The sequence below is a fragment of the Callospermophilus lateralis genome, chromosome 15 (genome assembly GCF_048772815.1).
Source record: "Callospermophilus lateralis isolate mCalLat2 chromosome 15, mCalLat2.hap1, whole genome shotgun sequence".
NCBI classification, from domain to species: domain Eukaryota; kingdom Metazoa; phylum Chordata; class Mammalia; order Rodentia; family Sciuridae; genus Callospermophilus; species Callospermophilus lateralis.
The window spans coordinates 238,136-310,224 of record NC_135319.1 but is presented as its reverse complement, the minus strand read 5'-3'; positions in this window follow the sequence as shown (position 1 = coordinate 310,224).

The following is a 72,089-nucleotide window of genomic DNA, read 5'->3' as shown; positions in this document are numbered from 1 at the left end:
TAGAACGTGAGAGAGCAAAAGTCATCTTCCATAACAAACAACCAGGTAAGGATGAAGGGGTGTGTCTGAAGCAGTCTCTCTCTTCTTAATGTAGAGAAGATGGACCAAACCAGGCATGTGTGCAGAGCTGTTCCTGGGTGCCTATGGTTGATATTCCATTCTAACTTGTGAAAGTGTTGTAGGAAGTAGGCGCACGCTCCATCTCATGGACCCTTTGAAGCAACTGTTAGGACAAAGTGGTTGCCAAGGCAGTGACCTCATTCAGTTCTAGAGGAAGTGACCTACGTCACTTTCTTGTTGATGGAACACTCTGAACTTATGATCCAGGAAGCCACGAACCCTGAGGCAGTCCCAGTCCCAGTCCCAGTGGTCTCACATGTTTGGATTTACCAAGGACAGAGTGAGTCTTTCTTGGCAACTACTGAATTGAAGATGGACAAATGACAGGAAAGCTCTGAAGAGGGCCTTTTCCTGATAAAGCAGGCAGTGACTCACTGCTGGCTCCTGACAACTTCAAAGTTTTGGCCAAGGAGACCAGATCTGACATAGGACAACCCATTTCGGGGGAACCTATTATGGCCCACCTGTCAGAGGATGCTCTGGATTGTCACAGACCTACTTGGGGAAAGAAGGTGCCTTTGTGGGTGTGTGTGTGTGTTTGTGATTTTGTCTCATATTCTAAGAATATGTAGGAAAGATGGTTTGTTTGGTTTGGAGTGGCCTGTTTCTAGTAAGTCCTTTGAGAAGGTGAGTGTTTCTATGTCTGTGTATCCCACTGTGTCCGTGATTGTAGACAATAGAAAAGAGAATGCATTAATGGATGTGTCCTGTCTAGTAGAAATCTTCGCAGCATTAATCCTGTCCAATTTATGAAAGGACTGAAGCTTGCCTGATGGATGGGCAACACCTACTACCTTCCTACGTTCCTGATTTCTTCCTGAATTTTGGCCACTCTCCCATAGGCTCATGGTTTTGTGTTCAAGATATGTATCTCCTCCAGAATCTGGGACATGACCATGTACTGGATAGCTGAAGGGAATGGTGAGTATCACAGAAAACTCAGATATCAGTGTGACCAGGAAAGTCTCAGTGGAGAAACTCTGCTCTGTTAATTTGCTTTCCTATTGTTCTGTTGCCCTGAATGTAAGGAAGGTCTTTGCCTAAGGCCACTCCTTTCCAAAGTCTGAAAAAATCAGTTTTCAAATGGAAATAAATGGGCATCACCTGTGGATCTTTGCTTAATTGCTTTGCAAAGGGATATGTCTGAATCAGCCTCTTAGTGCAGTGTGAGTCTATGGCTTAGATTCTCAGCACCTGATGGATCTAAAGAAAGATCCCATGTGTGCATCCAAATCCAAAATGGCCAAAAGAGCAATCATTGTGGATGAAGTCTCTTGCTTTCCTCTGTAAGGTTCCTGATCTCCATCAAGTGAGAAGAGTGATCCTTTGGGTCAACTGAGTTCTTCAAGCCCTGTAGAGGCTATCCCATAGGTGCTTGGGTTTTCTCATGACTCCAAATCACATAAAGAAACTATACCTGACAGTCAGTATGCCTCAAATTGGAAAAGTGGAACAGTATTTATGGCAGGCCTCTTTGATCAGCCCTGGTTCACAGGAACGGTGTCCAGAAACACTGACTTTAGACAAATGAAGGGCAAGGGAGCTTATTTTGACATTGTCTTGGGCTGTGTGCCTCATGGAAACTTCCATGCAAGGTTATGATGGGTGTCTATATGGAAGAAGATGAGGACGAGGTGGGAGTGTTTTGGTTTTAATTCTGGTCATTTGTGTGGCGGTTGGAAGAGATGACTGGGTCAACTGGGCTTGAACTCTGGTGTGTTTCCCCTTAAGACTGAGTTCCGAATCTGACCTCAGAGAAGTATTGCCATGAATTGTGTCGGGATTTTAGGAGGCCACGCATGAGAGTCGCCCTTTGAACCTGAGATCTAGGACCAGGGTGACTTTCCACAAAGAACTGGGAATCTCAGCCTGGATATCACATGATTTTATTCTGAAAGACTTGGCAGACATAGTTGAGAGTCAAAACACATAGGACCTCACATTGTAGACCTCAATGGTCCTGGCTTCAAGTGACATTTTGTCCACTCTTTGGAAAGCCTTGCCTGTGAGAATTCTCCAGAATTTTATTTGAATTGAGCTTTCTCAACATTTAATGGTTCCTGAATAATTGAAATTCACAGTGCATCCAACGTCATCCTTGAAAAATGGCTAGATAAATACCATAAAATTTTTGAAATTCCCATGACCAGGTGGCACTGCAGAATCTTTGGATGACCTGTTGCTTATCGTGAATGTACAAGACAGTGCCTTGATTGACAGGGTTTCCTGAAAATTGTTTAGAACAGAGATGCCAGTAATTTGTAGCCTGCTGAGTAGTCTGCATAGAGCAGTGGTGGGCAGGTGTGTGATAAAACATCATGGTGGGGCCATGTGGATCTGCCATTGGCTTCCAAATTGCTTGTGACTGACATAGTGCAGACTTCAGACCCTCATATGTAAGGGCATCTTGTTATATGGCGAGGTTTCAGGGCAATGTTCAGAATCAGGTTGCTATGGACAAGAGGGCAATCTTTGAGAGATAGAAGCCTGGTTGGTGCATTTTCTTGCAGACCCTAACTGACCACACGTGACAGAACTCCCTCCAGCACTGTTTCCCAGTTCAACTCCTTGTATTTCGTGAAGCACGTACCAAACTCCAAGTGCAGCAGCAAGAAACACCACGAAAAGTGGAGGATGACCAAATGGTTTCACAGTCCTCACGGGGAGAAAATAAGCACCCAGTGGCCACAGTTTACTTACAAAGAGAGAATTCAGCACTGCTGCCTCGTGTTCATTGGAAAATAAGAAACTTTGTCCTCCAGGTCACATAGATGCAGACCCAGCTTGGAGGGTCTCACTACAAAGGAAGCTTAACTCCTGAAAACAACCTATATTTCAGTGCCCAACCTCAGTGGCAGTTTCTCAAAAAGTTTTAGGCAAGCAGAGCTCCATGTTTGTGGAGTGTGTACCCTGTCCTTACTTTTGGAAACTCCTATACCACCTCCAAGTTTGTGCACTCCAGAGCATTTTCCATTCCAGAAATGTAATCACACATTTTGTAACTTTTCATCTCTAATTGTGTCTTACTTGGGGCGAAGGTAATGACAAGGCATTGTTCTGGATGAGAGTCGGAAGATTTGTTGTAGCACATATTTGCATACACGTTGGATTAATTTTTCTATTTTTCCATTCGAAATTCTGAATCCCTGACACCATCCCATATTCTAATAGTCTCTGACTACTAATCCTAATATGATGGAGAAAAATAACCCAATCAGTACATAAATACATGCAGTACAGGGTTGGACTTGCGTTTTGCTTGATAAAGGGTAGGTGTTATGAATCTAGTCAATTTTTAATTGAAAACGTTCTCCATGTGTTTTTAAAGTTAACAAATATGTGAATTACTGTCACCCATTTTCTGGAGCCTATTCAGCACATATATTTTTATATGCACAAATAGAATCCTACATGGTATCACACGTACATTCTTGTGAGTTACATGACTTGGCAGATAGAAATTGTGAGAAGTGATCACTCCTCCTAAATACTGTTAGAACTGAAAATTCAACCTATGGGTGAGCTTCCCAGTGGAACAACATTATATATAAACCCATGTTTAGTAAAATGAATGTTTTTGCATCTTTATGATATATATTTCATGATGAATTTCGATTGGCATATATATTGCTACTTTTAATGTCTGTGTGTGTGTGTGTGTGTGTGTGTGTGTGTGTATACATATATTTTCTAGATTTTTAAAAATATGAAATATATGTGTCTTCTAACACTCCCTAAATTCATTCATGTTCATGTATGTGGATTAATAATCAACTTTTCACAAGATTATTCTTAGAAAAACTCATACACCTGAAATACATATTTGTTTCCTAGTACTGAAAACTAACTTCAGTGAAAGGTGCATAAAAATCCTAATATGTCTACATTAAATTACCCAGTTTAACATCAATGCATGTTGGTTTCTATGGGACATGATGTGTATTTTGACGTTAATTTTTATTCCACACTGGTACATTACTATTTCTTCAGTTTATGCACATCATAGGATATATATATTTCATTCACTAGTTATCAAATTTATAGCCATTTGTTTCACTTTTAGTCACTTCCTGCTCCAGAACACATGTATTTCTCTATGTTTTTGACTGGTCTATTCATGAGACTTTTTTCCAAGTATATTATTTTCGATTTCCATAATCAATTTTGAACCAAAACTCACACACACTTCATGATAAACCATAACCATAAGATGATCATTAGATATATAACTGGTTGGAATGAATGATTGTATACCAATAAAACATTTCTTATATATTTTCAGATATCTATTCAATCCATTATTTAAAGTGGATCCAGTTATATTATTTATTCACAGTATGGTCTATTCATGCATTATGTCTATATTCATAGAAACAGGGTACACCTATTTGTACCCTCATACTAATTTATAATTCTTCAAAATATTGCTCTCAGAAATGGTGGAATAAATACTCATGTCACCTGATCTACATACACATTTTATCACAGAAATATTCCGGACACAAAAAGCAATGGTCACTCTTACAATTGTACGAAAGCTTAAATGGAAAGTGAGCATGCATTACTAAAAACATCCATGTCCAGTTTGCCTAATGCTCTCAAATATCAATCCTATTGGTGACAACATATTTGTTTCTTCCTAAGATTATATATTCAACTTCAAAGCTTTTGAAAATGTCTAACCCTATCACACACTTTATACTTTCCTTGATTTCCTAATGTCTCTATTGATATCTGCTTTCCTACATGTTTTCCCCAGTTCATCATTGTGACTGACTCTTCACATGTGCTGACATTTACATACACTCTCTACCCGAAACCCTATTGCTAAAGAACTTTTGGTCCAAAACCTATACTCACTCTTCTTTCTAAACCTACCAACTACCTTCCTAATCCTACCGACTATCGGTTTTTGACTGAAGATTCTCTTCAACATTCAGTCATCCAAGGTCCAAGATCCGATGCCAGTGTATATTGATTTATCTGAGACATCTGTGCAGCACATTTTTCAAAGTTAAGTATCCCACTAAAGTCCCCAATGCCCTTCTGGCCTTCAAATCTTACCTAGATTTCTGCTTTCACACTTATATTTAACATGTATACTCTTGTAAATATCGCAGGTTGCCAATACCATTATTCATCCTGCAGAATGATTCATAACCCAAATCGAATATGTTATTAACCCTAACCATACACTGTTCCCTCAATATAACTTACTTAAGAGCAGGGACAGAGTGGGTCTTACAATATAGGAATGTAGATGATCTTACACCTGCTGAGAACCTCAAAGATCCATGGAGAAATGATACTTGGAGAAGATGTAGGCAGCTATGTAAGACCTGAGAGAGCAATAGTCATCTTCCATGGCAAACAACCTGGTCAGGATGAATTGATGTGTCTGAATCAGCCTCTCTCTTCTTAATGTAGAGAAGATGGACCAAACCAGGCCTCTGTGGACAGCTGTTCCAGGGTGCCTATTGTTGATATACCATTCTAACTTCTGAATGTGTCACAGGATGTTGGGGCAGCCTCCATCTCATGGGAACCTTGGAATCAACTGTTAGGACAAAGTGGTTACCAAGGCAGTGACCATATTCAGATCCTGAAAGAAGTGACCTCACTTCACTTCCTTGGTGATGGAATTCTCTGAACTTGGGATCCAGGAAGCCAGGCACCCAGAGCCAGTCCCACTCCCAGTCCCAGTGGGCTAACTTGTTTGCTTTTCCCAAAGACATAGTCAGTCTTTCTTGGTACCTACTGATGTGAGGATGGCCAAATGCCAGCAGAGCTCTGAAGAGGGGCCTTTCCTGAGAAAGCAGGTAGTGGCTAACCGCTGGCTCCTTACAACTTCACAGAGTTGGACAAGGAGACCAGATCTGAAACAGGACAGGCCATTTTGGGGGAACATAATATGGCCCACCACTCAGAAGACACTCCAGATAGTCACAGACCTATTTGAGGGAAGAAAGTGCCTTTTCCGTTGTAGGTGTGAGTTTGTGGTTTTTTCTCATGTTCTGAGAATAGGTAGGAAAGGTGGTTTGTCTGGTTTGGAGTGGACTGTTTATAGTAAGTCGTTTGACATGGTGAGTGTTTCTATGTCTGTGTATCCCACTGTATCTATGGTTGTAGACATTAGAAAAGAGAATGCATCAATGGGTGTGTTGTCTTTAGTTGAAAGCTTCCCTAAATTCATACTGCCCAATTGATGAATGGAATGCAGCTTGCCTTATGGATGGGCAACATCTACTATCTTGTAAAGTTCTTGTTTTCTTCGTGAATTCTGGCCACTCTCCAGAATAGACTCATGGTTTTGTTTTCCAGATATGTAACACCACAAGGCTCTGTGACATGGCCATGTTCTGGATAGCTGAAGGGAATGGGAGCATCTCAGAAAACTCAGATATCAGTGTGAGCAGTAAAGTCTCAGTGGAGAAACCCTTCTTTGGGCCATTTGCTTACTTCTATTTCTATTACCCTGAATGTCAGAAAGGTCTTTGCCTCAGGCCACCCCTTTGTGTAGCCTTAAGAACACTGTTTTCATATGGAAATGAATGAACATCACCTGTTGCTCTTTGCATAATTGCTTTGGAATGGGATGAGTCTGAATCAGCCTCTTGTCCTTGTATGAGGTTGTGGCTTAGATTCTCAGCACCTGATGGATCTAAAGAAAGATCCCATGTACTTCCAAAACTAAAATGTCCAAAAGAGCAGTCATTGTGGATGAATATTTTTGCCTTCTTGTTTTAGGTTCCTGACCTCCATCAAGTGAGAATAGGGATCTTTTGGGTCAAATGAGTTCTTGAAATCCCTGCAGAGGCTAGCCCATATGTGCTTGGGTTTTCTCATGACTCCAAATCACATAAAGAATCTATTCCCTACAGCCAGTAGGCCTCAAATTGGAGTAGTGGAACACTTTAACAGCAGGAATATTTGATCACTACTTGTTCACAGGAAGAGTGTCCAGGCCACCATGGTTTTAGGCAAATAAGGGGCAAGTGAGTTTATTTTGGACACTACCTTGGGCTCATAGAAACCTCCAGCTAGAGGTTATGATGAGTGCCTACATGGAAGAAGATGATGGCCCTGTGGGAGTGTTTTGATTTTAATTGTGGTCATTTTTGTGGTGGTTGGAAGGGATGACTGGGTCCACCTGGGCTTGAACTCTGGTGTGATTCCCCTTAGAGACTGCATTCTGGAACTGACCTCAGAGAAGTATTGCCATGAATTGTGTTGGGATTTTAGGAGGCCACACATAAGACTCACTCTTGGAAACTGAGATCTAGGCCCAGGGTGGCTTTCCACAGAGGCCTGGGAATCTCAGCCAGGATATCACATGATTTTATTCTGAAAGACTTGGCAGCCATAGTTGAGAGTCAAAACACACATGGACCTCACATTGTAGACGTCAATTGGCCTGGCTTTATGTGACCATTTGGTAACGCTTTGAGAAGCCTTGACTGTGAGAGTTCTCCAGAGCTTTCATTGAAATGAACTTTCTCAACACTTAATGGTTCCTGAATGAATTGAAACCCACAGTGCCTCTAACTTCATCCTTGAAAAATTGCTAAATAAATAGCATGAAATTTTTGAAATTCCCATGACTTGGTGGCACTGCAAAAAAAATTGATATCCTGTTGCTGATAATGTGTATACCAGACAGTGCCTTGTTTGACTGGGTTTCATGAAAATGGTGTAGAACACGAGATGCCAGTAATTTGGAGCCTGCTGAGTAGTGGGCCTAGAGCAGTGGTGGGAAGGTGTGTGATAAAACATCATGGAGGGGCCATGCGGTTCTGCCATTGGCTCCCAAATGGCTTGTGACTGATATAGTGCAGACATGAGACCCTTATATGTAAAGGCATCTTGTTATATGGAGAGTTTTCAGGGCAATGTTCAGAATAAGGTTGCTATGGTTAATGGGGCAAGCTCTGTGGGATAGAAGCCTGGTTGGTGCATTCTCCTGCAGACCCTGACCCACCACAAGGGACAGAACTCCCTGCAGCACTGTATCCCAGATGAACTCCTTATATTTTGTGAAGCAAATGCCAAATTCCCAGTGCAGGAGCAAAAAAAAAAAAAAAAAAAAAAAAAAAAAAACACGAAAAATGGAGGATGACCAAATGTCTTCACAGTCCCCACCAGGAGACACTTAGCCTCCAGTGGCCACAGTTTACCTACAAAGAGAGAATTGAGCACTGCTGCCTCATGTTCATTGAAATATAAGAAACCATCTTTTTCCGGTCACATAAGTGCAGACCCAGCTTTGATGGTCTCACTACAAAGGAAGCTAAAGCTCATGACAGCAACATACATTTCAAGATCCCAACCTCAGAGGCCATTTCCCAAGAATTCTAAGGCCAGCAGAGCTCCTTGTTTGTGGAGTGTTTACCCTGTTCTTTACTTTGGGAAACTTTTCTACCACCTCCAAGGTTGTGAACTCCCGAGCATATTCCATTCCATATATGTATTCATAGATTTTTTACACTTTTCTTTCTCAAATTGTGTCTTACTTGGGGCAAAAGTAATGTCAAGGCATTGTTCTGGATGTGAGTGGGAAGATTTTTGTGTAGCACATATTTACATACACATTGGATTCATTTTCCAATTTTCCATTTGAAATACTGAATCCCTGACACTAACCCATACCCTACTAGTCTCTGACTAAAAATCCTAATATGATGGTGAAAAATAACCCAAAATGAATAGAAATACAAGCAGTTCAGAGGAGGCATGGTGTATAGTTGGAATTGCCATTTGCATTATATAATGTAGGAATTATAAATCTAGTCAATTTTTTTTGTTGAAATAGTTCTACATGTGTTTCTAAATTAATAAATATGTGAATCCCTGTCTCCCTTTCTCTGTAGCCTATTCAGCACATGTATTTTTATATGCACATATAGAATCCTACCTGATATCACTCGTACACACATGTGAGGTGGCTGAATTGGCAGATGCAAATTGTGAGAAGACATCACTCCTCTTAAATGCTGTTGGAACTGAAAATTCAACCTACGGGTGAGCTTCCTAGTTAAATAACATTATTCATAAATCCATGTACAGTAAAATGAATATTTTTCGATCTGTGGATTATATATATTTCATGATGAATTTCGATTGGCATATATATTGCTACTTTTTTTCTTTTATTGGTTGCTCAAAACATTGCAAAGCTCTTGACATATCATAATTCACACATTAGATTCAAGTGGGTTATGAACTCCCATTTTTACTCCACATACAGATTGAAGAATCACATCAGTTACACATCTACATTTTTACATAATGCCTTATTAGTTACTGTTGTATTCTGCTACCTTTCCTTTACTCTACAATCCCCCCTCCCCTCTCTTCCCATCTTCTCTCTCTACCCTACCTACTGTAATTCATTTCTCTCCTTGTTTATTTTCCCATTACACTCACAACCTCTTATATGTAATTTTTTGTAACAATAAGGGTCTCCCTCCATTACCATGCAATTTCCCTTTTCTCTCCCTTTCCCTTCCACCTCATGTCTCTGCTTAATGTTAATCTTGTCTTCATGCTCTTTCTCTCTGCTCTGTTGTTAGTTGCTCTCATTATATCAAAGAAAACATTTGGTATTTGTTTTTTGGGATTGGCTAGCTTCACTAAGCATAATCTGCTCTAGTGCCATGCATTTACCTGCAAATTCCATGATTTTGTCATTTTTTAGTGTTGCATAATCCTCCATAGTATATTGAAAAAAAAACATTTTTTTTTTTATCCATTCATCTATTGAAGGGAATCTGTGTTGGTTCCACAGTGTAGCAATTGTGAATTGTGCTGCTATGAACATCGATGTGGCAGTATCCCTGAAGTACGCTCTTTTAAGGTCTTCAGGGAACAGTCCAAGAAGGGCAATAGCTGGGTCAAATGGTGCTTCCATTCCCAGCTTTCCCAGGATTCTCCATACTGCTTTCCAAATTGGCCGCACCAGTTTCAGTCCCACCAGCAATGTACAAGAGTACCCTTTTCCCCACATCCTTGCCAGCACTTGTTGTTGTTTGACTTAATAATGGCTGCCAATCTCACTGGATTGAGATGGTATTTTAGGGTGGTTTTGATTTGCATTTCTCTGACTGCAAGAAATGGAGAGCATTTTTTCATGTACTTGTTGATTGATTGTATGTCCTCCTCTGAGAAGTGTCTGTTCAAGTCCTTGGCCCATTGGGTTATTTGTTATCTTATTGTCTAATTTTTTGAGTTCTTTGTATACTTTGTATACTCTGCATATTAGAGCTCCATCTGAAGGGTGAGGAGTAAAAATTTGTTCCCATGATGTAGGCTCCATATTTACCTCTCTTATTGTTTCTCTTTCTGAGAAAAAATAATTTCAGTTTAAGTAACTCCCATTTGTTGATTCTTGTTATTAACTCTTGTGCTATGGGTGTCCTATTAAGAAATTTGGAGCCTGACCACACAATATGTAGATAGGAACCAACTTTTTCTTCTATCAGATGCAGAGTCTCTGATTTGAATCTAGCTCCTTGATCCACTTTGAGTTAACTTTTGTGCATGGCGAGAGAAAGGGATTCAGTTTCATTTTGTTGCATATGGATTTCCAGTTTTCCCAACACATTTGTTGAAGATGCTATCCTTCCTCCATTGCATGCTTTTAGCTCCTTTATCAAATATAAGATAGTTTTAGCTTTTTGGATTTGTCTCTGTGTCCTCCATTCTGTACCATTAGTCCACTGGCCTGTTTTGGTACCAGTACCATGCTGTTATTTTTATTATTGCTCTGTAATATAGTTTGAAATCTGGTATTGCTATACCGCCTGATTCACACTTCCTGCTTAGGATTGCTTTTGCTATCTGGGTCATTTATTTTTCTATATGAATTTCATGATTGCTTTATCTATTTCTACAAAAAATTCCTTTGGTATTTTGATTGGCATTGCATTAAACCTATAGAGAACTTTTGGTAATATTGCCATTTTGATGATGTTAGTTCTGCCTATCTATGAACAGGGTATATTCTTCCATCTTCTAAGATCTTATTCTACTTTTCTTTTTAGGGTTCTGTAGTTTGCATTGTATAAATCTTTCAACTCTTTTGTTAGGTTGATTCCCAAGTATTTAATTTTTTTGAGGATATTGTGAATGCAGTGTTTTTCCTCATTTTCGTTTCAGAAGTTTTGTTGCTGATACACAGAAATGCCTTTTATTTATGCATGTTGATTTTGTATCCTGCCACATTGCTGAATTCATTTATTAGTTCTAGTAGTTTTTTCTGTAGACCCTTTTGGATCTTCTATGTATAGAATCATGTCATCTTCAAATAGTGATAATTTAAGTTCTTTTTTTCCGATTTTTATGCCTTTAATGTCTTTCATCTGTCTAATTGCTCTTGCCAGTTTTTCGAGAACTATATTGAATAGAAATGGTGATAGAGGATATCCCTGTCTTGTTCCAGATTTTAGAGGGAATGCGTTCAATTTTTCTCCATTCATAATGATGCTAGCCTGAGGCTTAACATAGATAGCTTTTACAATGTTCAGGTATGTTCCTGTTATCTAAAGTTTTTCTAATGTTTTGAACATAAAGGTATGCTCTACTTTTTCAAATGGTTTTTCTGCATGTATCGAGATGATCTTATGGTTCTTACTTTTAAGTCTATTGATGTTATGAATAAGATTTATTGATTTCCTTATATTGAACCCTCCTTGCATCCCAGATATGAATCCTAGTTGATCATGGTGCACAATTTTTTTGATGTGCCTTTGTATCCAATTCGCCAGAATTTTAATGAAAATTTTTGCATCTAGGTTCATCAGAGATATTGGTCTGTAGTTTTCTTTCTTTGAGGTGTCTTTGTCTGGTTTCAGAATCAGGGTGATGTTGACCTCATAGAATGAATTTAGCAGAGCTCCCTGTTTTTCTATTTCCTGAATAACTTGAAAAGAATTTGTATTCATTCTTCTCTAAATTTTTGTAAAACTTCGCTGTATACCCATCCGGTCCTGGGCTTTTCCTTGGTTGGTAGTCATTTGATTTCTTCTTCTATTTCATCCATTGATATTGGTCTGTTTAAATTGTGTGTATCCTCCTGACTCAGTCTGGGCAAATCATATGACTTAACAAATTTATTGATGCCTTCACTATTTTCCATTTTATTGAAATATAGGTTTTCAAAATAATTTCTAATTGTCTTCTGTATTTATGTAGCATCTGTTGTGATATTGCCTTTTTCATCCTGTATGTTAGTAATTTGAGTTCTCTCTCTTTTTCTCTTTGTTAGAATGGCTAAGGGTCTGTCCATCTTATTTATTTTTTCGAATAACCAGCTTTTAGTTTAGTTAATTTTTCAATAGTTTCTTTTGTTTCAATTTCGTTGATTTCCACTCTGATTTTAATAATTTCTTGCCTTCTGCTACATTTGCTGTTGTTTAGCTCTTCCTTTTCTAGGGCTTTGAGATGAAGTGAGAGCTCATTTATTTGTTTTTTTGTTGTTGTTGTTGTTGTTTTTTTTTTTTTTTTTTTTTTTTTTTTTTGAGGAATGACCTCCAGGCGATGCGTTTGCCTCTTAAATATTCTTTCATTGTGTCCCATAGAATCTGATATGTTGTTTCTGTATTTTCATTTATCTCTAAGAATTTTTTGATTTCTTCCTTTATGTCTTCTGTAACCCATTGATCATTCAGTAACATATTGTTCATTTTCCATGTGATGTAGTGTTTTTCCTTCCTTCTTTTATCATTGGTTTCCAGTTTCATTCCATTGTGATCAGAAAAAAATTCATGGTATTATCTCCACCTCTTTATATTTACTGAGGGTTGCCCTATGGCATAATAAATGGTCTATTTTTGAGAAGGATCCATGTGCTGCTGAGAAAAAAGTATATCCACTTGATGATGGTTGATATATTCTATATATGTCAGTTAAGTCTAGGGTATTGATTGTGATATTGAGTTCTATATTTTCTTTATTCAACTTTTGTTTGGAGGATCTGTCCAATGGTGAGAGAGGTGAGTTGAAGTCACCCAGAATTATTGTGTTGTGGTCTATTTGATTCTTGAACTTGAGGAGAATTTGTTTTATAAACGTCGCAGCACCATTATTTGCTACGTGAATATTGATAATTGTTATGTATTGTTGGTGATTGGTTCCTTTTAACAGTATATAATGTCCTTCCTTATCCCTTTTGATTAAATTAGTCTTGAAGTCGATTTTATTCGATATGAGGATGGCCAACCCTACTTGCTTACGATAACCGTGCGCATGGTATAAATTTTCAAAACCTTTCACCTTCAGCCTGTGTATGTCTTTTCCATTTAGATGTGTCTCCTGGAGGCAACATATTGTTGGATTTTTTTTTTTAATCCACGTTACAAGCCTATGTCACTTTATTGGAGAGTTTAAGCCATTAACATTTAGAGTTACTATTGATATATGGTTTGTATTGCCACCCGTGTTTGATTATTTATTTTCTTTTTTAATTTAGTTTGTTTCTCCAGGATTAGCTTTTCCCCCGCCCTCTGTCATTACTGAGGCACTTCCCACTGATGGTTTTCTTTGTTGATATTCATTTCTTCCTCGTGTAGTGTTTTCCTCAAGATGCTTTGCAATGCTGGTTTTCTAGCTGCAAATTCTTTTAGCTTTTGTTTATCATGAAATATTTTTATTTCGTTGTCTTACCTGAAGCTTAATTTTGCTGATACAGAATTCTTGGTTGGCATCCATTGTCTTTCAGTGTTTGAAATACGTTGTTCCTGGATCTTCTCACTTTCAGCGTCTGTGATGAGAAGTCCATTGTTAACATTTTTGGTTTACCCCTGATTGTAATCTGCCTCCTTTCTCTTGTAGCTTTTAATATTTTCTCTTTGTTCTGTATATTGGATATCTTCATAACAATGTGTCTTGGCATTGGTCTACTGTGATTTTGTGGGCTCGGTGTCCTGTAAGCATCTAAAATTTTTTTATTTGTTTCCATTTTTATTTTTGAAAAGTTTTCTGTAATTATTTTATTCAACAGGTTACTCATTCCCTTGGTTTGAATCTCTGTAACTTTCTCGATCCAGATGACTCATAATTTTTTTTTATGTAATCCTATATCTCTTGGATGTTTTTCTCATGATTTTTTACCAGCATTTTTTTGTTGGCTAGACTTTTTTCAAGATGATATATTTTGTCTTCATTATCTGACACTCTGTCTTCTACTTGCTCCACTCTATTAGTGATACTCTCAATTGAGTTTTTAAATTGGTTTATCATTTCCTTCATTTCTAGAATTATTGTTTGATTTATTTTATAATCTCTATCTCCTTATAAAAATGCTTAATTTCTTATTTTATCTGTTTATGTAATTCATTTTCAATGTGTTCTTTCACTGTTGGGTTTTGCTGTCTCATATCCTCTTTAAGGTTCCATTCCATCTGTCTAAGGTATTCCTTGAGTTCTTTATATGACCATTTTTCTGATGACTCTAGGTCCTCCTGAATATTTAGGCTGTCCTTCATTGTTTGTACTCCTTTTCTTCCTTGCTTTTTTATGCTGCTCATGTTACTTCTTGTTCTGTTTGACGGCTGAGTTACTGCTTACTCTTATAAATTTATTTGATGCTTGGGAGGAAAGATATTAGAAGGGAAGGGAAGAAGTCACTAAAAAGAATGAGAGTAGGCAGGTAGAATTCAAGGAAGCGGGAATAAGAAAATTGAAAAGAAATGAAAAGACAAAAGAAAAAAAATAGAAAATAAAGAAAGAAAAAAAATTAAATAATAATTATAATTAAAAAATGAATATTAAAATTTAAAATAATAATAATAATAATTATGATTAAATAAAAAAATTTAAAAAAATAAAAACATTAAAAAAGTTAAAGAACAACAACAACAACAAAAATGAAAATGAAAGAAATAGAAAAAATATAAATAAAAAAATAATAATAATACATGCAGTCATAGAGTTCAATTAACTTCTCTTCCAGTAGGTGGAGCTGTGTGCACTGGGCAAAGCTTCTCCTCTCAATAAGTGGGAACCAATCACTGGGCAGCAGCTCTTCCTCCCAGACTGGGTGGATCTCCAATCCTGAGAGCCTAGGGCCTTCTCTTGTGCTTCCTCAAGCCATGCCCCGCTCACCTGTGACGCTCACCACAATACTGGTTACACGCCAGAACCCTGTTCCTGGCAGCACTGTTTTCATGAACGCCTGGGCACACTCTCCCTGTTTCCCTCCCTCAGACCCTAAGTTTGTAGAGCTTGGGGCTGAGAACCCCCAGCGAATTTGCTTGCCCTCTGGGAGCCATGCCCCCAGTAGGTGGTGTAAGAGACCTCAATTTTCAGTACTTGTGGGATCGGGAGCCGGGAATTCCATGCCGCGAGTCCCGAGCCAATCCTGATTCCCTAGGTCTGGCTATCGCGCTCACGGGAGAGCTGGGAGAGGCCCTTACAGCAGAGCTGGGTGGGGCCCTTAAGGTTTCCCCGCTGTGTTGAGAAAGATGGCTAGGGGATTACACACTTGTCGCGCTGGTTTCAATGAAGTTATCTCCTCAGCCTGTGATGTCAGTTCTCTGCTATGGTGGTATCCCATTCAAATAGTGAGCATTCGTTCCCTTTGCCAGGTGACCAATGCAACGGGTGGGTCCTGACGATCTCTCCCAAGCCCCATTTCAATTCTGTGGCCACTGCCTATGAAGGCTCAGTTGGCTTTTACCTCTGTAAATTCAGAAAGGCCGATCAGTTATTTCAGCGGGAATGTTAGTGCTGTGTCACAAGATGCAGACGAATCTGAGCTTGAATTCAGCCGATCCGGGCTCTGGGTGTGTTCTGAGGGGCCCAGACTGTTCGCCACAGATCCACATCAGGTCAACATTGCCTAGTGATTCTGAGCAAACAGCATTTAGACAGTTTACGACTCCCTATGTCTGCGCAGCTGAAGAGGTCAGAGACTTGATTTTTCCATGCCTGCCTTCATGATGGATCTCCTGTATTGCTACTTTTTTATATCTGTGCATGTGAGTATGTATGTATGAGAGTGTGTGTATATATATATATATATATATATATATATATATATATATATATATATACTCTCCAGATTTTTCGAAATATGAAATATATGTGTCTTGTTATACACTCCCTAAATTCATTCATATTCATATATGTGTATTTATAATCAACTTTCCACAAGATTATTCTCAGAAATAATCATCGACCTGAAAAACATATTTGTTTCCTAGTACTGAAAACTAAATTCAGTGAATGGTGCATACAAATCCTAATATTTCTACAGTTACTGAACCAGTTTAACATCAATGCAAGTATATTCATAAGGGACATGATGTGTATTTTGACTTTCATTTTTATTCAACACTTATACGTTACGATGTCTTCAATTTATGCACATCATAGGATATATATTTCATTCACAAGTTAGAAAATTTATAGGCATTTGTTTCACGATCAATCACTTCCTGCTTCAGAACACATGTATTCCTCCATGTTTCTTGACTGGTCTTTTCATGAGACTTCTTTCCAAACACATTATTTTCGTTTAACATCATCACTTATAAAGCAAAACTCAAAAACCCTTCATGATAAACCATAATCCTAATATTACCATTAAATATATAACTGATTGGAATGAATGATTGTACATCAATATAAGATTTCTTATTTTTTTTCAGATATCAATTCAATCCATTATTTAAAGTGGAACCAGTAACATTATTTATTCATAGTATCATCTATTCATGCATTATCTCTATATTCATAAACACAGGGTACACCTCTTTGTACCCCTAATACTAATGTATACGTCTTCAAAATATTTCTCCCAGAAATGGTGAAAGAAATACTCATGTAACCTGATCTACATATACATTTTATCACAGTAATATTCTGAACAAAAAAAAATGTAAATGTCACACTTATGATTGTACCAAAGCCTAAAAGGAAAGTGAACATGGATAACTAATAACATCCATGTCCAGGTTGCCTAATGCTCTCAAATGTCAATTCCATTGGTGACAAAATATTTGTTTTTTCCTATGTTTATATATTCAAACTCAACCCTGTTGAAAATGTCTAATCCTATCACTCATTTTATACTTTGCCTGATTTCATTATGTCTCTATTGATAACTGCTTTGCTACATAATTTCCCCAGTTCATCATTGTGACTGACTCTTCACATGTACTGACATTTACATTCACTCTCTAAACGAAACCCTAGTGCTAAAGAAGCTTTTTATTCCAAATCATATTCTCACTCTTCTTCCTAAACCTACTTACCATCTTCCTAATCCTACCGACTATTCCTTTTTGACTGGATGTTCTCTTCTACATTCAATCATCCAAGGCACAAGGTCCTATGCCATTGTATATTGATTTAACTGAGACAATTGTACAGAACGTAATTCAACACTAAGTATCCAAATCAAAGGCCCAATCCCCTTCTGGGTCTCAAATCTTTCTTAGATTTCTGTTCTCATACCTATATTTCACCTATATATTCTTATAAATATTGCAGTTTCCCAATCCCATTATTCATCCTGCAGAATGATTCCTAACCCAAATCGAACATATTATTAAGCCTAACCATACACTAACTTTACCGAAGAGCAGGGACAGAGTTGGTATTAAAATACAGGAATGTAGGGGATCTTCACCTGCTGAGAACCTCAAATGTTCATGCAGATATGATCCCTGGTGAAGATGAAGGCTGCTATGAAGGACCTCAGAAAGCAAAAGTCATTTTCCATGGCAATCATCCTGGTCGGGTTGAAGGGTTGTGTCTGAATCAGTCTCTCTCTTCTTAATGTATAGAAGATGGACCAAACCAGTCCTGTGTGGAGAGCTGTTGCGGGGTGCTTATGGTTGATATAACATTTTAACTTGTGAAAGTGTCATAGGGAAACCGGGGCAGCCTTCACCTAATGGGACTTTTGGAAGCAACTGTTAGGACAAAGTGGTTGCCAAGGCAGTGACATAATTCAGATCCTGAAGGAAGTAATCTCACCTCACTTCCTTGGTGACGGAACTCTCTGAACTTGTGATCCAGGAAGCCAGGCACCCAGAGAGAGTCCCTGTCCTAGTCCCAGTGGTCTCACATGTTTGGATTTACCAAGGACAGAGTCAGTCTTTCTTGGTACCTACAGATGTGAGGATGGCCAAATGCCAGGAGACCTCTGAAGAGGGGCTTTTCCTCAGAAAGCAGGTAGTGTCTCACCACTCACTCTTGACAACTTCACAGAGTTGGCCAAGCAGACCAGATCTGAGACAGGAGAGGCCATTTCGGGGGAACATATTATGGCCCACCAGTCAGAGGACACTCCGGAGAGTCATAGACCTACTTGGGGAAAGGAGGTGCCTCTGTGGGTGTGGGTGTGATTTTGTGGTTTTGTCTCATGTTCTGAGAATAGGTAGGAAAGACGGTTTGTTTGGTTTGGAGTAGACAATTTCTAGTAAGTCCTTTGACAAGGCGAGTGTCTGTGTATCCAACTGTGTCCATGGTTGTAGACATTAGAAGAGAGAATGCATCAATGGATGTGTCCTGTCTAGTAGAAAGCTTCTCAGCATTCATCATGCACAATTTATGAGTGGACTCAGGCTTGGCTTATGGATGGGCAACACCTACTAGCTTCATAATTTCCTGTTATCTCCCTCAATTCTGGCCACTCTCCAGAATAGTATCATGGTTTTGTGTCCAAGATATGTACCACCTCCAAGATTTGTGACATGGCCATGTACTAGATAGTTGAAGGGAATGTCTAGCTTCTCAGAAATCTCAGATATCAGATGACCAGGAAAGTCTCAGTGGAAAAACCCTGCTTTGGTCCTTTTGCTTACCTATTGTTCTGTTGCCCTGAATGTCAGGAAGTTTTTGCCTCAAGCCACCACTTTGTGGAGCATGAGGAAAACAGTTTTCAAATGCAAATGAATGGGTATCACCTGTGGCTCTATGCTTAATTGCTTTGGAAAGGGATATGTCTGAATCAGTCTCTTGGCCCTGTGTGAGGCTGTGGCTTAGATTCTCAGCACCTGATAGATCTAAAGATAGATCCCATGCATGCATCCAAAATCAAAATGGCAATAAATCAGATATTGTTGATTAACTCTCTTGCCTTCCTCTGGTAGGTTTCTGACATCCGTCAAGTGAGAATAGGGATCCTTTGGGTCAAATGAGTTCTTCAAAACCCTGCAGAGGCTAGGCCATAGGTGCTTGTTTTTTCTCATGACTCCAATTCACTTAACGAATCTAAACCTCATAGTCAGTAGGCCTCAAGTTGGAGAAGGCAAGCAGTATTAAAGGCAGGCCTATTTTATCACTCCTGGTTTACAGAAAGGTTGTCCACGCCACTCTGACATTAGGCAAATGAGGGGCAGGGAGCTTATTTTGGACACTGACGTGGGCTGCGCCCCTCATGGAAACCTCCAGCCACAGGTTATGATGAGTGTCTATAGGGAAGATTTGGGACATGTGGGAGTGTTTTGGTTTTAATTGTGGACATTTGTATGGTGGTTGGAAGAGATGACTGGGTCCACCTGGGCTTGCACTATGGTGTGATTCCCCTTAGAGACTGAGTTCTGGTACTGATATCAGAGAAGTATTGCCATGAATTGTGCTGGAATTTTAGATGGCCATGCATGAGAATTGCCCTTGGAAAGTGACATCTAGGCCCAAGTTGACTTTCCACAGATCACAGGGAATCTCAGCCAAGATATCACATGATTTTATTCTTAAAGACTTGCCAGCCATATTTGAGAGTCAAACCACACATGGACCTCACATTGTAGACCTCAATGGGCCTGGCTTAATGTGACATTTTGGCCACTCTTTGGGAAGCCTTGCCTGTGAGAATTCTCCAGAGTTTTCATTGAAATGAGCTTCCTCACCATTTAATGGTTCCTGAATGAATAGAAACCCACAGTGCCTCCAACTTCTTCCTTGAAAATTGGCTAGATAAATACCATGAAATTTTTGAAATTCCCCTGACCGGGTGGCACTGTAGAACATTTGGATGTCCTGTTGCTGATCATGAGGATGAAAGACAGTGCCTTGATTGACTGGGTTTTATGAAAATGGTGTAGAACAGAGATGCCAGTAAGTTGGATCCTGCTGAGTAGTTGTCCTAGAGCAGTGGTGGGCAGGTGTGTGATAAAACATCTGTGGTGGGGCCATGTGGATCTGCCATTGGCTTCCAAATGGATTGTGACTGACATTTTGCAGCCAGCAGACCCTTATATGTAAAAGCATATTGTTATATGGAGAGGTTTCAGGGCAATACTCATAATCAGGTTGCTATGGTCAATGGGGCAAGCTATGTGGGATAGAAGCCTGGTTGGTGCATTCTCCTGCAGAACCCGACCCACCACACTTGACAGAACTCACTTCAGCACTGTGTCCCAGTTGAACTCCTTGTATTTCATGAAGCAAATACCAAACTCCCAGTGTAGCAGCAAGAAACACCACAAATAGTGGAGTATGACCTAATGGATTTACAGTCCACACAGGGAGACACTTAGACCCCAGTGGTCACAGGTTACCTACAAATAGAAAATTCAGCACTGCTGCCTCATATTCATTGGAAAATAAGAAACGATGTCATCCATGTCACATAGATGAAGACAAAGCTTTGATGGTCAAACTACAAATGAAGCTAATGCTCCTGACAACAGCATATATTTCATTGCCCAACCTCAGAGGCAGTTTCTCCAGATGTTAGGCTGGCAAAACTTCATGTTTGTGGAGTGTTTACCCTGTCCCTTACTTTTGGAAACTTATCTACCACCTCCAAATTTGTGAACTCTTGAGCATTTTCCATTCCACATATGTATTCACAGATTTTCTAACTCCTCTCCTCTAATTGTGTCTTATGTGGGGCGAAGGTAATGTCAAGGCATTGTTCTGAATGAGAGTGGGAAGATTTTTGTGTAGCACATATTTGCATACACATTGGATACATTTTCCAATTTTCCATTCGAAATACTGAATACCTGACACTAACACATACCCTAATAGACTTTGACTTCTAATCCTAATATGATGGAGAAAAATAACCCAAACAGAATAGAAATACAAGAGGTTCACAGGAGGCATGGTGCATAGTTGGACTTGCCTTTCATATGATAAATGGTAGGTGTTATAAATCTAGCGAATTTTAATTGAAATAGTTCTCCATGTGTTTTAAAAGTTAACAAAGATGTAAATTACTGTCTCCCTTTCTCTGTAGCCTATTCATCACATGTATTTATATATGCGCATATAAAATTCTACCTGGTATCACTCGTACATTTTGTGAGGTGGCTGGCTTGGTAGATAAAAATTGTGAGAAGAGATCACTCCTACTAAATGCTGTTGGAACTGAAAATTCAACATATGGGTGAGCTTCTTAGTTGAACGACATAAATCCATGTTCATTAAAATGAATATTTTTGAATCTGTGGATGATATATATTTCATGGTGAATTTAGATTGGAATACATAATGCTACTTTTTAATATCTCTGTGTGTATGTATATATATATATTCACTCTCCAGATTTTTCAAAATATGAAGTATATTTTTCTTATTATACACTCCCTAAATTCATTCATGTTCATGTATGTGGATTTATAATCAACTTTTCACAAGATTATTCTCAGAAATATTCACCCACCTGAAATATGTATTTGTTTCCTATTACTGAAAACTAACTTTTGGGGATCATATGATGGCGGCGAAGGGAGTGCATCACCCCCATGTACCACGTCACTGTGCGGGAGAATGACGAGTTAGAATGGCTAAAACCTATCTTGTTAGGAATTTCCAGCAAAATTGTGGTTCTCCAAAACCTAGTGTACACATTTCCATCTCGCGAGGATCAGCTATGGGGGCTCAAATGCGAGTGATTTGTCCTCACGGAAAGTAATGCTGCTTATTCATGAAATCGCTCCATGGCTAGAGTCTGCGGCGCGCCCTGGGAAACGACGAGATAGCAATGCAAATATACAGCGGTGCAGATACTGTGGGCTCCTGCCAGGTATGCAATCACTGTGCTCAGTGCTGAATTCTGGGTTTGAGACAGAAAAGGATGCGGTCCTATTCGGTTCTCCACACCGGTCAGACCACAGAGGAAGCCAGCAGCCACCATCTTGGAGAGGTGACGTCACCATCCCTGTTTTTGACTGATCGCAGCTTATTCAGCTATAGAACAGGTAATTTCAGGATGCCATTCACCTTTGTCTTGCAGACAAATTACTCAGGCTCAGTGCTTAAGAACCCGCAGAAACTGCGTCTTGGAGCCTGCTCCTATTAGTACATACACCGAGCCCAGAGCAGCCGAATTCCACCTCCAGGAACTGATCTGGCCCAGGGCTAAAGAACCAGTGGAAACTGCTTCTCGGTCCGGGTCTTACTGAATACTGTGGAGGTAAATATCAACCGAGCCTTCATAGACAGTGGCAACAGGATTCAGACGGGGCTTGTGAGGGCCGCTCAGGACTCACCCATTGCTTTGGTAACCCAGCAAAGGGAACGAAATGCTGCCTTTTGCATGGGATACCAACATGGCAGAGATCTGATGTCATCAGAAAGCAGCAGAGGAGATAACTTCATTGATACCAGCGGTGACAGATACAGTTGGTCTCCTGGTAAAGAAAGTGAGTCACAAACACCCATGTCTATCTAACTTTGTCATCAAGCCAGAGGGGCAGAGCAGAGCCGCCGCCCGCACCCGGAACAGGCCCAGTGACACACCTGCACGGTAGTCACGTCACCCCAATTGGAGAAGAGGCAGAGCAAAGCCGCTGCCCGTGCCCAGAACAGGCCCAGCAACCCGCAGGCGTGGTAGTCACATCACCCGAATTGGAGTAGTTGCAGAGCAGAGCCTTCTCCCATGACTAGTACAATCCCAGTGGCCCACCGGCATGGTAGACACGTCACCCCAATAGGAGTAGGGGCAGAGCAGAGCCTTCGCCCGAGCCCGGAACAGGCCCAGCAAGCTGCCGGCATGGTAGTCACGACACCCCAATTGGAGTAGGGGCAGAGCAGAGCCACCACCGGCGCCCGCAAGGTAGGCAGACCTGCACCTGACCGGCAGAAGAGGCCCAGTGGCCTGTCGGCGTGGCAGACACTTTACCCCATTTGGAGTAGGGGCAGAGCAGATCCGTCGCCCGTGCCCGCAAGGTAGGCAGACCTGCGACCGAACGGTGGAACAGGCCCAACGGCCCGCCGGCGTGGTAGTCACGTCACCCCAATTGGAGTAGGGGCAGAGCAGAGCTGCTACCCACGCTGCAAGGTAGACAGACCTGCAACCGATCGGCAGAACACCCCAGGGTCCACGGGCGTGGGAGACACGTCACACCAACTGGAGGAGGGGCTGAGCAGAGCTGCCTCCCACGCCTTCATGGTAGGCAAACCTGCGACCGATCATGAGAACAGGTCCAGAGGCGCTTCAGCGTGGTAGATAGATCACCCCAATTGGAGGAGCAGCACAGCCCCCCCCCCGCCCCTGCAATGGAGACATTTCAACTATACAAGAACAATATAAATATATAGGGGGAAAATTTGAAAATCACAATATTTTAACCAAGCAGGAAGGAACACGAGCAGTATGAAAAGACAAGGAAAAAAGAACCACAAGCAATGCAGGTCAACACTACTTTAGAAGAGGTAATAGCTGCAGCAGATGGAATGTCAGATAAAGAACTCAGGATATACATGCTTCAGATGATCTGGAGTCTCAAAGAAGACATTAGACAGCAAAATCAGACAATGAAAGATCACTTTGACAATGAATTACATAAACAAATCCAAAAAGCAAAAGATCAACTATACAGGAAGATAGAGTTTGTAAAAAATAACAAACAGAAATCCTAGAAATGCAGGAAGCAATAAACCAACTTGAAAACTCAATTGAGAATACTACCAGCACAGTAGAACACTTAGAAGATAGAACATCAGATAATGAAGACAAAGTATTTCAACGTGAAAAGAACACAGACAGCTCAGCAAGACTGTTAAGAAACCATGAACAGAACATCCAAGAAATAAGGGATAACATAAAGAGACGAAACTTAAGAGTCATTGCGATACAGGAAGGTATAGAGGTCCAAACCAAAGGAATGAGCATTGTATTCAATGAAATAATATGAGAAAACTTCCCAGACTTGAAGAATGAGACTGACTCCCAAGTCCTAGAAGCCTACAGGACGCCGAATGTGCAAAATCATAAGAGATCCACACCTAGACACATTATTATGAAGATGCCCAACGTACAGAATAAGGAGAAAATTTTAAACGCTACAAGAGAAAGGAAGCAGATTACATTTAGGGATAAACCATTCAGGATAACAGCTAATCTTTCAACACAGACTCTGAAAGCTAGAAGATCCTGGAATAACATTTTTCAAACAATGAAAGAAAATGGATTTCAACTAAGAATTGTGTATCCAGCGAAATTAAGCTTCAGGATGGAAGATAAAATTATAACCTTCCATGATAAAAAAAAAAAACGTTAAAAGAATTTGTAGCTAGAAAACCATCTCTTCAAAACATCCTCGGCAAAATATTACAAGAAGAGGAAATGGAAAATAACAATGAATACCAACAGTTGAAGGTAGTACAGTAAAAGGGGGAAATAATCAAAGAGTAAAACAATCCATGTTTAATAACATAAATAAACAAATAGGGCTGGAAGAACAACCTTTATCTCAATAATAAAAGTAAATGTTAATGGCTTTAACTCACCAATTAAGAGACACAGGCTAGTAGAATGGATCACACAACAAGACCCAAAAATATGCTGCCTACAGGAGACACATTTGATAGGAAAATACATACATAGACTGAAGGTGAAAGGTTGGGAATAATCATATCACTTATATGGATTTTGGAAACAAGCAGGAGTGTCCATACTCATATCAAATAAAATAGATTTCAAGCCAAAGTTAATCAAAAGTGATAAAGCGGGACACTACATACTGCTCAAGAGAACCATACACCAACAAGACATAACAATCATAAATATATATGCCCCAAACAATGGTGCAGCTATGTCCATCAAACAAACTTTTCTCAATTTCAAGAGTCTAATAGACCACCATACAATAATCATGGGAGACTTCAACACACCTCTCTCACTACTGGACAGGTCTTCCAAACAAAAGTTGAAATAGGAAACTATAGAACTCAATAACACAATAACCTAGACTTAATTGACATATATAGAATATACCACCCAACATCAAGCAGTTACATTTTTCCTCAGCAGCACATGGATCCTTCTCAAAAATAGATAATATATTATGTCACAGGGAAACTCTTAGACAATATAAAGGAGTAGAGATAATACCATGCATCATATCTGATCATAATGGAATGAAACTAAAAATAAATGATAAAAGAAGGAAGGAAAAATCATGCATCACTTGTAGAATGAAGAATAGGTTACTGAATAATCAAGGTTATAGAAGACATCAAGGAGAAAATTAAAACATTCTTAGAGATAAATAAAAACACAGGCACAACATATAGGAATCTATGGGACACATTGAAATCAGTTCTAAGAGGAAAATTCATTGCTTGGATTTCATTCCTTAAAAAAAGAAAAAAAAAAAACAACAAATAAATGATCTCATACTTCTTCTCAGAATCCTAGAAAAAGAAGAGGAAAACAACAGCAAAATAAGTAGAAGGTAAGATTTAATTAAAATCAAAGCTGAAATTAATAAAATCGAAACAAAAGAAACAACTGAAAAAATTGAGAAAACTAAAAGTTGGTTCTTTGAAAAAAAAAATAAAATCGACAGACCCTTAGCCATGCTAATGAAGATAAGAAGAGAGAGAACTCAAATTACTAGCATACGGGATGAAAAAGACAATATCACATGTTAACGTCTATACACAAGTCAGGATGGCACCTGGTATTTTGCAGGAGAAATGTTAGAGTCTGTATACAAGTCTGGATGACGCCTGGCCAAATGCCTGAGGGAGTGGTTTGTGAAGTAACAAAAGCAAGCCATTAAGTGAGGAGATTTCTTATTGGTTGACTTCTGTATCTATTTTATGCTAATTAGATAAGCTATGTAAAATGTATAAATGTCGCTCAGATCCTACAATAAACGGCTTCCACTCCTGCTGTATCAATCTACACAAGTTATTTGTAACCCCCCGGCAGATGGTGGCCCTTTACGGGGAGCCCCAGGCCACTCGGGGGTAAGTGACGATAAAAGCTGCCCATCCATAGATAGGAAGAGAGCAATCTGCTCGTCCCTAGGCAAATAGGGCGATAGGAAAAATGGCCATTTCGAGAAAATGAAGAAGATTGATGCAGTATGTTTGTGTCTTGTTTTTTCTTGAAATGTTGTATTGTCTTTGTGATTAAAATATGGAAGAGGTGAGAAGTAAATTGATAAGGGAAAAAGGCACCCCAGTGGAACCAAGAATAGTTAGGGCATGTGTTGATAAAAGCCCAGAAACTCTAGTCAGAAAGAAAAAGAATGATCAGAAGAAGAATTATCAGGAAAAAAGTTGCAGCGAAAGGCTATTACTGAATACTTTTCGATACCAGAGGGTGAGTGAATTGACAAGGCAGCTGTCACCTGCCCAAGCCGATCATGGCCCAACAAAAATTTTTCAAGCAGCAGTTGTGGGCTCTTCCCCGCCCCCCTGCCCAGGGGAGTGGATCGCACACTGTGAGCCCAAATCTAGACCTGACCTGGAGGCACAGTCTTGCAGGTTTTTCTCCCTGTGCCCAGAAGCAGTTTGAGTCTGGGACTCTCCCCAGGGCCATCTGGGGCTGCCCGGGATGCTACAGCTGGCAGAAGACGCTACTGGCTTCCCTGAAGTTTGATCATTTCCAAGGCCAGTAACTACAATGGTTCTCCCACACCTGGAGCCTGATGAGTAATGAGTACTATTAAGGCTTATTTCAAATGTAAAAAACCTTGAGATAATGTACTAAATTGTTCAAAAGGTTGTTTTCTTAGTAGAATGCTACAGGATTTTCTTTAGCCATTCGGAGTTCCAGCCTTCCTCCCAGTGACGGTAGAAACAAAGGTGAAAGAATTTACAATGTTGCTGAAAATCTGAGAAAACTTCAGTTTAGAACCCGAGGAGACTTCGGAGCTGTTGCTGTTTCTGCTGATACAACTTAAGATAGCTGCCTGCAGAATTTACCTGGACTGTGATTTACCTGGACTGTGAGTTAATCTATTGAGACACTGCTTTATCTGGACTGAGCCAACAAACTGTAATCTACAACAAATTGTAACTCAGTATCTTTGCTAACGGTGTCATTGCTGGTATAATTTTTCCAAGGGCATCTAGCATGGAGCCATCAATTAGCTTGGAATTTTAACATTTTGTATCCTCCCTTTCTGTTTCTAACAGGTTATTTATGGTGTTTCTGCAAAAAACATTATGTTCGTTATTTAAATTAAACAAAAGGGGGAAATGTTAAGGTTGATAAACAAGTCAGGATGGCACCTGGTATTTTGCCAGAGAAATGTTAGAGTCTGTAAACAAGTCTGGATGGCGCCTGGCCAAATGCCTGAGGGAGTGGTTTGTGAAGTAACAAAAGCAAGCCATTAAGTGTGGAGATTCCTTATTGGTTGACTGCTGTATCTATTTTATGCTAATTAGATAAGCTATGTAAAATGTATAAATATCTCTCAGATCCTACAATAAATGGCTTCCACTCTTGCTGTATCAATCTACACAAGTTATTTGTTACCCCACAGCAATCACAACAGATATTTCTGAAATACAGAAGATAATCAGAAATTAATTTGAATCCTTATACTCCAATATATAATAGAAGATAGTGAACGCATCGAAAAATTTCTTAAGTCATATGATATGACCAGATTGAGTCAGGAGGATATAGACAACCTAAACAGACCAATATCAATTGAGGAAATAGAAGAAACCATCCAAATATTACCAAGTAAGAAAAGAAGAGGACCTTTTGGGTATACAGCAGAGATTTACAAACCCTTTAAATTTGAACTAATACCAATACTTTTCACGCTATTTCAGGAAATTGAAAAAGAGGGAGATCTTCCAAATTCATTCTACCAGGCCAATATCACCCTGATTCCTACACCAGACATTGACACTTCAAAGAAAGAAAACTACAGACCAATATCTCTAATGAACCTCAATGCAAAAATCCCCAATTAAATTCTGGCAAATCAGATACAAAAACATATTAAAAAAATTGTGCACCATGATCAAGTAAGATTCATCCGTGGGATGCAAGGCTTGTTCAATATACGAAAATCAATAAATGTTATTCACCACATCAATAGACTTAAAAATAAGAACCATATGATCATCTCGAGAGATGCACAAAAACCATTCAACAAAGTACAGCATCCCTTAATGTTCAGAACTCTAGAAAAACTAGGAATAACAGGAACATACCTCAATATTGTAAAAGCAATCTATGCTAATCCTCAAGCTAGCATCATTCTGAATGGAGAAAAATTGAAGTCATTCCCTCTAAAATCTGGAACAAGACAGGGATGCCCTCTATCACCACTTCTATTCAATATAGTTCTCGAAACACTGGCCAGAGCAATTAGAAAGATGAAAGAATTAAAGGCAGAAAAATAGGAAAAGAAGAACTTAAATTATCACTATTGCAGATGACATGATTCTATACCTAGCAGACCCAAAAGGGTCTACAAAGAAACTAATAGAGCTAATAAATGAATTCAGCAAAGTGCAGGATATAAAATCAACACGCATAAATCAAAGGCATTCCTCTATATCAGCGACAAATCCTCTGAAATGGAAATGAGGACAACCACTCCATTCACAATATCCTAAAAAAAAATGGGAATCAACCTAAAAAGAGGTGAAAGTCTTAAACAATGAAAACTACAGAACACTAGAGAGAGAAATAGAAGTAGATCTTAGAAGATGTAAAAATATACCATGTTCATGGATAGGCAGAACTAACATCATCAAAATGGTGATATTACCAAAATTTCTCTATAGGTTTAATGCAATGCCAATCAAAATCCCAAAGGCATTTATTGTACAAATAAAGAAAGCAATCATGAAATACATATGAAAAAATAAAAGTCCCAGAATAGCAAAAACAATGTTAAGCAGGAAGTGTGAATCAGGCGGTATAGCGATACCAGACTTCAAACTATACTACAGAGCAATAGTAACAAAAATAGCATGGTACCTGTACTAAAACAGGCGGGTGGACAAATGGTAAAGAATAGAGGACACAGAAACCAATCTACAAAAGTACAACTATCTTATATTTGATAAAGGGGCTAAAAGCATGCAATGGAGGAAGGATATCATCTTCAACAAATGGTGTTGGGAAAACTGGAAATCCATATGTAACTAAATAAAACTGAATTCCTTTCTCTCGCCATGCACAAAAGTTAACTCAAAATGGATCAAAGAGCTTGATATCAAATCAGATACACAGCGTCTGATAGAAGGAAAATTTGCTTACGATCTACATACTGAGGGGTCGGGCTCCAAATTCCTCAAAAGGACACCCATAGCACAAGAGTTAATAACTAGAATCAACAAATGGGACTTACTCAAACTAAAAAGATTTTTTTCTCAGCAAAAGAAACAATAAGAGAGGTAAATAGGGAGCCTACATCCTGGGAAGAAATGTTTACTCCTCACACTTCAGATAGAGCCCTAATATCCAGAGTATACAAAGAACTCAAAAAATTAGACAATAAGATAACAAATAACCCAATAAACAAATGGGCCAAAGACCTCAACAGACACTTCTCAGATGAGGACATACAATCAATCAACAAGTACCTGAAAAAATACTCAACATCTCCATCAGTCAGAGAAATGCAAATCAAAACCACCCTAAGATACCATCTCACTCCAGTAAGATTGGCAGCCATTATGAAGTCAAACAACAACAAGTGCTTGCAAGGATGTGGGGAAACAGGTACACTTGTACATTGCTGGTGGGACTGCAAATTGCTGCAGCCAAATTGGAAAGCAGTAGGGAGATTTCTTGGAAAGCTGGGAATAGAACCACCATTTGACCCAGCTATTCCCCTACTCGGTCTATTCATTAAAGACCTAAAAGGAGCATGCTACAGGGACACTGTTACATCGATGTTCATAGCAGCACGATTCACAACAGCAAGACTGTGAAACCAAATTAGATGCCCTTCAATAAATAAATGGATAAAAATCTGTGGCATTTATACTCAATGGAGTATTACTCTGCATTGAAAAGTGAAAAAAATCATAGAATTTGTAGGAAAATGGGTGGCATTAGAGCAGATTATGCTAAGTGAAGCTACCCAATCCCTAAAAAACAAATGCCAAATGACATCTTTGATATACGGAGAGTAACAAAGAACAGAGGAGGGACGAAGAGCATGACAAGATGATTAACATTAAACAGGGATGAGAGGTGGAAAGGAAAGGGAGAGAGAAGGGAAATTGCTCTGAATTGGAAGGAGACCCTCAGGGTTATACAAAATTACATACAAGAGGAAGTGTGGGGAAAGGGAAAAATAATACAAGGGGGAGAAATTTATTACAGTAGAGTGGGTAGAGAGAGAAGAGGGGAGGGGCGGGGAGGGGAGGGGGGATAGTAGAGGATAGGAAAGGCAGCAGAATACAACAGACACTTGTATGGTAATATGTGAATCAATGGATGTGTAACTGATATGATTCTGCAATCTGTATACGGGGTAAAAATGGGAGTTCATAACCCCCTTGAATCAAAGTGTGAAATATGATATAACAAGAACTATGTAATATTTTCAACAACCATAAATAAAAATGAGAAATATAAAACTAACTTCGGTGAATAATGCATGCAATCCTAATATTTCTACGGTAACTGACCCAGTTTAACATCAATGCAAGTAGATTCCTATGGGACATGATGTGTATTTTGATGTTCATTTTTATTCAACACTGGTACAATACTATTTCATCAGTTTATGCACATCACAGGATATATATTTCATTCACAACTTAGCAAATTTATAGGCATTTGTTTCACTTTCAATCACTTCCTGCTTCAGAACGTATGGATTCCTCCATATTTCTTGACTGATCTTTTCATGAGACTTCTTTCCAAACACATTATTTTCGATTTCCATAATCACTTTTGAAACAAAACTCACACACACTTCATGATAAACAATAACCCAAATATTACCATTATATATATAATTGGTTGGAGTGAATGATTGTGTGTCAATATATGATTTCTTATATATTTTAAGATATCAATTCAATCCATTATTTCAAGTGGAAACAGTTATATTATTTATTCACACCATGGTCTATTCATGCATTATGTCTATATTCATGGACACAGGGTACACCAATTTGTACCCCCAATACTAATTTATATGTCTTCAAATATTGCTCCCAGAAATGGTGGAAGAATTACACATCATATGATCTACATATATATTTTATCACAATAATTTTCTGGGCACAAAATGCAAAGGTCACACTTATGATTGTACCAAATCCTAAATGGAAAGTGAACATGGATTACTAAAAACATCCATGTCCAGGTTGCCTAATGCTTTCAAATGTCATTCCTATTTGTGACTACATATTTGTTTCTTCCTAAGATTGTGTATTCAATCTCAACCCTGTTGAAAATGTCTAATCCTCTCACTCACTGTATAATTGCCTCATTTCGTAATGTCTCTATTGATATTTTCCTTCCTACATATTTTCCCCAGTTCATCACTGTGACTGACTCTTCACATGTGCTGACATTTACATTCACTCTATAACTGAAACCCTATTGCTACAGAACTTTTTGTCCAAATCCTATACTCACTCTTTTTTATAAACCTACCGACTCTCTTTCTAATCCCACCGACTATCTCAATTTGAGTGGATGTTCTCTTCTAAAATCAAACATCCAAGGTATAAGGTCCTATGCCATTGATTATTGATTTATCTGAGACATCTGTGTAGAACGTAATTAAAGCTAAGTATCCCAATCAAGGGCCTAATGCCCTACTGGACTCAAATCTTACCGAGATTTCTGTTTTCATACTTATATTTCACCTCTATAATCTTATAAATATCGCAGGTTCCCAATAATATTAATCATCCTGCAGAATGATTCGTAATCCAAATCGAACATGTTATTAACCATAACCATACACTCTTCCCTCAATCTAACTTTACAGAAGAGCAGGGACAGAGTTCGTCTTACAATACAGGAATGTAGGGGATCTTCCTCCTGCTGAAAACCTCAAAGGTCCATGCAGATTTGATCCCTGGAGAAGATGTAGGCAGCTATGAAGGACCTGAGAGAGCAAATGTCATCTTCCATCACAAACAACCTTTCCAGGATGAAGGGTTGTGTCTGAATAAGCCTCTCTCTTCTTAATGTAGGGAAGATGGACCAAACCAGGCATGTGTGGAGAGCTGTTTCTGGGTGCCTATGGTTGATATACCATTCTAACTTGTGAAAGTGTCACAGAAAGTAAGGGCAGCCTCCATTTCATAGGACTATTGGAAGCAACTGTTAGGACAAAGTGGTTGCCAAGGCAGTGACCTCATTAAATTCCTGAAGGAAGTAATCTCACCTCACTTCCTTGGTGATGGAACTCTCTGAACTTGGGATCCGGTAATCCAGGCACGCAGACCCAGTCCCAGTCCCAGTCCCAGTGGTCTCACTTGTTTGGATTTAACAAGGACAAAGTCAGTCTTTCTTGGTATCTACTGATGTGAAGATGGACAAATGTCAGGAAAGCTCTGAATAGAGGCCTTTCCTGAGAAAGCAGGTAGTGGCTCACTGCTGGCTAGTGACAACTTCACAGATTTGGCAAAGGAGACCATATCTGACACAGGACAGGCGATTTCATCAGAACATAGTATGGCCCACCAGTCAGAGGACACTCGTGATAGTCACAGACCTACTTGGGGGAAGGAGCTGCCTTTGTGTGTGTGGGTGTGGGTTTGAGGTTTTGTCTCATGTTCTGAGTATAGGTAGGAAAGGCGGTTTGTTTGGTTTGGAGTGAAGTGTTTCTGGTAAGTCGTTTGACAAGGTCAGTCAGTGTCTCTTTGTCTGTGTATCCCACTGTGTCCGTGGTTTTAGACATTAGAAAAGAGAATGAATCATTGGATGTGTCCTGACTAGTAGAAAGCTTCCCAAGATTTATCTTGCCCAATTATGAATGGACTGCGGCTTGACTTATGGGTGAGCAACTCCTATAATCTTTCTAAGTTCCTGTTTTCTTCCTGAATTCTGGCCACTCTCCAGAATAGGCTCATTGTTTTGTGTCCAGAATATGTACCACCTCCAAGCTCTGTGACATGGCCATGTATTGGATAGCTGAAAGGAATGGGAGCATCTCAGAAAACACAGATATGAGTGTGACCAGGAAATTCTAATGGAGAAACCCTGCTTTGGGCCTTTTGCTTACCAATTGTTCTGTTGCCCTGAATGTCAGGAACGTCTTTGCCTCAGGCCACACCTTTGTAGATCCAAAAGAATCAGTTTTCAAATAGAAATGAAAGGGCATCACCTGTGGCTCTTTGCTTAATTGCTTTGGAAAGGGATGTGTCTGAATCAGCTTTTTGGCCCTGTGTGAGGCTGTGGCTTAGATTCTCAGCACCTGATGGATCTAAAGAAAGATCCCATGTGTGCATCCAAAACCAAAATGGACAAAAAAGCATTCATTGTGGATAAAGTCTCTCGCCTTCCTCTGTAAGGTTCCTGACATCCATCAAGTGAGAATAGTGATTATTTGGTTCAAATGTGTTCCTCAAAACCCTGCAGAGGATAGCCCATAAGTGCTTGGTTTTTCTCATGACTCCAATTCACATAAAGAATCTAAACCCCACAGTCAGTAGGCCTCAAATTGGAGAAGCAGTGCCATCTTAATGGCCGGCCTATTTGATCACTCCTTGTTCACTGGAAGGATGTCCAGGCCACCCTGATTTTAGGCAAATGATGGGCAAGGGTGGTTATTTTGGACACTTTCTTGGGCTGCATCCCTCATGGAAACCTCCAGCCAGAGGTAATGATGAGTGTCTATATGGAAGAAGATGAGTGCCATGTGGGAGTGTTTTGGATTTAATTGTGGATATTTGTGTGGCGGTTGGAAGACATAACTGGGTCTACCTGGGCTTGAACTCTAGTGTGATTCCCCTTAGAGACTGAGTTCAGAAACTCACCTCAGAAAAGTATTGCCATGTATTGTGTTGGGATTTAAGAGGCCATGTATGAGAGTCACCCTTGGAAACTGAGATCTAGGCCCAGAGTGGCTTTGCACAGAGCACTGGGAATCTCAGCCAAGGTATCACATGATTTCATTCGAAAGACTTGGCAGCCATAGTTGAGAGTCAAAACACACTTAGACCTCATATTGTAGACCTCAATGGGCCTGGCTTAATGTGACCTTTTGGCCACTCTTTGGGAAGCCTTGCCTGTGAGGGTTCTCCAGAGCTCTCATTGAAATAATCTTCCTCACCATTTAATGGTTCCTGAATGAATTGAAACCCACAGTGCCTCCAGCTTTATCCTTGAAAAATGTCTAGATAAATACCATGAAATTTTTGAAATACCCATGACTAGGTGGCACTAGGGAACATTTCGGTGTCCTGCTGCTGATCATGGATGTACCAGACAGTGCCTTGCTTGACTGGGTTTTATGAAAATAGTGTAGAACAGAGGTGCCAGTAGGTTGCAGCCTGCTGAGAAGTGGGGCTAGAGTTGTGGTGGGCAAGAGTGTGATAAAACATCTGTGTTGGGGCAATGTGGATCTTCCATTGGCTTCCAAATGGCTTGTGGCTTACATGGTGCAGCCAGCAGACCCTTGTAAGTAAAGGCATCTTGTTATATGGAGAGAATTCAGGGCAATGTTCAGAATCAGGTTGCTATGGACAAGGATGCAATGGGGCAAGCTTTTGGGGATAGAAGCTTGGTTGGTGCATTTTCCTGCAGACCCTGACCCACCACACGTGACAGAACTCCCTCCAGAACTGTGTCCCAGTTGAACTCCTTCTATTTCATGAAGCAAATACCAAACTCCCAGTGCAGCAGCAAAAACCCTACAAAAAGTGTAAGAGGACTAAATGGCTTCACAGTCCAACGGGGAGACACTTAGCACCCAGAGGCCACAGTTTACCTAAAAAGAAAAAAATCAGCGCTGCTGCCTCAGGTTCATTGAAATATCAGAAACCATGTCCTCCAGGTCTCATAGATGCAGAATCAGCTTTGATGGTGTCACTACAAAGGAAGCCAAATCTCCTGACAACAACATATATTTCAAGTGCCCAACCTCAGAGGCAGTCTCTCAAAAAGTTTTTAGGCCAGCAGAGCTCCATGTTTGTGGAGAGTTTACCCTGTCCCTTACTTTTGGAAACTCCTCTACGACCTCCAAGGTTGTGAACTCCTGATCATTTTCCATTCCAGATATGTATTCACTGATTTTTTAACTCTTCTCCTCTAATTGTGTCTTACTTGGGGTGAAGTAATGTCAAGGCATTGTTCTGGATGAGAGTGGGAGGATATTTGTGCAGCATATATTTGCATACAAATTGGATTCATTTTCCAATTTTCCTTTTGAAATACTGAATCCCTGACACTATCCCATACCTACTAGACTCAGACAACTCATCCTAATATGATAGAGAAAAATAACCCAAACCTACAGAAATACAAGCAGTTCATTAGAGGCATGTTGAAAAGTTGAACTTGCCTTTTGCATTATATAAGGTTAAAGTTATAAATCTAGTCAATTTTTAATAGAAGAAGTTCTCCATGAGTTTTTAAAGTTAACAAATACGAGAATTCTTGTTTCCCTTTCTCTTTGCCTATTCACAGTTGTATATTTATATGCACATATAGAATCCTACCAGGTATCACACGTACATTTTTGTGAGGTGGCTGACTTGGCACATACAAACTGTGAGAAGAGTTCACTCCTCCTAAACGCTGTTGGAACTGAAAATTCAACCTATAGGGGAGCTTCCTAGTAGAACAACATTATACATAAATTCATGTTCAGTAAAATAAATATTTTTGCATCTGTGGATGATATATATTTACTGATGAATTTCGATTGGCATTTATATTGCTAATTTTTAATGTCTGTGAGTGTTTTGTGTGTGTGTTTGTGTGTGTGTGTGTATATATATACTCTCCAGATTTTTCATAATATGAAATATATGTGTCTAATATACACTCTCTAAATTCATTCATGTTCATGTATGTGGATTTATAATCAACTTTTCACAAGATTTTTCTCAGAAATATTCATCCACCTGAAATACATATTTGTTTCCTAGTACTGAAAACTAATTTCAGTGAATGGTGCATACAAATCCTAATTATTCTACAGTAACTGACCCAGTCTAACATCAATGCAAGTAGACTCCTATGGGACACGATATGCAATTTGTCAGTCATTTGTATTTGACACTGGTAAATTATTGTTTCCTCAGTTTTTGCACATCATAGGATATACATTTCATCCACAAGTTCACAAATTTATAGGCATTTGTTTCAACTTTAATCACTTCTTGCTTCAGAACACATGTATTGTCACGGTTTCTTGACTGGTCTTTTCATGAGATTTCGTTCCAAACAAATAATTTTTGATTTTCATAATCATTTTGAAGCAAAACTCACACACTCTTCATGATGAACCAAAATACTAATATTTCCATTAGATGTATAACTGGTTGAAATGAATGATTGTATATCAATACAGGATTTCCTGTAATTTTTCAGATATCAGTTCAATTCATTATTTAAAGTTGAAAAAAAGTTATATTATTTATTCACAGTATGGTCTATTCATGCTTTATCTGTATGTTCATAGACACAGGGTACACCTCTCTGTACCCCCGATTCTAATTTTACATCTTCAATATATTGCTCCCAGAAATGGTGAAAGAAATACTCATGTCACCTCATTATCACAGTAATATTCTGGACAAAAAATGTGAACGTCACACTTATGATTGTCCCAAAGCCTAAATGGAAAGTGAACATGGATTACTACAAACATCCATATCCAGGTTGCCTAATGCTGTCAATTGTCAATCCTATTGGTGACTACATATTTGTTTCTTCTTAATTTATATATTCAAACTTAACCCTGTTGAAAATGTCTAATTCTATCACTCACTTTATACTTTGCCTGATTTTGTAATGTTTCTATTGATATCAGCTTTTCTACATATTTTACCCAGTTCATCATAGTGACTGACTCTTCATATGTGCTGACATTTACATTCACTCTATAACCGAAACCCTATTGCTAAAGAACTTTTGGTCCAAATCCTATACTCACTCTTCTTTCTAAAGCTACCGACTATCTTCCTAATACAACCGACTATCAATTTTTGACTGGATGTTCTCTTCTAAATTCAATCATCCAAGGTACATGGTCTCATGCCATTGTATATCTTATTATCTGAGATATCTTTGCAGAACATAATTCAAAGCTAAGTATCCAAATCAAGGGCAAAACCCTTCTGAGCTTCAAATGATACCTAGATTTCTGTTTTCATACTTATATTTTACCTCTATATTCTTGTAAATATCACAGGTTTCCAATACCATTATTCACCACACAGAATGATTCGTAACCCAAATCAAACCTGTTTTTTTCTCTAAGTATACACTGTTCCCTCAATCTAATTTTACAGAAGAGCAGGGACAGAGTGGTTCTTATAATACAGGAAAGTTGGGGACCTTCCACCTGCTGAGAACCTCAAATGTCCATGCAGAAATGATACCTGGAGAAGTTATAGGCAGGTATGAAGGACCTGAGAGAGCAAAAGTATCTTCCATGGCAAACAACCTGGTCAGGACGAAGGGATGTGTCTGAATCAGCCTCTCTCTTCTTTTTGTAGAGAAGATGGATCAAACCAGGCCTGTGTGTAGAGCTGTTCCCGGGTGCCTATGGTTGCTATACATTCTACGTTGTGAAAGTGTCACAGGAAGTAGGGGCAACATCCATCTCATGTTACCCTTGGAAGCAACTGTTAGGACAAAGTGGTTGCCAAGGCAGTGACCTCATTCAGTTCCAAAGAAAGTGACATACCTCATTTCATTGGTGATGGAACTCTCTGAACTTGGTATCCAAGAAGCCAGGCACCCAGAGGTAGTCCCAGTCTCAGTCCAGGTGGGCTCACTTGTTTGGATTTACCAAGGACAGAGTCAGTTTTCTTGGTACCTACTGATGTGTGGATGGACAAATGCCAGGAGAGCTCTGAAGAGGGACCTTTCCTGAGAAAACAGGTAGTGGCTCACAACTTTTTCCTGACATCTTCACAGAGTTGGCCAAGAAAACAAGATCTGAGAGAATACAGGCCATTTCAGGGAAACATAGTATGACCCACCAGTCAGAGGACACTCTGGATAGTCAAAGACCTACTTGGGGGAAGGAGGTGCCTTTGTGGGAGTGGATGTGGGTTTGTTGTTTTGTCTCATGTTCTGAGAATAGATAGAAAAGGCGGTTTTTTGGTTTGGAGTGGACAGTTTCTAGTAAGTCGTTTGACTAGGCGAGTGTTTCTGTGTCTGCGTATCCCACTGTGTCTGTTGTTGTAGACATTAGAAAAGAGAATGCATTAATGGATGTGTCCTGTCTAGTATAAATCTTCCCATAATTCATCCTGCCCAATATATGAATGGACGGCAGCTTGTCTTATCGATGTGCAACACCTGCTATCTTTCAAAGTTGTTGTTTTCTTCCTGAATTCTGCCCACTCTCCAGAATAGGCTCTTGGTTTTGTGTCCAAAATATGTACCACCTCCAAGCTCTGTGACATGGCCATGTACTGGATAGCTGAAGAGAATGGCGAGCATTTCAGAAAACTCAGATATCAGTGTGACCAGGAAAGTCTCAGTGGAGAAACCCTGCTTTGGGCATTTTGCTTACTTATTGTTGTGTTGTACTGAATGTCAGGAAGGTCTTTGCCTCAGGCCACCCCTTTGTGAAGCCTGAAGAAAACAGTTTTCAAATGGAAATGGGCACCACCTGTGGCTTCTTGCTTCATTGCTTTGGGAAAGGATGTGTCTGAATCAGCCTCTTGGCCATGTGTGTGGCTGTGACTTAGATTCTCAGCACCTGATGGATCTAAAGAATGATCCCATATTTGCATCCAAAACCATAAGGGCAAAAAAATCATTCATTGTGGATAAAGTCTCTTGCCTTCCTCTGTTAGGGTCCTGAACTCCATCAAGTGAGAATAGGGATTCTTTGGGTCAAATGAGTTCTTCAAAGCCCTGCAGAGGTGCTTGTGTTTTCGCATGACTCCAAATCACCTAAAGAATCGATATCTAAAATCAGTAGGCCTCAAAATGGACAAACACAGAAGTATTAATGGAAGGCTTATTTGATCATTCCTGGTTCACAGAAACGGAGCCCAGGCCACCCTGACTTAAGGCAAATGAGGGGCAAACGAGCTGATTTTGGACATTGTCTTGGGCTGTACCCCTCATGGAAACCTCCAGCCAGAGGTTAAGATGAGTGACTATATGAATAAGATGAGGGACATGTGGGAGTGTTTTGGTTTTAATTTTGGTCATTTGTGTGGCATTGGAAAAAATGACTGGGTCCACCTGGGCTTGAACTCAGGTGTGATTCCCCTTAAAGACTGAGTTGTGGAACTGAACTCAGAGAAGCATTGCCATGAATTTTGTTGGGATTTAATAGGCCATACATGAAAGTTGCCCTTGGAAACTGAGATCTAGGCCTGTGTGGAGAGCTCTTCATGGGTGACTATGGTTGATATGCCATTCTAACTTTTGAAAGTGTCACAGAAAATAGGGAAAGCCTCCATCTCATGGGACCCTTAGAAGCAACTGTTAGGGCAAAGTGGTTGCAAGGCAATCAACTCATTCAATTCCAAAAAAAGTGACATACTTTATTTCCTTGGTGATGGAAATCTCTGAACTTGGTATCCAAGAAGCCAGGCACCCAGAGGCAGTCCCAGTCCCAGTCCCAGTGGGCTCACTTGTTTGGATTTACCAAAGATAGAGTCAGTCATTCTTGGTACCTACTGATGTGAGGATTACGTAATGCCTGCAGAGCTCTGAAGAGGGACATTTCCTGAGAAAGCAGGTAGTGGCTCACCACTTTTTCCTGACTGACAACTTCACAGAGTTGGCCAAGGAAAACAGATCTGAGAGAGGACAGGCCATTTTGGGGGAACATAGTATGGCGCAGCAGTCAGAGGACACTCTGGTTAGTCACAGACCTACTTAGGGAAGGAGGTGCCTTTTTGGAAGTGAGTGTGGGTTTGTGGTTTGTCTCATGTTCTGAGAATAGGTAGGAATGGCGGTTTCTTTGTTTTGGAGTGAACTGTTTCTAGTAAGTCGTCTGACGAGGTAAGTGTTTCCATGTCTGTGTATCCCACTGTGTCTGTGGTTGTAGACATGAGAAAAGAGAATGCAACAATGGATGTGTCCTGTCTAGTATAAAGCTTCCCAGCATTCATCCTGCCCAATTTATAAATGGAGTGTGGCTTGCCTTATGCATGGGCAACACCTAATACCTTCCTAAGTCCCTGTTTTCTTCCTGAATTCTGGCCACTCTCAAGAATAGGCTCATGATTTTGTGTCCAAGATATGTACCAACTCCAAGGTCTTTGACATGGCCATGTACTGGAAACCTGAAGGGAATGGCAAGCATCTAAGAAAACTCAGATATCAGTGTGACCAGGAAAGTCTCAGTGGAGACACCCTGCTTTGGTCCTTTTGCTTACCTATTGTTCTGTTGCCCTGAATGTCAGGAAGGTCTTTGTCTCATGCAACCCCTTTGTGAAGCCTGAAGAAAACAGTTTTCAAATGCAAATGAATGTGCATCACCTCTGGCTCTTTGCTTAATTGCCTTGGAAAAAGATGTGTCTGGTTCAGGCCCTTTGCCCTGTGTTAGGCTGTGGCTTAGATTCTCAGCACCTGATGGATGTAAAGAAAGATCCCATATGTGCATCTAAACAAAAATGGCAAAACGTTCAGTCAATGTGCATGAATTCGATTGCCTTCCTCTGTTAGGTTTCTGAAATCGATCAAGTCAGAATAGGGATCCTTTGGGGGAAATGAGTTCTTCAAATCTCTACAGAGGTGCTTGGTTTTTCTGATGACTCCAATTCACATAAAGAATCTAGACCACACAGTCAGAGAGCCTCAAATTGGAGAAGTGAAGCAGTATTAAGGGCAGGCCTATTTGATCACTCCTGGTTCACAGGAAGGGTGTCCAGGCCACCCTAAAATTAGGCAAAGGAGGTGCAAGGAAGCTTATTTTGGAAACTTTCTTGGTCTGCGTCCCTCATGGAAAACTCCAGCCAGAGGTTATGATGAGTGACTATATGAAAGAAGAAGAGGGCCATGTGGGAGTATTTTGGTTTTAATTGTTTTCATTTGTGTCGCGGTTGGAAGCGTTGTCTGGGTCCACCTGGGCTTGAACTCTGGTGTGATTCCCCTTAGAGACTGAGTTCTTTAACTGACCTCAGAGAAGTACTCCCATGAATTGTGTTGGGATTTTAGGAGGCCAGGCATGAGAGTTGCCGTTGAAACCTGGGATCTAGGCCCAGGGTGGCTTTCCACAGAACACTGGGAATCTCAGCCAGGATATTAAATGATTTTATTCTGAAAGACTTGGCAGGCATAATTGAGATTCAAAACACACATGGACCTCGCTTTGTAGACCTCAATGGGCCTGGCTTCATCTGACTTTTTGGCCACTTTTTGGGTAGACTTGCCTGTAAGAGTGCTCCAGAGATTTCCTTGAAATTAGCTTCCTCACCATTTAATGGTTCCTGAATGAACTGAAACCCACATTGCCTCCAAATTCATCCATGAAAAATTGCTAGATTATTACCATAAAATTTTTGAAATTCCTAGGACCAGCTGGCACTGGAGGGCCTTTGATGTCCTGTTGATGATCATGAGTCTACCAGACAGGGCCATGATTGACTGGGTTTCATAAAAAATGCTGTAGAACAGAGATGCCAGGAAGTTGGGGCCTGGTGAGTAGTGGGCCTAGAACAGTGTTATGCAATTGTGTGATAAAACATTTGTGATGGGGCCATGTGGATCTTCCATTGGCTTCCAAATGGCTGTGACTGACATGGTGCAACCATCAGATCCATATATGTAAAGGCATATTTTTATATGGAGAGGTTTCAGGGCAATGTTCAGAATCATGTTGCTATTGTCAAGGGGGCAAGCTATGTGGGATAGAACCCTGGTTTGTGCATTCTCCTGAAGACCCTGCCATCCACACCTGACAGAACTCCCTTCAGAACTGTGTCCCATTTGAACTCATTGTATTTTATGAAGCAAATACCAAACTCCCAATAAAGCTAAAGCTCCTGACAACAACATATATTTCAAGTGCCCAACATCAGAGGCAGATTCTAAAAAAGTCTTTTGGCCACCAGAGCTCTATGTTTGTGGAGTGTTTACCCTGTCCCTTACTTTTGGAAACTCCTCTACCCCCTCCAAAGATGTGAAATCATGGTGTATTTTCCATTCTAGATATGTATTCTTCTCTTCTCCTCTTCTAACTCTTCTCCTCTAATTGTGTCTTACTTGGGGCGAAGGTAATGTCAAGGCATTGTTCTGGAGGAGAGTGGGAAGATTTTTCTGTAGCATATATTTGCATACACATTGGATTCAGTGTCCTATTTTCCATTCAAAATACTGAATCCCTCACTCTAACCCATACCCTTCCAGACTCCTACTACTAATCCTAATATGATGGAGAAAAATAACCAAAAAAGAATAGAAATACAAGCAGTTCAGAGTAGGCATGGTGTATTATTGGACTTGCCTTTTGCATAATACAGAGTTGGAGTTATAAATTTAGTCAATTGTTTGTTGAAATAGTTGTCCATGTATTTTTAAGGTTAACAAATATGTGAATTCCTGTCTCCCTTTCTCTGTAGTCTTATATACACATATAGATTCCTATCTGGTACCACACGAACATTCTTGTGAGGTTGCTGCCTTGGCAGATACAAATTGTTAGAAGAGATCACTCTTACTAAACCCTGTTGGAACTGAATATTCAACCTATGGGTGAGCTTGCTAGTTGAACAGCATTATACATAAATCCATGTTCAGTAAAATGAATATTTTTAGATCTGTGGATGATATATATTATATAATAAATTTTGATTGACATATATATTGCTACATTTTTGTCTGTGTGTGTGCTTTGTGTGTGTGTGTATATATATATATATATATATATATATATATATATATATATATATTTATATACACTCTCTAGATTTTTCAAAATATGAAATATATGTGTCTTATATACACTCCCTAAATTCATTCATGTTCATGTATGTGGATTTATAATCAACTATTCACAAGATTATTCTCAGAAATATTCATCCATCTGAAATTTGCCTAATGCTCTCAAATGTCAATCCTATTTGTGACTGCATATTTGTTTCTTCCTAAGATTATATATTTAAACTTAACACTGTTCAAAATGTCTAATCCTATCACTCACTTTATACTTTGCCTGATTTCATAATGTCTCTATTGATATCTGCTTTCCTACATATTTTCCCCTGTTCATCATTGTGACTGACTCTCCACCTGTGCTGACATTTACATTCACTCTCTAATCGAAACCGTATTGCTAAAGAACTTTTGTTCCAAATACTATACTCACCCTTCTTCCTAAACTTTCTGACTATCTTCCTAATGCTACAGACTATCCGTTTTTGACTGGATGTTTTCTTCTACATTCAATCATCCAAGTAAATGTCGGGCGAACTTCGGAGGAGGAGACTACCAATAGACTATCTCATGCAACATCAAAGGGTTTATTGGGTATCCAGCATGCTGGGGCTCAGAGCTCACTTGAATAGAGCAGATAGCCCTGAGAATAGCTTAAGTAGAGCTTATATACTTTCCCTGGAGAGGGAAGAGAGGGAATTTTATTGATGGGTCAGGGCGAGTGGGTGGTTTGCATCCAAATGGGTGAGGGAGTACATTCTGCAGTTCGGCAGCTGGGGATAGAACATTCTGGGAACAAGATTTGCAAGCATTTCTCAAGATTTCAACAGTGTTTTGTTAAGCATACAGAAAAAAATAAGTGACAAGTACCTACTTTGTTAATCTTTCATTCCCCACTTCTTCTTCTGGCTATTTTTAACCATAAAAATGATCATTGGAGGGTGTCACATTCTATGTCTGCTAGTGGCGTATTACCATAAGTTTAACTCGTCCAATTTGAGACTGGAGAAAAGAAATTACATGGTTGAGCAAACAGGGTTTTATAGTTAGCAATTATATGAGGATTATTATTGGACCGGCTAGGGTTGATAAAAACGTAGTTAACCAGTGAGAATGTGTGAACCAAGATTCAAGCCACCCTTTTTGGGCCTCTCTCTCTGTTGATGCTCTTCAAGGTGTCTTTTAAATTTACTCATAGATTTTATTACAACTCCAGTATGATCAGCATAAAAACAACATTCTTCCCTCAATGCAGCACAAAGGCCCCCTTCTATAATGAAAAGGAGGTCCAACCATCAAATTTTCTGTAAAACAATTTCAGAGAGAGAGAGGTTAAAGATTCATGCAAAAAACTGATGGAGGTTTCTAATATCTTACTTTTGCTCTATTGCTGCTTCTAATTGGGTCATTTTTTGTGTCCCATTGACAATGGCAGTGGTTCCTGTGCCCACCCGTGCAGCAACTCCTATTCCTAATAGGATGGCTAAAGTGAGGGATATATGCTCCCAGTGGAACCGGTTGTATGCCCCCCCCCCATTTGATGTTCAAATGAACCTGCATCATGATAGAGCACTCTGGGAAACATCTGCACCATTACACAATTAATCACATCTCTTGACAATTTCATGAAAACATAAACAATGTTTAAGTATATAGAATTATGCTGTTGTAGGGACGAACAAGGCAAGGCACCTAAGATAGCACCGAAGAGAGGGAAAAAGTCCTATTTGGTTACAACCGGATTCAGAGGGCATTGCTTCTGTTGTAATCAATTAATCCCCTGAAACTCAAATTTAGGTAGTTTCAGAATTTTGTACCCAACATATAAGGGATGGGGCTCAGAAGTTCACAGTCTGCAGAAGTTCAAAAAAGCAGTATTTGTTTCTGTTTTTTTCTTCTGTTCTGGGCAAGTTAACTTTTCAAGGACACCTCGGAGGGGGAGAGCTTTTTCTTCCCTTTCTTATTTTCCCCCTGCCAGCTGTTACCACAGAGCCCAGTTGGTAATTTCTTTATCTTAGAAATGTAGCCATTTCTGTGAAGCCCCAGCTGAAGGCCAGAAGACTTGTTCACATATTTTGTGAAAAACTAGTTAGGGGTTGTCTAGCTTAGAAGTACTGAGTTTTTTTTGCCAGTGGCCAAGTAGAACAGGGCAATACGAAAAGAGAAAGTTTATCTACATTAATCTCTTTATAGGGACTCTTTTGCTGAAAGTTCTAAACTCAGCCACGGTGAAGACTTCTGGAGAAGGTCATTTAAGACTTTTCTGTGGACCTTGTACAGAGGGGGATGACGGGGAAGGTGGGGCTGAGAGCAGCTCCAAGGATCTGAGAATGAGGAAAAAGAGAGACGTAAAAGAATAATGGGATAGGGTTTTGGGAACTTCCTAGCAGCAAAACTTGACCAGTAGAACAGGTAGAGCAGAGTGGAAGACGGGAGTGAGGATCCCAAAATCCTGTGAGAGACTTTAAATTTTAGTAACCTGTTTTCAGTGATGACAAAGCAACTTTAAAGACCAATTATATTACATCTTGGATAAGGGTCTGAGGGCTCTCCTCAGCTTGTATGAGCTTTGGGTTAGCTGGTAAGAGGACCTGGTAGGACCCGGTGAGGGCACTGACAGGAGAAGAGAGGAATGAGTCGGTGGAGGGGTACCTATGTACCTGCTACCTCAGCAAGGAGACAATGGTCTGAGAACTGGTGGAGGTTTGGGTTTCTGATCTAGTAATTGGAGGGGAGAAATCAAGATACTGAGGTGGAAGTGACAGCAGAGGGTCTGGAGCAGAAGGCTGAGGATAAGAATCTATTGGAGAAGCATAGTTCAGGATGTGAGTGAAGGAGGGAAAAGGCTTCCACACAGGGAATCTCCTTTCACTCTTTTGAGCACTTGCAGAAGTTAAAAATGTCACACAAAATTTGAGGATCTAGAGACCCCTCTGGGGGCCATAGTTTTTGGTTGTGTAATTGGTAATGTGGCCAATGCTGTGTACTGAATTTGATGAAGAATTGGGGTTCCATCAGGCAGCCCCTGTATGCTCACATTCCCATGACATACAGAAGTCGGCTTTTCCCCCACACAGCCTTTACTGTTTGTGGCTTTGATAGCCTGCTGGGCAAACATAGTAATCTAGACTAGCCAACCTGCATCTGGCTCACGTGTCCCTACATCCATAATATTTGTTTTTATTGTCTATGGTAAAGAAGGGATTTAATGGTATTTTAGTGGGATCCTCTCCATCAGGGATATCCCAATAGGAAATACCTATAGCCAGCTGACAAATGTCTGGGTGGGGAGATGGCCACCAGGTCCCTAAGGAGGCTGTATGCGAGATAGATTATACTTCTTTTCCAGTAGGATTTGTGATCAGCCATCGCTGCTTAATGGGCTGATGAGGGTTAGGACTACTTGTGGCCAAGGGGAGAGTATATAACCTTATTCACATGGCAAATACACAATTTCAAACTGTTACCAGTCTTTTCCAGTTTCCAGAAAGATTCTGGACAGAGAGCAGGCTTGAGATGAGAGGCATGGATCCAGGAAGTGATTCTGTTTACCTTTTCCACTGTAGGTGTTAAAAGTAGCATCTGGTATGGTCCTTTCCAGTGGGGTTTCAGGGATGACACCTGATGTCATCTTACATAGATGAAATCTCTCACTTGATATGGATGTGGAATCCCCTGGTCCCCAGTTTGGTAGGCAGTGGCCAGCTGTTTTCACAGGTATCACTGGGTTCTTTCAAGAGCTTTAAGTCTGTCAAGCAAGGGGGTGTGGAAAGGATCTTTAGGTCTTACAGTTGGGCTTAGGTCCCCTACTGGAGGAGGGCCACCATAGAGAATTTCACAGGGGGTTAGGTTACTCAAAGAAACAAAGGGATTCTTTCTTGCATGAAACATTGCATAAGGCAGGAGCATTGTCCAATCTTTTATGCTGGTCTCTAAGCTTAATTTTGTTAAGGTCTCTTTAATGGTTCTATTCATTCTTTCTACTTGTCTTGAACTCTGGGGTCTATAAGCACAATATAACTTCCAATTAATCCCCAGGTTCCTGGCTAACCCCTGACTTACCTGGGCCATGAACATCGGTCCATTATCAGATTCTATTACCGGCTTAGCTTCCACCAATGGTAGAGAGGCTTAGTCAGCAGCAGGGGAATCACTTACAGTGTGTTGTGTGTAAGGGGACGAGGGCAGGGGATAAGGAGGGGTAGAAGAGTCATTTAGAGTCAAATCTTGTGACTCATGGAGAACAGAGGGTGGAGGAGGAGGAGGAAGTGAGGGTTTGAGTGATCATGGGGGAAGGAGTAGGAGCAGAGGTAGGGGAAAGGAAAGGCTTCACCCATGGAGGAGGAGATTTGTAGAGGTCCTGCCAAGTTAAGAAATATGGCTGTTGATCCAGATGGCTATGTGGTCCTGGCTGAAAGACAATACCTCTGACTTTTTAAATTAGTGGGAAGTAGAAAGAACCTTCTAGGGTCCATACGACTCCAAAGATGGGCCATTCTGAGGCACAGAGATTCTGCCATGTCTAGCATTTTACTAAAAAAAAGAGATTCTGAGCCATTAAGTGGACTTTGGTCCAGTGATCAAGGGTCAGGGACAGAGGCATTGAAGTGCTCTGTCCCATAATGAAAGGTACACAAACAGTAAAAGAAACGACACACGACACAGATAAGACAAGACCATAAAGACAGGCAATGGACGTCCAACAATGAGACCAGGAATAAGTAGCTAACAAAACCCGATTGGATGGCAATACCAAATCTAAAACAAAATATCACTGAGTTGAGAAGACTATTGTTCCTTGATTTCCCGAGTCCTCTGCAGGGTGCCCCAGGAAGGTGCCCTGTGTCTTTGTGACACGTCTCTCAGCCACCGTCGGAGAGAGTCCAGGCTCTTTATCGCCAGCAATTTTGCCAAGCTCTAACATGAAACCTGAAACCAGAAAGAGGCGCCTTACTTGCTCCGAGAGGAGCCTGTTGGGGTCTCTTGTCCGCCACTCCTGGAACTCGGTGGAACCTCAATATGTAAAGGTCAGGTGAGTGTCGGAGGAAGAGACTACCAAGAGACTGTCTCATGCAACAGCAAAGGGTTTATTTGTGGCTCAGCATGCTGGGGCTCAGAGGTAACTTAAATAGAGCAGAGAGCCCTGAGAACAGCTTAAGCAGAGCTTATATACTTTCCTTGGAGAGGGAAGTTTAATGATGGGTAAGGGCAAGTGGGCGGTTTTCATGACACCAAGTGAGGGAATACATTCTGCAGTTTGGCAGTTGGGAACAGTACATTCTAGAAGAAGATTAGCAAACATTTCTCAAGATTTTAACAGTGTTTTGTTAAGCATACAGAAAAACAGGAAGTGACAAGTACCTATTTTATTAATTTTATTAACCTTTCACTACTGACTATCCCTTTTTGACTTGATATTCCTTCAACATTAATTCATCCAATGTACAAGGCCCTTTGCCATTGTATATCGATTTATCTGAGAAATCTCTGCAGAACGTAATTCAACGCTACGTATCCCTATCAAGGGCCCAATGCCCTTCTGGGATTCAAATCAGACTTAGATTTCTTTTTTCATACATATATTTCACCTATATATTCTTCTACACATAGCAAGTTCCCAATACCATTATTCATCCAGCAGAATGATTTCTAAACCAAATCGAAAATATTTTTAACCATAACCAGACACTGTTCCCTCAATCTAACTTTACAGAAGAGCAGGGAAAGAGTTGATCTAACAATACAGAAATGTAGGGAAACTTCCACCTGCTGAGAACCTCAAAGGTCTATGCAGAACTGATCCCTGGAGAAGATGTAGGCAGCTATGAAGGACCTGAGAGACCAAAAGTAATCTTCCATGGCAAACAACCTGGTGAGGATAAAAGGTTGTGTCTGAATCAGATTCTCTTCTTAATGTAGAGAACATAGACCAAACCAGGCCTGTGTGTAGATCTATTCCTGGGTGCCTATGGTTGATATACCATTCTAACTTGTGAAAGTGTCACAGGAAGTAGGGGCAGCCTCAACCTCAGGGGACCCTTGGAAGCAACAGTTAGGACAGAGTGGTTGCCAGGACAGTGACCTCATTTAGTTCAGTAAGAAAGTGACCTCACCTCACTTCCTTGTTGATGGAACTCTCTGAACTTGGGATCCAGGAAGCCAGGCACCCAGAGCCAGTCCCTGTCCCAGTCCCAGTGGTCTCACTTGTTTGGATTTACCAAGGAAAGTGTCAGTCTTTCTTAGTACCTACAGATGTGAGGATGGCCAAATGCCAGGAAGGTCTGAAGAGTGGCCTTTCCTGAGAAAGCAGGTAGTGGCTCATTGCTGGCTCCTGACAGATTCACAGCGTTGGCCAAGGAGACCAGATCTGAGACAGGACAGGCCATTTCGGGGGAACATATTATGGCCCAAAAATCAGTCACAGACCTACTTGGGGGAAGGAGGTGCCTTTGTGGGTGTGGTTGTGGGTTTGTGGTTTTGTCTCATTTTCTGAGAATACGTAGGAAAGTCGGTTTGTTTCATTTGAAGTGGACTGTTTCTAGTAAGTCTTTTCACACGGTGAGTGTTTCTATGTCTGTGTATCCCACTGTTTCTGTCGTTGTAGACATTAGAAAAGAGAATTCATCAATGGATGTGTCGTGTCTAGTAGAAAGCTTCTCAGCATTCATATTGCCCCATTAATGAATGGACTGTAGCTTGACTTATTGATGGGCAACACCTGCTAACTTCCTAAGTTCCTATTTTCCTCCTGAATTCTGGCCAATCTCAAGAATGGGCCCATGGTTTTGCGTCCAAGATTTGTACCACCTCCAAGCTCTGTGACATGGCCATGTACTGGATAGCTGAAGGGGATGGCAAGCATCTCAGAAAACTCAGATATCAGTGTGACCAGGAAAGTCTCAGAAGAGAAACCCTGCTTTGGGCCTTTTGCTTACCTATTGTTCTGTTGCCCTGAATGTCAAGAAGGTCTTTGCCTCAGGCCACCACTTTGTGAAGCCTGAAGAAAACAGTTTTCAAATGGAAATGAATGGGCATACCTGTGGCACTTTCCTTAATTGCTTTGGAAAGGGATGTGTCTGAATCAGCCCCTTGGTCCTGTGGTTGGCTGTGGCATAGATTATCAGCACCTGATGGATCTAAAGAAAGTTACCATGTGTGCATCCAATAGAAAAATGGCCAAAAGAGCAATCATTGGGATGTAGTCTCTCGACTTCCTCTGTAAGGTTCCTGACCTCCATCAAGTGAGAATAGGGATCCTTTGGGTCAAATGAGTTCTTCAAAACCTGCAGAGGCTAGCCCATATGTGCTTGGGTTTTGTCATGACTAAAATTCACATAAAGAATCTAAACCCCACAGTCAGTAGTCCTCAAATTGGAGCGGAATTAACGGCAGGCCTATTTGATCACTTTTAGTTCACAGAATGGGTGTCCAGGCAACCTTGACTTTAGGAAAATGAGGGGCAAACGAGCTTATTTTGGACACTGTCTTGGTCTGAGCCCCTCATGGAAACGTCCAGCCAGATTATGATGAGTGTCTATATGAAAGAGGATGAGGGCCATATGGGAGTGTTCTTGTTTTAATTGTGGTAATTTGTGTGGTAGTTGGAAGAGATGACTGGGACCACCTGGGCTTGAACTCTGGTGTGATTCCCCTTAGAGACTGAGTTCTGGAACTGACCTCAGAGAAGTATTGCAAAAAATAATGTTGGGATATTAGGAGGCCACACATGAGAATCGCTTTTGGAAACTGAGATCTAGGCCCAGGATGGCTTTCCACAGAGCTCGGGGATTCTGAGCCAGGATATCACATGATTTAATTTTTAAAGACTTGGTAGCCATAGTTGAGAGTCCAAAAACACATGGACCTCACATTGTATACCCCAATGGGCCTGGATTCATGTGACCTTTTGGCCACTCTTTGGGAAGGCTTGCTTGTGAGTGTTCTCCAGAGCTTTCATTGAAATAAGCTTCCTCACCATTTAATGGTTCCTGAATTAATTGAAACCCACAGTGCCTCCAACTTCATCCTTGAAAAATGACTAGATTAATACCATGAAATTTTTGAAATCCCCATGACCAGGTGGCACTGGATAACCTTTGGATATTCTGTTGCTGATCATGAGTATAACAAACAGTGCCTTGATTGACTGGGTTTCGTGAAAATGGTGTAGAACAGAGATGCCAGTAAGTTGGAGCCTGCTGAGTAGTGGGCGTAGATCAGTGGACTGTAGGTGTGTAAATAAATATTTTTGGTAGGACCACCTGGAGCTTCCATTGGCTTCCAAAGACTTGCGACTGACATGGTGCAGGCAGCAGACCTTTATATGTAAAGGCATCTTGTTATATGGAGAGGTTTCAGGGCAATGTTCAGAATCAGGTTGCTATAATCAAGGGGAAAGCTATGTGGGATAGAAGCCTGGTTCGTACATTCTCTTGCCAACCCTGACCAACCACACATGACAGAACTCCCTCCAGCATTATGTCCCAGTTGAACTCCTTGTATTTCGTGAAGCAAATACCAAATTCCTAGTGCAGCAGTAAGAAACACCCTGAAAAGTGGAGGATGACCAAATGGCTTCACAGACCACAGGGGAAGACACTTAGCTCCCAGTGGCAACAGTTTACCTACAAAGGAAGATTTCAGACCTGCTGCCTCATGTTCATTACAAAATAAGGAAGCATGTCCTCCAGGTCACATAGATGCAGACCCAGATTTCATGGTGTCGCTACAAACGAAGCTAAATCTCCTGACAATTACATATATTTCTTGTGCCCAACCTCAGAGGAAGTTTCTCAAGAAGTCTTTAGGCCAGCACAGCTCCATGTTTCTGGAGTGTTTACCCTCTCCCTTACTTTTGGAAACTGTTCTACCACCTCCAGTGTTGTGAACTCCTGAGCATTTTCCATTCCACATATGTATTCACAGATTTTCTAACTCTTCTCCTCTAATTGTGTCTTACTTTTAGCGATGGTTATGTCAAGGCATTGTTCTGGATGAGAGAGGGAAGATTTTTGTGTATCACATGTTTGCATACACATTAGATTCATTTTCCTATTTTCCATTTAATATACTAAATCCCTAACACTAACCCATACCCTACTAGACTCTGACTACTAATCCTAATATCATGGAGAAAAAGAAACCTAACTGAATAGAAATACAGTCCTTTCATAGGAAGCATGGTGTATACTTGTATTTACCTTCTGCTTTATCAAGAGTATGAGTTTTAAATTTAGTAAACTTTTCATTTTAACATTACTCCATGATTTTTTAAAGTTATCACATATGTAAATTACTGTCTCCATTTTCTCTGTATCCAATTCAGCACTTGTATTTTTTTATGCATATATAATATCCTACCTGGTATCACACATAGATTCTTGTGATATCACTGACTTTGGAATATAAAAATTGTGAGAAGAGATGACTCTCCCTAAATAATAATGGAACTGAAAATTCAACCTATGGGTGAGCTTCCTAGTGAAAAACACTATACATAAATCCATGTTGAGTAAAATGAAATATTTTGGATTTGTGGATGAATTATATTTCATGATGAATTTCGATTGGCATATATATTGCTAAATATTAATGTCTGTGTGTGCATGTGTGTGTGTGTGTGTGTGTGTGTGTGTGTGTGTATATATATTCTCCAGATTTTAAAAAAATATGAAAAAATATGTGTCTTATTATACGCTCCCTAAATTCATTCATATTCATTTATGTGGATTTAAAATCAAATTTTCACAAGATTATTCTCAGTAATATTCATACACCTGAAATACATATTAGTTTCCTACTACTGAAAACTAAGTTCAGTGGATGGTGCTTACAAATCCCAATATTTCTACAGTAACTGACCCAGTTTAACATCAATGCAAGTAGATTGCTATGGGACATGATGTGTATTTTGAAGTTCATTTTTACTCAACACTGGTACATTACTATTTCTTCAGTTTATGGACATCATAGGATGTATTTTTTCATCCACAACTTCACAAATTTTTAGGCATTTGCTTCACTTTCAATTATTTACTACTTCAGAACACATGTATTCCTCCATGTTTCCTTACTGGTCTTTTCACTAGACTTCTTTCTAAACACATTATTTTCGATTCCACAATCATTTTTGAAGCAAAACTCACTCTTCACGATAAACTGTAACCCTAATATTACTATTACATATATAACTCGTTGGAATGATGATATATATATATATATATATATATATATGTATATATATATATATATATATATATATATATATATATATATATCAATATAAGATTTCCAATATATTTTCAGATGCAAACTCAATCCATTATTTAAAGTTGGAACCAGGTATATACTTTATTCACAATATGGTCTATTCATGCATTATCTCAATAATCATCAACACAAGGTACACCTATTTGTATCCTCCGTACTAATTTATAAGTTTTCAGAATATTACTCCCCGTAATGGTGGAAGAAATACTCATGTCACCTGATCTACATATACATTTTACCAGAGTAGTATTCTGGATGCAAAGGTCAACCATATGATTGTACCAAAGCCTAAATGAAAAGTGACCATAGATTACTAAAAACATCTATGTCCAGGGTGCCTAATGCTCTCAAATGTCAATCCTATTTGTTACTACATATTTGTTTCTTCCTAAGATTATATATTCAACCGCAAGCCTGTTGAAAATATCTAATCCTATCACTCACTTTATACTTTGCCTGATTTCCTATTGTCCCTATTGATATCTGCTTTCCTACATATTTTTCCCAGTTCATCATTGTGACTGTCTCTTCACATGTGCTGACATTTACATTCACTCTCTAACTGAAACCCTATTGCTAAAGAACTTTTGGTCCAAATCCTAGACTCACTATTCTTCCTAAACCTACTGACTATCTTCCTAATCCTACAGACTATCCCTTTTTGACTGGATGTTCTCTTCTACATTCAGTCATCTGAGGTACAGGGTCCTATGCCATTGTATATCGATTTATCTGAGACCTTGGTGCAGAACATAATTCAAGCTAAGTATACAAATCAAGGGACCAATGCCTTTCTGGGCTTCAAATTTTCCTAGAACTCGGTTCTCATACATATATTTCACGTTTATATTTTTATAAATATCACAGGTTCCCAATACCATTATTCATCCAGCAGAATGATTCCTAACCCAAATCAAACATGGTATGAACCCTAACCATACACTGTTCCCTCAATCTCACTTTACAAAAGAGCAGGGACAGAGTTGGTCTTAAAATACAGGAAGGTAGGGGATCTTCCACCAGCTGAGAAACTCAAATGTCCATGCAGAAATAATCCCTGGAGATGATGTAGGCAGGTATGAAGGACCTGAGAGAGCAAAAGTCATCTTCCATGGCAAACAACCCAGTCAAGATGAAAGGATGTGTCTGAATCAGCCTCTCTCTTCTTAATGTAAAGAAGATTGACCAAATCAGGCCTGTGTGGAGAGCTGATCCCGGGTCCCTATGGTTGGTATAGCATTCTAACTTGTGAAAATGTCAGAGCAAGTAGGTGCAGCCTCCATATCATGGGACCCTTGGAAGAAACTGTTAAGACAAAGTGTTTGTCAAGGTAGCGACCTCATTCAGTTCCTGAAGGAAGTGACCTCAACTCACTTCCTTGTTGATGGAACTCTCTAAACTTGGAATCCAGGAAGCCAGGCACCCAAAGCCAGTCCCAGTCAAAGTCCCAGCGGTCAAACTTTTTTGGATTTACCAAGGACAGAGTCAGTCTTTCTTGGTACCTATTGTTGTGAGGATGGCTAAATGCCAGGAAGGTCTGAAGAGGGGCCTTTCCTGAGAAAGCAGGTAGTGGCTCACCGCTGGCTCCTGATAGCATCACAGAGTTGGCCACGGAGACCAGATCTGAGACAGTACAGCCCATTATGGGGGAATATATTATGGCCCAGCAGTCAGAGGACACTCTGTATAGTCACAGACCTACTGGGGGAAGGAGGTGCCATTGTGGGTGCAGTTGTGTGTTTGTTGTTTTGTCTCATGTTCTCAGAATAGGTAGGAAAGGTAGTTTGTTTGTTTTTGAGTGGACTGTTTCCAGTAAGTCATTTGACAAGGCGAGTGTTTCTGTGTCTATATATTCCACTATGTTCGTGGTGGTAGACATTAGAAAAGAGAATGCATCAATGCATGTGTCCTGTCTACTAGAAAGCGTCCCACTGTTCATGCTGCAAAATTTATGAATGGACTTCAGCTTGCCTTATGAATGAACAACACCTGCCATCTTCCTAAGTTCCTGTTTTCTTCCTGAATTCTGGCCACTCTCCAGATTACGCTCATGGTTTTGTGTCCAAGATATGTACCACCTCCAAGCTCTGTGACATGGTCATGTACTGGATAGCTGAAGGAAAATGCGAGTATATCAGAAAACTCAGATATTAGTGTGACCAAGAAAGTCTCAGTGGAGAAACCCTACTTTGGGTCTTTTGCTTACCTATTCTTCTGATTCCCTGAATTTCAGGAAGGTCTTTGCCTCAGGCCACCCCTTTGTGAAGTCTGAAGAAAAAAGTTTTCAAATGGAAATAAATGGGCATCACCTGTGGCTCTTTGCTTAATTGCTTTGGAAAGGGATTTGTCTGAATCTGCCTCTTGGCCACGTGTGTGGCTGTGGCTAGATTCTCAGACCGTGATGGATCTAAAGAAAGATCCAATGTGTGTATTCAAAACCAAAATGGCAAAAAGAGGAGTCATTGTACATGAAGATTCTTGCCTTCCTTTGTTAGGTTCCTGACCTCCTTCAAGTGAGAATAGGGATCCTTCGGGTCAAATGAATTCTTGAATGCTCTGCAGATGTGCTTGGGTTTTCTCATGACTCCAAATCGCATTAAAAAAACTATACCTGACATTCAGTAGGCCTCAAATTATAGAAACAGAGCGGAATTAATGGCAGGCCTTTTTGAACACTCCTGGTTCACAGGAAGGGTGTCCAGGCCACCCTGACTTTAGGCAAATTAGACGCAAGGGAGCTTATTCTGGACACTGTCTTTGGTTGCGACCCTCATGGAAACCTCCATCCAGAACTTTTGATGAGTGTTTTTATGGATGAAGATGAGGGCCATGTGGGAGTGTTTTCGTTTTAATTGTAGTCATTTGTGTGGGGGTTGAAAGAGATGACTGGGTCCACCTGGGTAGAACTCTGGTGTGATTCCCCTTAGAGCCTGAGTTCTGGAATTACCTCATAGAAGTATTGAAATGAATTGTGTTGGTTTTTAGGAGGCCATGCATCAGAGTCACCCTTTGAAACTGAGATCTAGGCCCAAGGTGGCTTTCCACAGAGCAATGGGAATCCAGCCAGGAAATCACATGATTTTATTCTGAAAGATTTGGCAGCCATAGTTGGCCCTCGGAAGCAAGCAGGAGTGGTCATACTCATATCGAATAAAATCAACTTCAAACCTAAGTTAATCAAAAGTGATAAAGAAGGACACTATATACTGTTAAAAGGTACCATTCAGCAAAAAGACATAACAATTATCAATTTGTATGCACCAAACAATTTTGCTGCAAAGTCATAAAACAAACTCTCCTCAAGTTCAAGAGTCAAATAAGCTATAACGCAATAATTCAGGGTGACTTCAACACACAACTCTCGCCATTAGACAGATCCTCTAGAGAAAAGCTGAATAAAGAAACTATAGAACTCAATAGCACAATCAATAACCTAGACTTAAACAACATATATATCAAATATATATGTTGAATATATCAAACATCGTAAAGTGGATACATGTTCTTCTCCGCAGCACATTGGTCCTACTCAAATATAGACCATATATTATGCCATACGGAAACTCATAGTAAATATAAATTTATGGAGATAATACCATGCACTATATCTGATCATAATGGAATGAAACTTGAAATCAATGATAAAAGAAGGAAGCAAAAATTCTACATCACATGGAAAATGAACAATATATTACTGAATGATCAATGGGTTACAGAAGACATAAAGGAGGAGATAAAAAATTTCTTAGAGACAAATGACAATACAGACACAACATACCGGATTCTATGGGAAACAATGAAAGCAGTTTTAAGAGGGAAATTCATTTCTTGGAATTCTTTCCTCAAAAAAAGAAAAAAACAACACATAAATGATCTCACACTAGACCTCAAGAACCTAGAAAATAGAGCAAAACAACAGCAAATGTAGTAGAAGACAAGAAATAATTAAAATTAGAGGAGAAATTAACAAAATTGAAACAAAAAAATTGAAAAAATAAAAGTTGGTTCTTTGAATAAATAAATAAGTTCAACAGGCCCTTAGCCATGCTAATGAAGAGAAGTAGAGAGAGAACTCAAATTACTAACATATGGGATAAAAATGGCAATATCACAACAGACACTACAGAAATACAGAAGATAATTAGAAAGTATTTTGAAACCCTATATTCCAATAAAATAGAAGATAATGAAGATATCGATAAATTTTTTATGTCATATGATCTGCCCAGATTGAGTCAGGAAGACACACACAATTTAAATAGACCATTAACAATGGAAGAAATAGAAGAAACCATCAAAAGACTAGCAACCAAAAAACGCCCTGGACCAGATGGATATACAGCAGAGTTCCACAAAACCTTCAAAGAAAAATTAATACTAATACTTTTCAACCTATTTCAAAAAATAGAAAAAGAAAGAGTTCTTCCAAATTCATTCTATGAGGCCAACATCACCCTGATCCCAAAACCAGACAAAGACACTTCAAAGAAAGAAAACTACAGACCAATATCTCTAATTAACTTGAATGCAAAAATTCTCAATAAAATCCTGGCGAATCAAATACAAAAGCATATCAAATAAATTGTGCTTCATGATCAAGTAGGATTCATCTCTGGGATGCAAGGCTGGTTCAATATATGGAAATCAATAAATGTAATCCATCACATCAATAGACTTAAAGAGAATCACCATATGATCATCTCGATAGATTGAGAAAAAGCATTCTACAAAGTACAGCATCCCTTTATGTTTAAAACACTATAAAAACTAGGAATAACAGAAACTTACCTCAACATGGTAAAAGCTATATACTAAAATTCAGCCTAGCATCATCCTAAATGGAGAAAAACTGAAGGCATTCCCTCTAAAATCTGGAACAAGACAGGGATGCCCTCTATCACCACTTCTATTCAATTTAGTTCTTGAAATACTATCCAGAGCAATTACACAAAGGAAATTAAAGACATAAAATTAGAAAAAGAAGAACTTAAATTATCGCTATTTGTGGATGACATGATAATATATTTAAAAGACCCAAAAAAGTCTACAAAGAAACTGCTAGAGTTAATAAATGAATTCAGCAAAGTGGCAGGATTTAAAATCAACACGCATAAATCAAAGGCATTCCTGTATATCAGAAACAAAACTTCTGAAATGGAAATGAGAAAAACCACTCCATTTAAAGTATACTCAGAGAAAATGAAAAACTTGGGAATCAACCTAACCAAAGAGGTGAAATATTTATACAATGAAAACTACAGAACCCTAAAGAGAGAGATAGAAGAAGATGTTAGAGGATGAAAAAATATACCCTGTACATGGATAGGCAGAAATAACATCATCAAAATGGCAATATTACCCAAAGTTCTCTACAGTTTTAATGTGATGCCAATCAAAATCCCAATGGTATTTCTTGTAGAAATAGATAAGGTAATCATGAATTTCATATGGGAATACAAAAGTCCCAGAATAGCGAAAGCAATTCTAAGCAGGAAGTGTGAATCTGGAGGTATAGCGATACCAGAGTTCAAACTGTACTACAAAGCAATAGTAACAAAAACAGCGTTGTACTGGTATCAAAACAGGCAGGTGGACCAATGGTACAGAATAGAGGACACAGAGACTAATCCACAAAATTACAACTTTCTTATATTTGAAAATGGGGCTAAAAGCATGCAATGGAAGAAGGATAGCATCTTCAACAAATGGTGCAGGGAGAATTGGAAATCCATATGCAACAAAATGAAACTGAATCCCTTTTTCTCACAATGCACAAAAGTTAACTCAATATGGATCAAGGAGCGTCTGATAGAAGAAAAACTTGGCTACGATGTACATACCGTGGGGTTGGGCTCCAAATTCCTTAACAGGTCACCCATAGCCCAAGAGTTAATAACAAGAATAAACAAATGGGACTTACTTAAACTAAAAAGTTTTTTTTCTCAGCAAGAGAAACAATAAGAGAGGTAAATAGAGAGCCTACATCCTGTTAACAAATTTTTACCCCTCACACTTCAGATAGAGCCCTAATATCCAGAATATACAAAAAAACCCAAAAAATTAACCAATAAGATAACAAATAACCCAGTCAACAAATGGGCCAAGGAACTGAACAGACACTTCACAGAGGAGGACATATAATCAACCAACAAGTAAATGAAAAAATCCTCACCATCTCTAGCAGTCAGAGAAATGTAAGTCAATAGCACCCTAAGATACCATCACACTCCAGTAAGACTGGCAGCCATTATGAAGTCAAACAACAGTAAGTGTTGGCGAGGATGTGGGGAAAAGGGTACACTTGTACACTGCTGGTGGGACTGCAAATTGGTGAGTCCAATTTGGAATGCAGTATGGAGATTCCTGGAAAAGCTGGGAATGGAACAACCATTTGACCGAGCTATCGCCCTTCTCAGACTATTCCCTGAGAATCTTAATAGAGAGGACTATAGGGATACTGCCACATCAATGATCATAGCGACACAATTCACAATAGGTAGACTGTGGAACCAACCTAGATGCCCTTCAATAGACGAATGGGTAAAAAAAAAAAATGTGGCATCTATACACCATGGAGTATTACACAGCACTGAAAAATGACAAAATCATAGAATTTGCAGGGAAATGGATGGCATTAGAATAGATTATGCTAAGCGAAGCTATCCAATCCTTAAAAAACAAATGCCAAATGTTTCCTTTTATATAAAGAGAGCAAATAAGAACAGAACAGGGAGGAAGAACATGAGAAAAATATTAACACTAAACAGATATGATGGGGGGAGAGAAAGGGAGAGAGAAGGGAAAGCATATGAAAATGGTAGGAGACACTCAATGTTACACAAAATTACATATAAGAGGTTGTGAGGCTAAACAGGGAAAACAAGGGAGAGAATTAAACAACAGCAGATGAGGTAGAGAGGGAAGATGGGAGCGGAGGGGGCATAGTAGGGGATAGAAAAGGTAGCAGAATACAACAATCACTAATATGCTATTATGTAAATAAGTGAGTGTGTAACTGATGTGATTCTGCGATTTGTTTTTGGGGTAAAAATGGGAGTTTATAACCCAATTGAGTCAAATGTATGAAAGATGATATATCATGAGCTTTATAATGTTTTGAACAACCAAAGAAAAAAGAAAAAAAAAAGGAATTGAATTTCCAATATTTGAGTCATTTAACAACTTTATTTTTTAATAAAATTGTCTTTTATTTGTTATCTTACCTGCTGGTATCTGCCTTTCAATTTTAAAAAACTATGTGCTGTAGCCATTCATCCATGTAGTATGTAACAGAAAATTTTGAGTGTCTCCCTACAACCAGATTGGCAAGGCGTCAAGGTTTCCTTCACAAACAAGATGAAGGCTTTGCCATTAGAAATTTAATATTCTGCAATACATTTTTTTTTACTTTCCAATTAAGTTTCCAAAAAAAAAAATTAAAAAAAGAATAATCTACACCCCACAGTAAGAAGGCCTCAAAGTGGAGAATGGAGCATTATTAACAGCAGGCCAATTTAATCACTCCTGGTTCACAGGAAGCGTGTCCAATCCACCCTGACTTTAGGCAAATGAGGGGCAAGGGAGATTATTTTGGGCACTGGTTGGGCTGTGCCCCTCATGGAAAACTCCAGCCAGAGGTTATGATGTGTGTCTATATAGAAGAAGATGAGGGCCATGTGGGAGTGTTTTGGTTTTAATTGTGGTCATTTGCGTGGCAGTTGGAAGAGATGACTGGGTCCACCTGGGCTTGAAATCTGGTGTGATTCCCTTAGAGAATGAGATCTGGAACTGACTTCAGAAAAGTATTGGCATGAATTGTGTTGGGATTTCAAGAGGCCACGCATGAGAGTCGCCCTTGGAAACTGAGATCTAGGCCCAGGGAGGCTTTCCAGAGAGCACTGGGAATCTCAGCCAGGATATCACAGGTTTTATTTATTATCCCTTAGAAGTAAAGGGACCTTGTTATATGGAGAGGTTTCAGGGCAATGATCAGAATCAGGTTGATATGGACATGGGTGCAAGCTTTTTGGGATAGAAGCCTGGTTGGTGCATTCTGCTGCACACCCTCACCCACTACACGTGAGAGTACTCTCTCTAGCACTGTGTCCCAGTTTTTCTACTTGTATTTCGTGAAGCCAATACCAAACTCCCAGTGCAGCAGTAAGAAACACCACGAAAAGTGGAGTATGACCAAATGGCTTCACAGACCACATGGTTAGACACTTAGACTCCAGTGGCCTCAGTTTACCTACAAAAAGATAATTCAGAACTGCTGCCTCATGTTCTATTGCAAATAAGGAACCATGTCATCCAGGTAACATAGATGCCAACCCAGCTTTGATGGTCTCACTACAAAGGAAGCTAAAGCTCCTGACAACAACAAATATTTCAAGGGCCCAAACTCAGAGGCAGTTTCTCAAAAATTCATTAGGCCACCAGAGCTCCACGTTTGTGGAGTTTTTACCCTTTACCTTACTTTGGGAAATTCCTCTACCACCTCCAAGGTTGTGAACTCCTGAGCATTTTCCTTTCCAGATATATATTCACAGATTTTCAAACTCTTCTCCACTAATTGTGTATTACTTGTGGCGAAGGAAATATCAAGGCATTTTTCTGGATGACAGTGGGAAGAGTTTTGTCTAACAAATATTTGCATACACATTAGATTCATTTTCCTATTTTCCATTTGAAATACTTAATCCCTGTCCCTAACCCATACCCTACTAGACTCTGACTACTAATCCTAATATGATGGAGAAAAAGAAACCTAACAGAATAAAAATACAGGCCATTCATAGGAGGCATGGTGTATAATAGGACTTGCCTTCTGCTTTATCAAGTGTATGTGTTATAAATCTAGTCAACTTTTCATTGTAGTACTTCTCCATGAGTTTTTAAAGTTAATACATATGTACATTTCTGTCTCCCTTTCTCTGTAGCCTATTCATCTCATGTATTTTATTATGCATATTTAGAATCCTACCTGGTATCACACGTACATTCTTGTGAGCTCGCTGTTTTTGGAAGATACAAATTGTGAGAAGAGATCACTCCCCCTAAATACTGATGGAACTGAAAATTCAACATATTCATGAATTTCCTAGATGAACAACATTATACATAAATCCATGCTCAGTAAAAAGAATATTTTTGGATATGAGGATGATATATATTTCATGATGAATTTTGATTGGCATATATATTGCTACATTTTAATGTCTGTGTTTATATATAATATATATATATATATATATATATATATATATCTTTTCTCTAGATTATTCAAAATATGAAATATATGTGTCTTATTATACACTCACTAATTTCACTCGTGTTCCTATATGTGGATTTATAATCAAATTTTCACAAGATTATTTTCAGAAATATTCATCCACATAAAATACATATTTATTTCCCAGTACTGAAAACAAACTTCGGTAAATGGTGCTTACAAATCCTAATATTTGCACAGTAACTGACCCAGATTAACATTAATCCAAGTATAATCCTACGGGACATGATGTGTATTTTGAAGTTCATTTTAATTCAACACAGGTACATTACTATTTCTTCAGTTTATGGATATCATAGGATATAACTTTTCATCCACAAGTTTACAAATCTGTAGGCATTTGGTTCACTTTCAATTACTTTCTGCTTCAGAACATATGTATTCCTCCATGTTTCTTGACTGTTCTTTTCATGAGATTCTTTACAAACACATTATTTTCGATTTCCATAATCATTTTTGAATGAAAGAGACGCCTTACTTACACCCTGAGGGGTCTGTTGGGGTCTCCTTGTCCTGCGCTGTGTGATTCCCAGCCAATGCACCAAATGTAAGGATCCGGCGAACGTTGGAGGAAGAGACCACCAAGTGACCGCGGCTCATGCAACAGTAAAAGGCGTTTATTGAGGATCCAATCCAGCATGCTGGGGCTACGTGCTCACTCAAGAAGGGAGAGCAGCCCAGAGCCCCGAGCAGGGGTTGAGCAGTGCTTAAGTACACTTTTTGGGGAGGGCGGGACTTTGCATATATCACAGTCTCTTTTAAGAAATCATCTTACACCACGGGAAAATCAAACAACAATTCCTAAACATGATTAGTTCATTCATTGGCAGGAACATGTCAGGCGGGAGTGATAGGTCAGTTCTAAAGTGGGGTACACATTCAAACTGATTGGTTTAGGCCCTGCGATGCCTATGCGCCAGGCCTCACAGGGTCCTAGGTTATTAAACAACCAGGCGGTAAGGGGGAATATTTCCTGGGCAGTCGGGAATTGTCCTACAAGCTACAGGAATTTCAGGTTTTGCGTGTAGCATAGAAACTTAACAATACCTGGTCCTTTACATTTTAACTCAAGCCTTGCTGCTTAGAAACTTTACAACACCCGGTCTTTTACACTTTAACTTTTACACTTTAATTTCAATTTCTTTTACCCTTACAGATCACTCCTGGTGTACAAGAAGGGTGTCAAAGCCACCCTGACTTTAGGCAAATGAGGGGCAAGGGAGCTTATTTTGGACACTGTCTTGGGATGTGCCCATCATGGAAACCTCCAGCCAGATGTTATGATGAGTGCCTTTATGGAAAAAGATGAGGGCCATGTGGGACTGTTTTGGTATTAATTGTGGTCATTTGTGTGACGGTTGGAAGAGATGACTGGGTCCACCTGGGCTTGAAATCTGGTGTGAGTCCCCTTAGAGACTGAGTTCTGGAACTGACCTCAGAGAAGTATTGCATGAGTTGTGTTGGTATTTTAGGAGGCCACACATGAGAGTCGCCCTTATAAACTGAGATCAAGGCCGAGGGTGGCTTTCCACAGAGCACTGGGAATATCAGCCAAGATATCCCATGATTTTATTCTTAAAGACTTTGTAGCCATAGTTGAGAGTCAAAACACACATGGAACTCACATTGTATACCTCAATGGGCCTGGCTATATCTGATATTTTGGCCACTCTTTGGGAAGCCTTGCCTATGAGAGTTCTCCAGAGTTTCATTGAAATGAGCTTCCTCAACATTTAGTGGTTCTTGAAACTCACAGTGCCTCCAACTTTATTCTTGAAAAATGTCTAGATAAATACCATGAAATTTTTGAAATTCCCATGACCAGGTGGAACTGGAGAATCTTTGGGTGTCCTGTTGCTGATCATGAGTATACTAGAGAGTGCCTTGATTGACTAGGTTTCATAAAAATAATTTAGAACAAAGATGCCAGTAAGTAGGAGCCTGCTGAGTAGTGGGCCTAGAGCAGTGGTGAGCAGGTGTGTGATAAAACATCTGTGGTGGGTCCATGTGGTTTGGCCATTGGCTACCAAATGGCTTGTAAAAGACATGGTGCAGCCAGCAGACCCTTATTTGTAAAGGCATCTTGATATATGGAGAGGTTTCAGGGCAATATTCAGAATCAGGTTGATATGGTCAAGGGTGCAAGCTATGCACGAAAGAAGCATGGTTGGTGCATTCTCCTGCAGACCCTGACACACCAGACGTGACAGAACTCTCTCCAGCACTGTGTCACAGTTGAAATTGTTGTATTTCATGAAGCAAATACCAAAGTCCCAGTGCAGCAGCAAGAACCACCACGAAATGTGGAGGAGGACCAAATGGCTTCACAGTGCACACGGGGAGACACTAAGCCCCCAGTGGCCACAGTTTACCTACAAAGAGAGAATACAGAACAGCTGCCTCATGTTCATTGTAAAATAAGAATCTATGTCCTCCAGGTCACATAGATGCAGACCCAGCTTTGATGATCTCACTAGAAAGGAAGCTAAAGCTCCTGACAACAACATATATTTCAAGTGCCCAACCTCAGAGGCAGTTTCTCAATAACTCATTAGGCCAGCAGAGCTCCATGTTTGTGGAATGGTTACCATGTCCCTTACTTTTGAAAACTGCTCTACCACCTCCAAAATTGTGAACTCCTGAGCGTATTCCTTTCCAGATATGCATTCACAGATTTTCTAACTCTTCTCCTCTAATTGTGTCTTACTTGGGGTGAAGGTAATTTCAAGGCATTGTTGTGGATAAGAGTGGGAAGATATTTGTGTAGCACATATTTGCATACACATTGGATTCCTTTTCCAATATTCCATTCGAAATACTGAATCCCTGACACTAATTCATAAACAACTAGACTCTGACTACTAATCCTAATATGATGGGGAAAAATAACCCAAACAGAATAGAAATACAAGCAGTTCAGAGGAGGCATGGTGTATAGTTGTACTTGCTATTTGCATTATGTAGGGTAGGTTTATTAAATATAGTTAATTTTTAATTGAAATAGATCTCCATGTGTTTTTAAAGTTAATAAATATGTGAATTCCTGTATCCCTTTCTCTGTTGCCTATTCGAAACATGTATTTTTATGTGCACATGTAGAATCCTACCTGGTATCACATGTACATTCTTGTGAGGTGGCTGACTTGGCAGATACAAATTATAAGAAGAGATCACTCCTCCTAAACCCTGTTGGGTCTTAAAATTCAACCTATGAGTGACCTTCCTAGATGAACAACATTATTCATAAATTCATGTTCAGTAAAATTAATAATTTTGGATCTGTGGACGATATATATTTCACCATGAATTTCGATTGGCATATATATTCCTAATTTTTAATGTCTGTGTGTGTTTTGTATATATATATATATATATATATATATATATATATATATATATATATATATATACTCTCCAGATTTTTCAAAATATGAAATATATGTGTCTTATTATACACTCCGTAAATACATTCATATTTATATATGTGGATTTATAGTCAACTTTTCACAAGATTATTCTCAGAAATATTCTCTCACCTGAAATACACATTTGTTTCTTAGAATTGAGAACTAACTTCAGCGAAAGGTGCATACAAATTCTAATATTTCTACAATCACTTACCCAGTTTAACATCAATGCAAGTAGATTCCTATGGGACATGATGCGTATTTTGACGTTCATATTTATTGAACACTGGTACACTGGTATTTCTTCAGTTTATGCACATCATTGGAAAAATATTTAATCCAAAATTTCAAAATTTAAAATATTTGTTTCTCTTTCAATCACTTCCTGCTCCAGAACACATGTATGCCTCCAGGTTTCTTGACTGGTCTTTCATTAGACTTCTTTCCAAACACATTATTTTCGTTTTTCATAATCACTTTTGAAGCAAAACTCACACACTCTTCATGATAAACCGTAACCCTATTATTAACTTTAGATGTATAACTGGTTGTAATGAATGTATGTATACCAATATCAATATAAGATTTCTGGTATATTTTCAGATATCATGTTATTCCAATTCCAATTTCTAAAGTTGGATCCAGTTATATTATTTATTCACAGTATGGTCTATTCGTGCATCATCTCTATATTCATTGACACAGGGTACACCTATTTGTATCCCCAATACTAATTTATAGGTTTTAAAAATATTGCTCCCCATAATGGTGGAAGAAATACTCATGTCACCTGATCTACATGTACATTTTATCACAGTAATATTCTGGACGCAAATGCAAAGTTCACACTTATGAATGTACCAAAGCCTAAATTGAAAGTTAGTATATATTACTAAAAACATCCACGTCCAGGTTGCCTAATGCTCTCAAATGTCAATACTATTGGTGACTACATATTTGTTTCTTCCTAAGATTATATATTCAACCTCAAGCCTGTTGAAAATGTCTAATCCTATCACTCAAGTTACACTTTGCCTGATTTCCTAATGTCTCTATTGATATCTGCTTTCCTACATATTTTCCCCAGTTTATCATTGTGACTGACTCTTCATATGTGCTGACATTTACATTCACTCTATAAAGGAAACCTTATTGCTAAAGAACTATTGGTCCAACTCGAAGACTCACTCTTCTTCCTAAAACTACTCTCTTCCTAAACCTACCGACTATCCCTTTTTGACTGGATGTTTTCTTCGACATTCAGCATTTGAGGTACAAGGTTTTATTCCTTTGTATATAGATTTATCTGATACCACAGTGCAGAATGTATTTCAAAGCTAAATATCCCAATCAAGGGCCCAATGCCCTTCCTGGCTTCAAATATTACCTAGATTTCTGTTTTCATACTTACATTTCAATTATATATTCTTATAAATATTGCAGGTTCCCAATACCATTATTCATCTAGCAAAATGATTCCTAACACAAATCAAACATGTTATTAACCCTAACCATACACTGTTCCCTCATTCTAAATTTACAGAGAGGAGAGACAGAGTTGGTCTTACAATACAGGAATGTAGGGGATCTTCCAACTAATGAGAACCTCAAAGTTCCATGCAGAAATGATCACTGGAGAAGATGTAGGCAGCTTTGAAGGACCTGAGAGAGCAGAAGTCATGTTCAATGGCAAACAGCCTGGTCAGGATGAAGGGTTCTGTCTGAATCAGCCTCTCTCTTCTTAATACAGAGAAGATGGACCAAACCAGGCCTATGTGGGTAGCTGTTCCTGGGTGCCTGTGGTTGATATACCATTCTAACTTGTGAAATTGTCACAGGAAGTAGGGGAAGCCTCCTTCTCATGTGACATTTGGAAGCCTAGCCTGGCCTGTCTGGAGAGATTTTCCTGGGTGCCTATGGTTGATATTCCTTTCTAACTTGTAAAATTGTCACAGGTATTAGGGGCAGCTTCCATCTCATGGGACCGTTGGAAGCAACTGTTACGACAAATTGGTTGCCAAGGCAGTGACCTCATTCAGTTCTTGAAGGAAGTCACCTCACCTCACTTCCTTGGTGATGGAAAGCTCTGAACTTGAGAATCATGAAGTCAGGCACCCAGAGGCAGTCCAAGTCCCAGTCCCAGTGTTCTCACTTGTTTGGATTTACCAAGGACAGAGTCAATCTTTCTTGGTACCTACAGATGTGAGGATGGCCAAATGCCAGGAAAGCTCTGAAGAGGGGCCTTTCCTGAGAAAGCAGGTAGTTGCTCACCTCTGGGTCCTGACACCTTCACAGAGTTGGCCAAGGAGACCAGAATTGAGACAGGTAAGGCCATTTTGGGGGAACATAGAAGGGCACACATGTCAGAGGACAATCCAGATAGTCACAGACCTTCTTGGGGGAAGGAGGTGCCTTTGTGGGTGTGGGTGTGGGTTTGTGGTTTTGTCTCATGTCCTCATAATATGTAGGCAAGGCACTTTTTTTGGTGTGGAATGAACTGTTTCTAGTAAGTCATTTGACAAGGCTTGTGTTTCTGTGTCTGTTTATCACACTGTGTCCCTGGTTGTAGACATTAGAAAAGAGAATGCATCAATGGATGTGTCCTGTCTAGTAGAAAGCTTCCCAGCATTCATCCTGCCCAATTTTAAATGGACTTCAGATTGCCTTATCGATGGGTAACACTTGGAATCTTCCTAAGTTCCAGTTTTCTTCCAAAATTCTGGCCCCTCTCCAGAATAGGCTCATGGTTTTGTGTCTAAGGTATGTACCACCTCCAAGCTCTGTGGCATGGCCATGTACTGGATAGCTCAAGGGAATGGCGAGCATCTCCAAAAAATGAGATATCAATATGACCACTAAATCACAGTGGAGAAAACCTGCTTTGGGCCTTTTGCTTACCTATTGTTCTGTTGCCCTGAATGTCAGGAAGTTCTTTGCCTCAGGCCACCCCTTTGTGAAGCCTGAAGAAAACAGTTTTCAAATGGAAATAAATGGGCATCACCTGTGGCTCTTTGCTTAATTGCTTTGGAAAGGGATGTGTCTGAATCAGCCTCTTGGCCCTGTGTGAGGCTGTGTCTTAGATTCTCAGCACCTGATGGATCTAAATAAAGATCCCATGTGTGCATCCAAAACTAAAATATCCAAAAGAGCAGTCATTGTGGATGAAAACTCTCGCCTTCCTCTCTAGTGTTCCTGACATCCATCAATTGAGAATAGGGATCCTTTGTTTCAAATGAGTTCTTCAAAGCCCTGCAGAGGCTAGCCCATATGCTCTTGGGTTTTCTCATGACTCCAGTTCACATAAAGAATCTAAACCCCACAGTCAGTAGGCCTCAAATTGGAGAAGCCGATCAGAATTAATGGGACTATATATTTGTTTCTTCCTATGATTATGTATTCAACATCAACCCTGTTGAAAATGTCTAATCCTATCACGCATTTTATACTTTGCCTGATTTCCTAATGTCTCTATTGATACCTGCTTTCCTACATATTTTTCCCAGTTCATCATTGTGACTGTCTCTTCACATATGCTGACATTTACATTCACTCTCTAAACAAAACCCTATTGCTAAAGAACTATTGGTCCAACTCGAAGACTCACTCTTCTTCGTAAACCTACTATCTTTCTAATCCTACCGACTATCCATTTTTGACTGGATGTTCTCTTTGACATTCAGGCATCTGAGGTGCAAGGTTTTATTCCATTGTTTATAGATTTATCTGAGACCACAATGCAGAACGTAATTCAAAGCTAAATATCCCAATCAAGGGCCCAAAGCCCTTCCTGGCTTCAAATCTTAACTAGATTTATGTTTTCAAACTTATATTTCAAATATATATTCTTATAAATATTGCATGTTCGCAATACCATTATTCATCCAGAAGAATGATTCCTAACACAAATAAAACATATTATTAACCCTAACCATACACTGTTCCCTCATTCTAAATTTACAGAGATGAGCAACAGAATTGGTCTTACAATACAGGGACGTAGGGGATCTTCCACCTGCTGGGAACCTCAAAGTTCCATGCAGAAATGTTCACTGGAGAAGATGTAGGCAGCTATGAAGGACCTGAGAGAGCAAAAGTCATGTTCAATGGCAAACAACCTGGTCAGGATTAAGGGTTCTGTCTGAATCAGCCTCTCACATATTAATGTAGAGAAGATGGACCAAACCAGGCCTGTGTGGGTAGCTGTTTCTGGGTGCCTATGGTTGTATACCATTCTAACTTGTGAAAGTGTCACAGGAAGTAGGGGCAGCCTCTTTCTCATGTGACACTTGGAAGCCACTGGTAGGACAAAGTGGTTTCAAGGCAGTGACCTCATTCAGTTCCTGAAGGAAGTGACCTCACCTCACTTCCTTGGTGATGGAAATTCCTGAACTTGGGATTCATGAAGCCAGGCACCCAGAGCCAGTCACAGTCCCAGTCCCAGTGATCTCACTTGTTTGGATTTACCAAGGACAGTGTCAGTCTTTCTTGGTACCTACAGATGTGAGGATGGCCAAATGCCAGGAAAGCTCTGAAGAGGGGTCTTTCCTGAGAAAGCAGGTAGTTGCTCACCTCTGGGTCCTGACACCTGCACAGAGTTGACCAAGGAGACCAGATCTGAGACAGATCAGGCCATTTTGGGGGAATATAGTATGGCTCACTAGTCAGAGGACACTCCGGATAGTCACAGAACTTCTTGGGGAAAGGAGGTGCCTTTGTGGGTGTGGGTGTGGGTTTCTGGTTTTGTCTCATGTTCGGAGCATAAGTAGGCAAGGCGCTTTTTTTGGTGTGGAATGAACTGTTTCTAGTAAGTCATTTGACAAGGCGAGTGTTTCTATGTCTGTTTATCATACTGTGTCTGTGGTTGTAGACATTAGAAAAGAAAATGCATCAATGGATGTGTCCTGTTTAGTAGAAAGCTTCCCAGCATTCATCCTGCCCAATTTATGAATGTACTTCAGATTGCCTTATCGATGGGTAACACCTGCAATCTTCCTAAGTTCCAGTATTCTTCTGGACTTCTGGCCCCTCTCCAGAATAGGCTCATGGTTTTATGTCTAAGGTATGTACCACCTCCAAGCTCTGTGACATGACCATTTACTGGATAGCTCAAAGGAATGGCGAGCATCTCAGAAAAATCAGATATCAGTATGACCATTAAATCTCAGTGGATAAACCCTGCTTTGGGCCTTTTGCTTACCTTTTGTTCTGTTGCCCTGAATGTCAGGAAGTTCTTTGCCTCAGGCCACCACTTTGTGAAGCCTGAAGAAAACAGTTTTCAAATGGAAATGAATGGGCAACACCTGTGGCTCTTTGCTTAATTGCTTTGCAAAGGGATGTGTCTGAATCAGCCTCTTGGCCCTGTGTGAGGCTGTGGCTTAGATTCTCAGCACCTGATGGATCTAAAGAAAGATCCCATGGGTGCATTCAAAACCAAAATGGCAAAAAGAGCAGTCATTGTGGATGAAGACTTTCACCTTCCTCTCTAAGTTTCCTGACATCCATCAAGTGAGAATAGGGATCCTTTGTTTCAAATGAGTTCTTCAAAGCCCTGCAGAGGCTAGCCCATCGGTGCTTGGGTTTTCTCATGACTCCAATTTACATAAAGAATCTAAACCCTACAGTCACTAGGCCTCAAATTGGAGAAGCCAAGCAGTAATAACAGCAGGCCTATTTGATCACTCCTGGTTCACAGTCAGGATTTCCAGGCCACACTGACTTTAGGCAAATGAGGGGCAAGGGAGGTTATTTTGGACACTGTCTTGTGCTGCGCCACTCATGGAAACCTCCATCCAGATGTTATGATGAGTGTCTATATGAAAGAAGATAAGGGCCATGT